The following is a 70,120-nucleotide window of genomic DNA, read 5'->3' on the forward strand; positions in this document are numbered from 1 at the left end:
TAAATATCGTATGGGCAGGTGTCATTGACGCAAATGGCAAACAAGGTGGCAAGTTGATGTGAGTTTAAGGCACTTACAGCACTAGCTTCAAAAGTAATTATGCAACAGAGTGATGAATGCGCTTTTGCCTGACAGTTAACAAACTAATTCACTGCTTATTAAAAAAGGAAATTATCAAGCTAAACAGCACACCTGACACAAACACACACACACACACATACCCGGAATGCGAGAGCAACAAATGATTTGCAAGGCAATGTGCTGTTAAACAAAAATTACTCGAGATTGTAAAAGCTTCTCCATCATCAAATAGCAGCGCATAAATTTGGCAAAAGTTCGCTTTTTGGGCAAACAGAAACTAATCAATCTTAATGTCACAACGAGCAACAAATTGTTGCCGCTGCTGCTGCCACTGCCACAGCCACTGCTGCTGCTGCTGCTGCTGCTACTCCTGTTGTTGTTGCTTTGGTTGTCATTAGAAAATGTTGCAGGTGAATGGAATGCGAACGATCCATTTTGCAGAGAAAACTTTTGTCAGCTACAGTTACAAGCGGGGGCCAAAAGCAAGAGAAATCGAAACGTTTAAACTTTAACGCTGCGATTTCTTTAACAATTTTTTTCTTCTCTTTTTAGGGTTTGTCACATGGCCAGTCGGCTAATGGGGAGGAAGTCGAAGGCGTGTCTGGGTAAACAACATTCAGTGAATTTGACAGTGCGTTGGACGCATGACAAACGTGCTGGCTTGTGATTGATGTCTCATCATTCAACTGCCAGCTTCTTTTTGCGCTCTTTCCACTCTCCCTCTCTCTCTCTCTCTCTCGGTTACTATACATATATGCTCATATTGCTTGCTTATATTTATTTTTTTAAAGCTGTTTTACAAATGTTTACAATGTTGCGTGATTTGCAATTGAATAAGAGCAACTAGCACTACGGTATGAGTTTTAACATGAGGGTTGCAAAAGTTTCTGCATGTGAGATTAGCAGAGCTTAGAAAAACACGACGACAGTCTTCAATCAAGTTGCTAAACTCTGTATAAGGCTAAAAGTCACAGCAAAAACTTTTTATCGCACAGCAATAGGCAATAGGGCCTTAGAAAAGTAATCCATAGTTCTTAATGTTGCGTTGCCCTGAAAAGTATGCTATGCTTTTTAAACGACAATAAAGAAATAGAGATTTTGCTTTTAATAGGGGACAGCTCAATGCGAATTAAAACGTTGTTCTTGAACTGGTGGATTCATTTATATTTATTGTGATATTTAAATAAATAAATCTATGCCGAATTTTTAGCTTCTTAGAAATCATTAATAAATATTTACTGCATTTGGTTGCTGTCTTGTCTCAGTTCAAATTCAGTTTAAAAACCTTTCTTTAATAAACTCAACCCATCCACAATTTAACGCACCAACAAGTCTCGAATTTTAACAAGCCATTTGATGTCTGTTAGGCAAACAAAGTTAGCGCAACAAACTGTTGGCACATTTAACCTTGAAAGGTGTACGACACAACAACATGTCATGACAAGCACAGCTTAAAGCTGCACGCTGTCTGCTCTATTTATACACTTTGATATGTTTTTTAAAGTGAAAATGGGCATAAATAATGCATACATAGGTTTTCTTTAATTGAAAAACAAACTCAGTTCATTATAAACACACTTTGAGTTTGACTATATCCAGTTTGATTTGTTATTTTGAGTTTCATCTGAAAAGTCTATTTAAAGTTGGGCATGTGCACAATTTGCTTGTTGTTTTGCTTAAATTTTACCGTGCAATTGCGAAAATTTCGCATGGAAATTCCATAAATTTACGCAGCCAGTCGCCAACGACTAAAATGAATTATCTAAAACGTTGTCCAGGGCCAAAACACCAGCAACCAACAACCAACAGTCAACAGACATTGCCATAGCTTCAGTGACAGCGCGCATAACGACTGCAACCAAAATTGGCAAGCAACATCCGTTGGTGGCTGCGCTTAGAATTGCGACACAGGCTGCCACAGTCAGAAAACAAATGTCGAATTGAATGTCAGAATATTATTTGGAGCGCCCGAAGCCTGCGTAAAGGTTGCTTGACTATGCATAGCATACAGCACAGCGAGGAGGCGCGGGGCGGGGTGGGGCGTGTCAGCACTGTTAAGAGGGCTTTGTTTGTAAGCCAAATGCATGTGGATAAAAAGAACTAAAGTGCAATATGCAAACAGGCAACAAAAATGAATTTCCCAACAGCCAACAGAAACAAAATAATATGAAAAACAAAATTAGCAGGCTACAGTTGCAGCCGAAAGTATGAGACTCAAACAATAAATGCAGCAATAATATTAATAATACAATGGCTGACTGAACAGCCATAACTAAATTGATTATATATATGCTTTCCGTCTTTGTCTGCCTATAAGACCGTTTTGTTTGTACAATGTACAGAGTATTGTTGAAAAAAAGTCACACAGCAATATTCGACGTTCGTCTGTTTGCCAAAAATGCATGAAAACAGAGGTAGATGTAGCCCTTTAAGCAATTAGCATTTGCCTGGCTGCACTTAAGCTAAAGCAAAAGCTTTAAAATATCGAGGCAACCCATAATTTCAACATGACATGGCTATAAAAAATGTGCCAAGCTCTAGTACATAAATAGAAGTCAGTGAAGCGTGAAAATCTTTGACAACGTCTACAAAACTAAACAATTGTGAAAAGTTTATGCCAAGAAATAAGCTTTGAATTCCATACGCCCGACGTTTGATTATCGACACGCTTCTGCTGCACTACAATGCAATGTGTAATGCAAGTCCATATATGGGGCCACTCATTCGTTCGAGAAGTGCCAGCAATAACAACAACAAAACAACATCCGGCTAGCAGGCGAACAAAGGCAGAGACTGCCACATAAAAACCGCCTGAAGATGCCAAACATTTTGTGCAGCCCAAATATGTTTGTATGTGTGTGTGCTTAGAGCAAGCTGTGGTCGCCTCTTGTGTTCGCTTGACAGTCATTTTCCAATAACTTCATTTTTCCGTTGTTAGGCACAGATTGTGTTGCAGATTGCAGCAACGACGGCTGACGATAAAAGACCAGAGAGCAGCAGCAGCAGCAGCGACAGCAATGGGCATAGCTGTTGCTAAAGAGATTGCAAAGCACTGATAAGCAGAATCAGGTCAATCTACTTATGTTTTGTATGTTTGTGAGGGCGTATACGTAATGTGCAAAGTAGCATACGTTTTGTATAAATATAAAAGATATTCAAACTGACAAAAATACACAGCTCGCCCTTGATTTAAAGGAATTATTGTTTAAAAACTGAAGCAAAGCTGTTTTTCTATTGTTAGGTAATTGATTATCATTTTTAATTTCCACCTTAAATTTTCTTTTTTGTTCGCTACCACCATATTATCAGACACAGTGCATTAATGTGCAATTAATTTTTTATTTGTCACTGAATCGGATTGTACTGATATGCATGTTCTACGACTAATTGAGGCGTACGCGCATTTAAACATTACGGTCATTTCAACGGCTTTTCCGCCGCTGCCAGTCAATTTCAAATATTATATAAAGACTACACAGCAACTCATTAAATAATTATAACAATACTCATATCACAATACGCAATACACATACATATATGAGAAGAAGAAAAAAAGTAGAGAATTCATGCTGTGGCACCGCGGGCCAAATGCAAGCCAACTAAATTGCATTACATGCGTTAATCAAATGTCAGTGGCCACAGGAGAGCATATGTAATTGAGCGAAGAAGCGCTAGGGGAGGGGCGGAGAGGGGAGGGGAGGGGTGAGAGCTGAAACGTTGACGAGTGCTGGGGGAGCAAGCGTTAGTTGCTCTGGCATTGCATTTAAAAGTCCATCAATATGCATTCCGATATTTAAATTAATAATGCGTACATAATGAGCATGCAAACGAAAAATAAATAAATAGAATAAATAGCAGAGCAACTACTATGAAATACCCTGTGCAATGAAGAGCTTAAGCAAATAATTCTTAAACATTCTGCTGTTTATCGTCTTACTATAACATAAATATATTTGTCATAGCAACGATTACTGCAGATATGAATATATATAAATTAATTTTTACAACATTAAAAATGTTATACACTAATAAATTAAATATCTATTTTTATTCTCACAATTTAATATCCATGTCATCCCGTTCGATGCGAACTTTCGTAGCCACTTTGTCCAAATAACTGAATTCGCAGTTTGCCAATGGCTGTCGGACTCCATTTTAATTTTTGCCGCCAATGCTGATTACACTTCCGTTTTACCGTGCACACAACCAGTGTGCAGCATTGCGCTGTGTATTAATGAATTAATTGTTCCACCGGATATTTCAAACATTTTAGATTTGTGGTTTTTAATTTCCTGGCAAAAAATATACCCCAACAACAATTGCAATTGCGATTTTGGTGCAGTGCAGCTGCTGCCATCGCTTTTTAACGCCATGGAGGCGATAGATAACTAAATGCATAATAAAATGCATTTCAGAACGTTAAACATTTGCGGCTTCTACTTTGGTTTGCATGACTTTGAATGCGAGCACAACAACAACTAAAATATTGTGACAATGCTTCAAGCTGCCAACTAACTGACATGTGTGTCTATGTGTGCGTGTGTTGGTTTAGTGGTTGAATTAGCCTAAGTGCAGTCAACGCCACTGTTAGTGCTAGTGGCATTTTACGAGCTGCATAAAAACTTTTGCGCTAATAGCAGAAATAAATTTTTCAATAGCAAAACTCTGACTAGTTTTTGGAAAGGATATAAAATTATTAGCGCAGTTGATGCAAAACTTGGCGTATTAGGAATAATTTTACTTGAAAACAAAGGCAAACAAATTTGCACGTATGCACGTATGAAAGTCAAAGTAAAGTTCAAGTTATTAAATTTGTTTTATAAATCAAAATTTTAATTGATCTTACTTTACTCGTGAGAGTAGCAAGCTAAGACCTGAAGGCTTGAGATCACAATGCTCTAAATTAATAATGCAGATTATATAAAAAAAAGGACTTCAATGCAGTCGTAAGCTTGTAAACCATTTATTTTATTGTTATATTTAATTGATGCATAATGTTCTATAGGTAGCAATTGTATGGATTATCAATTAAAGCAGTAGAATGCAATTGAAATTCACTTAAATTTGTTATTGATTAAATATTGAACCTATTTAATTAATGAAAACTCAGTTTTGATAATTAATTTATATTAAAATGCTGCTTTTAAAGCTCATTTGAAGAATATGTCCTCAACTTATGTTCTTGCTGCTTTCTGAGCTTAAAGCATCAACTGCTTGGCAGATTCTCTTGTAATTTGTTGCACTCTTCAGTACATATATGTAGAAGCATATAGTAGAGTAGCTGGTTCGCATTTAAACATAGCAAACATTATTTAGACAACTTTAAGTATGCGCTACAGTAAGTTGGCAGGTCACATAACGAATCCTGTGTGCCTTTGTGCAAACTGCTTAAGTCTCAACATTTGTTTTTTTTTTTTTCTCTCTCTCGGCTCTCGGCGCATTTGCCCACAAAACATATTTCCGTTTCATTTACTGGCCAAAAAAAAAAGGAGTGAACATTGTAGGGCAAAATGCCACACACAGCAAGAGCAAGAGCAAGAGCAACAACAACAACCACAAACTGCTGATGGCCAAAACACAACTCCATAAAGAGGCGAAACCTCTAAGTAAAAATTGCTTGTAACCTATTTGGCAGCAATTTCAGAGTTTCATCGAATGCTCAGAAATTTGCTCGACCACAAAAATTTCACCAACGCCAAAAACTTTCCTTGGCGTTTTCTTTTGCATTCCCTCTGTCAGAACGTTTGCATGTTGTCCCCAAAAAACAACCAAAGCAACAACAACAGAACAACAGCGACAGCAAATACAAATACAAAAAATTAAACCAAAAAATGCAGGCAAAGCACCAGGCACGAACTACTTTATTTTGCAGTTTGGCGCAGAGTAGGAAAACCCACAAGCCAAGAGGCCTTTTGCCTGGGAAGTTTGTTTTGGCACTGGAGCAGACCAAATCCGGCTGGCTATCCCTGTCGCGCACCATTCCCCATTCCCAATCCCATTTCAGTTGCCAGTTGGTTGACAAGATAAACAGCATTTTAGGCAAAGGTCTTGCTGTGAGCTTAGAGTTTCTCTCTCTCTCTCTCTTTCTCTCAGTTGCAGCTGCAACTCCACACTCTGTCTATTTGGCTTTGGCGCGATAACTGCGCTGTATGCTCAGCTTTTTATGCTCTCAATTGTTTTTTTTTTTTTCCGGTTTTTGTATATAGTATATATCGCATATCGCATGGCCTGTTCTATATTTGTGTGCACTGACCGCATTTCTTTGCCCTGCAGCCCACTTTAAGCCATTTTACAAACCATAAAAATGGATTGAAAGTACATTGATTATGAGACTTCGGCTGGCATAAAGTTCAATGAGTTTGTAGAACAAGCCCAAAACTTGGCATCTACATTTAAATATAAAGAAATACGATTTGCTAGCAGGCAAGCATGTAACATATATAAGCAGATAAAAGATCAAGCGTTGCATAAATCACAAATGCAAGTAAATTCGTTATCGCTCTGTTCTTTCAAGCATGGATATTGAATAAATAAATTAAACAATAAATTTCAATATGAGAATAAAGTTTTCAAACTTTGAAAAGGGTTGAAAAGGGCTGCAGAGAACTTGTAACTGACATAATAAGAAGAATCATGTGGAGAGTGAAAGTTCGCAAATTTAATGCAAATTATAGTTATGTATAAAATGAATGACTAAATTCAACTAATAAGAAAATCAATATATGCAATCATTATCATTGTATGTATATCAAATTTATTTAAAATTAATTTTACTTACACTTGTTATTTTAACGAGCTCATAAAATAAACGACATGTAATCTAAGCAATCAATCTTCTCTGCTTTTGATTGTAGGCAGCCCAGAATAGATTTCAATTCATTTAAAATTATAATTATCTCATTAAATTTTCAACACATTTGGCAATTTTCAATAATTTTGATAAATTTGCACAATCTAATGAGTTTTCTTGTATGACCTTTCATTGTCTGCTGAAAATGGCTTTTCCTGGTATTTGCAGCTGCTACAGAGAAAACCGTGAACCGAGAGCCGAGTCTACAACCCAAGGCGTGTAATAAATAACTTTGAAATGACCGCAACCGTTCATTAATACGTACATACTAAGAATACGAGGCAGAGGGCGCAAGTTTTAGACAAGTCAACATTCGAGCACTGCTGGGTATTGGGGCAAGTGTTAATAGCTCATAAATATTTGAGAATGTTTAGCTACCAAGCTTGAGCGCTTGTCTTGCCAATCCCAGTTAACCCTTTTAGGCTGCCCACACACACACACACATACAAACGAACATAAATGGCGACGACATCCCTTAAGTGTGACATAATATCAAAAATATTTTGTGCAAAGTTTATCACAAAAGGAGCCGAGCAGGACATGTGCTTGCCTTGCATGCCATTTAATTTTGCAAAATGTTTGTTTGATGTCCTTAATAGGCTTAGAGACAGTCGCAGGCACTTTGGCTCTCTCGCTCGCTCGCTACCTTGAGCTAAAAATTATAAAATATTCAAAACTTTGGCGGCTGCCCAAGTTCTGGGCGCAAGCAGGCAAGCAACCAAGGCAAGTCAAACACAAGTTGCACATTTTTACATATTTCACTCTGATAATGCTTCTGCTTCTGCTGCTGCTGCTGCTCTGGACCACAAGCTGCCACAGACAATGTCTTAGTTGCTAGGCGGCGAGTGTGGCACAGTTTACAATTGCAGACATTGTCGTGGCTGCTGTTTGAATTGCATGCACCTTAATGTTGCATGCCACGGCGCCTGTTTGAAAATGTCAGCGTCATTGCAAAACTTTGCACATTGAGCTTGTCTAAAAGTTTGCCTATTCATTAACCCAAATACGTGGCATACATAAAGTGTGAGAGACTAGGTTCAAGAACGCCAGTCCACGATTAAGTTTCAGCAGCTAATTTGCATATTTGAGTGAAATACACACACACACAAACACAGAGAGAGACACACACATATGCATGCTAGCAAACTGTTGTTATGACTTTCGCTTTTCTTTTGCAATTTTTCTTGGCCAGACTAATGTCATTTTTCTTGGCCAGACTAATGTCATATATGTGTGTGTGTGTGTACACAAGTAATCATTGTCAGATTTAAGTTGTGCAAGTGCTTAAGCCGCTTGCTCTCAGCTTAGAGCTCTAAAATGAAGGATGACAGGCATAAGTAGCAACTGGCTAATATCTTAAGTTAAAGCTGCATACAAAACGAACTACAGAAAATATATATAAAGTTATTTTCAACTGGCATATCAGCAAGCACGCCCAATAGAACGAAATTTTGAAATGCATTACATTACATTATAAAAAGAATTTCTAAAATATATGAAAATAAAATAAAATGTACAAAGACCAGCACATCTCAAATACAATAAACTTCTCTTTATAAAATATTATAATACAGATTATATTCAAATTGATTTTACGCTACAAATTCATTATTTTTGAATTTTCTAGTTCATATTTGCGTCAAACAAATTAAATTTGTTAAATTATACTCTTTAATATTTGAAATAATGCAAACAAAGTAATAAATAAATAAATTATTAACAAATGGATAAAGATTTGTTCAGACCGTTAATATTGAGCTCGTGTTGAATATCTATGTATAAGTAAGTTGATTAAACACACAAAGTACAAAGTGCTAAAGATCATTGACTTGAATGCTTATCAAAATAAGCAGCAATGTATTTAAGCCTTTTACATTTGTTTAAAAGCAACTTGATTTTGTTTAACTTGCAATTCCAATTCAAATGAAATTAATTCAGTATGAAGACTTTGCATTATTTGTTTTCAGTTTTGATGCTGCTGCTATATACGCGATGTTATTCGGCTGCTGCAAGTGTAATAAGTCTTGAGTAAATCATTTTAAATATTATAAGCAAGTTGATGATCTCATTTCAGCAATGCTTGCTTGACGAATCTGCGGGGGATTGCAGCAAATACTGTTATAAAGTCGTTCATCACTTGCTGCAGTATTTTCATGTTGCCAGTGCAAAACAGAATCAGTTTGAGACTCTACAAACCAAGATTCATGAGCAAGATGCACTCTATACGAAAAACCTTGAAGCTGGAGTTGAGTTGCAACAGGCAACTCATAGGAAAAATGAACAACTTGAAGCTAAGATTCATGAACTGCAACTTATTATCAAAACACTTAAAGAACAACAAACTGCTCTAGAGCAAAACGATGCAGTTAACAACTCTTTGATGAAAGAGAAGGATAAACGCATCGCCGAACTAAAGCAAAACGATGAAGCTAAGAACTCTGTAATAAGTGCAAAGGACAAGCTCATTGACGTCTTAAAGCAAAACGATGCAGTTAAGGATAAGCGCAATGGCGACTTAACACAGCAGATACTCAACTCAGTCGATGTCAGACAACTAAATAAGCTATTTAAATATGTTGATCGAGCTGAGGCAACCAGTTGTCTGCCTTTTGATAATTCTAATGACATTCAAACGATAAGAGTACCTGGCATTGAGTCCTTTCGAGTTCCCTGTGATTCAACATTTGCTGGCAGCGGTTGGACCGTTGTGCAACGTCGTCAAGATGGCTCAGTGAACTTCAAACGAAACTGGGATCAGTATAAGAACGGCTTTGGCGACTTGCGAAATGAATTTTGGCTAGGACTTGAAAAGGTGCATCTTATGACCAAGTTTCAATCACACGAGCTGTTCGTACAGCTGGAGGATTTTAATCATGAAACACGCTATGCACGCTATAGCAATTTTTCAATTGCAAGCGAGTCACGATCTTACGAACTGTTAACTGTGGGTGCATACAGTGGGAATGCGGGAAACGCACTCGATACCAACTCTCAATATGACCATAAGAATATGAAATTCGCAACTCCTGATCGTGATAACCAGTATAAATGTGCTGGAACATACGATAGTGGTTGGTGGTTTAGTAAATGTTCTATGTGGCAAGTATAAATAACGTAAGGAAAATTCTAAAATAAAACTAATGTTTATATCTTTAGTGATCTTAATGGAGTATATGCTCGCACCAAAACTGATGAAGAGAGAACAGCATTTAAATGGGAGAGTTGGCATAATAAACCACTGAGATTCGTGCAAATGATGATAAGACCCAATAACAAAAATTGAAAAAATCAAATGTAAATTGAATTTAAATAATTAGTAACTTTTTTTTTAATAAAATCTTTGTGGCAGAGTATACAATAAATACTTATTATAAGCTGGCTTTTAGTATGAAATTTTGATTCTGAATTACGTATACGCCCACTTGCTTTTTCCAGAGCGTTGACCTAATATTTGCTCACTTTATTACTTAACGCCAATATTATAGAATTAAAATATTTATTATTTTAAGGGTCTTCAAACTATTCGCAGCTCTTGACATTGAAAGTGACAATACATTTCAAAATCGAATTTAATTTGAGTTTTTCAATTCGATGCTATTGTTTTGTAATTTCCAACATTAAGTTGAAAATTTAGTTATTTGGAAAAGGTATATAAATTTAAATTTATGCTATAGTTGAGACACGTGATAACGTGTGTTGATAACATTAATTCTTCAAAATTTAGCTTCAGTCTCTTTTAAAGCTTTCTCTTGAAAAGTTCGTTTTATTAATTCAGCATGAAGACTTTGCATTATTTGTTATCAGTTTTGTTGTTGCTGCTATATATTCGATGCCATTCGGCAACTGAAAGTGTAATAGGTCTTGTGTAAATAATTTTTTTATAAACAAGTGTATGATCTCATTTCAGCAATGCTTGCTGTCAGTTGAATCTGATGGGGATTGCACCAGATACTGTTATAAAGTCGTTCAGCAGTTGCTACAGTATTTTCGCGTTTCTAGTGCAAAACTGGATCAGTTTGAGACTCTACAGGCCAAGATTCATGAGCAAGAACTTTATATTAAAAAGCTAGAAGCTACACCTAAAGTGCAAGAGGAAACCTTGGAAAAAATTCAAGAGCTTCAAACTAAAATAGATGAACAGCAAATTCTTACCAAAACTGTACAAACCAAGCTTGACGAACAACAAGCAGCTCTAAAGCAAAATGTGAAGAATTCTATAATAAATGAAAAGGATAATCTTATTGCCGATTTAAAGCAACAGATACTCGACTCAGTCGATGTCAGACAACTGACTAAGGTATTTAAATATGTAGATCGAGCAGAAGCGACTAGTTGTCTCCCTTTTGATAATTCTAATGACATTCAAACGATAAGAGTACCTGGCATTGAGTCCTTTCGAGTTCCCTGTGATTCAACATTTGCTGGCAGCGGTTGGACCGTTGTTCAACGTCGTCAAGACGGCTCAGTGGATTTCAATCGAACCTGGGATGAGTATAAGAACGGCTTTGGAGACTTGCGCGGTGAATTTTGGCTCGGACTCGAAAAATTGCATCTCATGACAAAATTTCAATCACACGAGCTCTACATACAGCTGGAGGATTTTAATCATGAAAAGCGCTATGCACGCTATAGCAATTTCTCAATTGCAAGCGAGTCACGATTCTTCGAATTATTAACCGTTGGTGCATACCGGGGCAATGCTGGAAACGCACTCGATTACTGGCCAAAAAACAAGGGATTAAGGGCCATTGTTAATATTGAGATTTGCAACTGCCGATCGTGAGGACCAGTATAAATGTGCTGGAGCATACATGAATGGTTGGTGGTTTAGTAGATGTTCTATGTGGCAAGTATAAATAACGTAAATCAAATTCTACAATCGATCTAATGTTTATATCTTTAGCAATCTGAATGAAGTATATGTTGAGACCCATGAGTTTCGGATAAAATCTTCCAAGTGGGAGACCTGGCATCTTAAGCCACTGAAATTTATACAAATGATGATAAGACCCAATAACTTATAAAAACATACAACAACAATTTTATTCAAATGTACTTGAGAGTGAAAGATTTAAATCGAATTTGTTTGCTCTCAAAAAAAAATAAAGTCTCTGTTGCAGACTATTCTTTTAATAAATTAACATCTAGTAAATTATTGTTAGTTTGCTTTTAGTTTGAAATTGGAAATTTATAAATCCTCAAGGCTATGCTTTGGTTGAGCAAATATATATGTATCATTGTAACATCATTTTAATAAGATTGTCAGTCTTCAAAATGTGGTTTCAGGCAATTTAATATAATCAATTTCTACACATATTCTTCTCTTAAGTTGCTTAACATTCTTTAGTGCTGCCAGCTGGCTATTTAAAACTTTAAATTCTCTTCCGCTTCCGGTTTTTTTTGTGTACGCACACCCATCCCACCCACACCCACACCCACATGTGCACACCCATGTAGCATTGTCTAATCAACTGTTATCGCCGCATCATGCATGACTGTTGCCTTTTATCAAACCGCAAATTATATGCGCCCAATTAAACATCACACAACATTTTCAAGGCTACTGGCGTTGACTGTAATTTCATTTAATTTTTTTTGCCAGCTAATTATTTTACAGCTGCCAGTGTAAAGCAACGAGAAAAAGGAAAAAATCTGCGCTCAACAATTTTTTTTTATATATTTCCTTTTTTCAAATCAATCACACACAGCGGCTAGCAAGGCTAACAAATCGAACGCCTAATCGAGCGTAATGATTGCCGCTTATCTCAGCTGCAAGTTGTGCCTTCAGCTTCAGCTCTGTCTATTTTTTGATTTTATTGTTAGTATTTGCTGAAGCTACGAATTGAAAATGTGCTAAATTAAGCGCTCATTATTTTAAGTGCGTCGCAGAGACAAAAGGCGAACTTAAAGCCAAATGGCTTAGAATTTAAAGCCTTGCCGTGCATTAGGCTTGTGGGCTGACCGCAACATTAATGAACACATGTTCACAGAAACATTAAAATTAAATGTGCTGCTCATTAAATATTTAAACATATGCACAGTGGGAGCAGCACGCATACAACTACAACTTTCAGCCATGCCCAAAGGTTAAATAACAACAGCAATAGCAGAAGTAGCATCAGCAGTTTGGGGCTGCGTCATCTAACAATAATAACGAAGCATTTACGTTAAATGTCAAAAAGGGTTTTTCATCAACGGTCGCTCGGACGGATGGATAGATGGATGGATGGATGAATGTATAGGCCCATGGGCATGGGTCGAATTGATGGCCAACGGCTGCTAATAGGGCCAAAGTGTTTGGTCACTCAGTCAGCGGCACACACAACAATAAAACAAAAAGCTCTTCCCTGAAAATAGACAATACGACAGGCTTGACTGACTGACTGACTGACAAAGTGTCCGTCCAACTGACAGCGGACACGCAACATGGTGCAAGTTCAATTCAATTTTTGTTAGCCATGTTTTTGGCATTTCCATATATGCAAATGAATTTGTTGAAAACCAACCGGAAAATCCAACAGACATGCAGACAGCTAGCATGGCGGCGCCTAAAGTGCGTTACGCATACGCCAATGTAGCCGCCAGTCAACGCTATGTACAAAATATTTAATTGTTGTGCATGGAAATTTGATTCAAAGTACACAATTTGAATAAATGTTGCAGAGCAGTTAGAACAAGCTTGCGGCCACAACTGTTGAATTATTATTAGTAATCGTTACTAACTAGACATATTCTTTTATAGCTGAACAATTGCTTAAAGTACCACAACGAATTGTTGCAAAATAATTCAATATAATTTGAGTAAAAGTAATCTGTCAATGTTTTCAATGATTTCAATTTTAATTGATTATAACAAATTAATTATTTAATTTAAATAAACTTAAGCTTGCGCCTAACAAATAGTGCAAGCTTTTTTAGTTTATTATTGGCTGCTTTCTCGAAGAATAATTGCTTTGATCAAATTTAAATAGCAATGCTAATATTTAAAAACAATGAATTCAACTGAGAATTACAATTTATTTAACCTTATTATGGTGTTATTAATATAAAAGTGTTTGCAATAAATATAAAATAATATAACATGCAAAGTATTGCTTGCCTTGGCTTAAGCTTAGTCAAGTAGAAGAAGCCACCTTTGTTGTTTAGTTCCACTTTCACTATCTCTTAGTACCGATTTCTCTCTTTTTCCCACGCTTAACAGTTCAACTCAAGCTGTGCATATCTCCAGTGATCGGTGGCTTCATGCAAATGCGAGTTTCAACAAATGTTTAAATGCTCTTGCTGACAACTTTCTGTTCAATCCTATAATGTTTTGATATTCATAAATTATCTTTTTTCTTTTAATCAATTAATAATTGGAAATATTTCAGCTAAACATTGTGATTATTTTCGAAAATTAGTTTAGTAAATTTAAAAGCTATACATTGAGCTTATTACTGGCAGTGTAACTAGATTGGATGACACTAGGATAAGAATTTAAGCTTAATATATTTCAACACATTTATGTTAACTGATGAATTAAATGCTTCTCTTAAAGCGTAATGCCAGTGAATTTGTTGCTAAAGTTAAACATTAAGCGAAGTATAATGATTTGCAGCTAATGAAAGGTTAAGCAGACTGCGACAGTGATGCATAGATTATGCATAAGCGGGTGGGTGGGTGTAAGTGGGAGTGGGAGTGAGAGTGAGAGAGTTAGTCTGTAATACAAATGAGCATACGCATTGCGGCAAACAAAAGCCAACATAGAGCACACACAAACAGACACGCACACATGAGCGAGACAGAGAGAGAGGAGAGAGCAAGCGCGCAGGACATCCGGTCTTGCCACTAGCAACGACAAATGTCATCAAGCAGTCCAAATAATAATAAAATATACACTTAAGCCTCGTTTTGTTGGCGCACGCCGGGCCACACACAACTGATGGGCTTGTGTGTCTGTCTGTCTGTCTGTCTGTGTGTGTGTGTGTGTGTGTGTGCGTGTGTGGATTTAAATAAAACGGAAATTTATTTCGACAAATGGCATTTACTTGCAACGGATGTGCCACCATTACACTGACACGGAAAGGCTATACTTGCCTCTATTCCAACACAGTTACAACTTACAGTTTCAACCGTGCGCAATTCAAAATGGCTAAGATGTAGCTTTTTGTACAAACACAGAGTATAACGAATAAAAAGATACACTATACTATATTGCATTGTTGGCTGAAAATATTTAAGCTAAGCTCATGTTAGTAGACAAACTAAAATTTGAAATTAGCTTATTTATATTTCAAATTATTGCCACAGCTTAGAAACTCTTTCAAAAAACAAGCATATAGACAACTAAAGTGAAGGCGCAATGGCAATCCCAGCATGACGACGACTGACTTAGCTGCCACTGGAACAGGGACTGGGACTGGGACTGACTGAATGCCTTCAACGTGAATAAGTGGGATAATGGGTCAGGCTAAGCCACAAGAATCCAAGTGGCTGCTGTAATGTCTACCCCGTACACCGAAATCGCTCCTGCTGGGCCACACACACACACATACAAACACGCGCGACAGTTGTATGATAAATTGTATAAGATATTGCTGTAGATTTTTACATACTGCTCGTTTGAATATACAGACAGACACTCGCACACACACATGCAAACATTTGTGTATGTCTGCTTATTATGAGCCGGCATTTAGCATTCATGAGATAATAAAAAGCCAGCCCGAAAGCCACTGGACAAACAAACAAATTATTTTGGGGCCCAAGCCACTCTGAGTGTGTGCTTGCGCGTTTTTAAAGCAAACGCGCCATATTGCGTATACGCAATATGCCTAATTTTTTTTTTTGTAGCAAGTGAAAGCCTGTCTGCCTCAAGCTGTTGATAATTTTGGGGTTTAGGCAAACACACACACGCACACACTTGTGTATTATTATGATTTTCGGCAAGCATTTTCACTTTGATCCATTTTGTGCTGGCAAACAGATTGTTTATTTGATTTCTGATTTTTGGTTGCTATTCCTTTTAATAAAAATAAAATGTTTTATTTGCCGCAGCTTACAGCTGTGCGTCTAAAGCGACAAAAAAATATATATATAATATATAAGCTTACTATCATGCGCTTGCAAACATTTCCCTTGAGCCAGTGAAATCTTTTGGTCAGGTGACAAAAATATGATAAATTGCTAAGGGAATTAATACGCTGGATAAGCAATAAATGAGGCGTGCACAAACATTTAAATACCAATTGGCCATGCTGAGAAAATATTTTAAACTGCATATGGTTATTTACATTTGAGCGACATTTGATATGAGGCAATTGTATATAAAAGAACAACAAAAGATGCAAACATATGATAAAAAAAGAAAATATTGATGTATAAAAAATATGTTTTCTCTATTATATTTTTATTTAAAATCTGTCAGAGTATTATAAATTATAAGTAATTAAATTTATATCATATTTCTTATGAGCAACAAGTCTTAAATATGTAAATGTGGTTTATTGACTTCAGTGAACAAAAGTATATGAAGAAATTAGAAATTATTAATGGAATTTGTTCATATAAATATAAGTTTTGGTATTGATTTACATTTTACATAAATGAAATGAAGTTTATTAATAAAAAAATTTTTCTTTAAAAATTTGCCAGTCAATTTTTCAAATCTGTATATTTAAAAGAATTATACTACTGAATGAATGCAAACATTTTGTTGTATATTCAAATAAAAATGTAAATTTTAAATTCCATTAGCATTTGCCATACTTACGTACGCAAAGTTGAGCTCTTGAAAAGTTTTACCCCATTGCAGCTCGTTAACCGCACAATCTTCAATAATAATTCAATTATGAAACATCAGCAGCAGCAGTGCAGACGCCGTGTGGACCATAAACGTATTATGAACGCGCTAATGAAGAGTTATGCATATAAAAACGCAGGCCAGCCAGCCAGCCAGCGAGCCAGCCAGCAAGCGGGGCCAGCAGACAGCGACTAAACTTCAATAGCTATAAGCATACATATCGTACTATATAGCTATAGCAAGTATGAAAAGAGAGGCGCCTATAAAATGGCGCTACCCATTAGCATAAGCGAGGCAAAACTTCAAAACGGCCGCTGGTCCTTTTGCAGTCCATTAAAACAAACACACACACACACACAGGCAAACACAAAAGCTCAGCTTGGGATCGTTGGGGGTTGGTTTTGGGGTTGGGATTGGCTTAATGTGGTCAAGGTGAAAGGCGCCTTTGCGGTGCTGCGGCAAATTTCAACTGCAGCGGCGGCGGCAGCGGCAGCTCCTGCAGTGAGTTTACTGAATTATTAATTAACCTCAAACAATTAAAAGTGAAATGTTTAAGAAAACAAAAGCGAGAACAGCAACAACAACAACAACAACAGTGCACATAATTAAACGCAGCATTTTGCGGATGCTGAAAATTGGCAGCAGGAGTTGAAGCTTATAAGATATTTAAAAATGCTATTAAAGCGCATGGAATTAATTTGCGCAGGCAAAAGAACGAGAAGGACGAAGATATGCAGCACCAAGAAGAACGAGCAGATAAACAATGTAGATTGTAATTAACCCAACCAGGTGGACTGAGCGTGGACTATTGAGAGCCAAGGCATAATTGCATGCAGACAGCAGAAGTGTGGCCGAGTAAAAAGGCAACTGCTACGAATGAATGACATTCATCTCGCGTCTCTCTCCCTCTCTATCGCTCTCTTTTGTTGCACATCCGTTTGCCAGAGCGGAAAAGGCGCCCGATAAACGGCAACGTCACATGGAATGGAATGGAAATGGAAGCGCGAAGTTGTAAGAAGAATGCGCAATTGGGGCGTGCATGAATTTCATAAAGTATTGCTCAATGAAAATAATTAAAATGCGTCGAACGTTTCAAAATCAAGCAGCATGGAAATTTAATTGTATTGATGGCCATGGCAAATAAGCAGTTGCCACCAGGCAAAGAGATAAAAAAAGCAAGAGCACAGGCAAATGAGTTTTCTTACAGGTGACAGCGCTAAATACAAACGACAAGACAATAAATCGAATGTAAACAAGCAAACAATCAAATGGAAAATATGCAACTGATGTAACGCTTAACCTATTTAAGTGTTGAATGCGCATACAGCTTGCACTAAATATGGTTATGAGCATGTCAAAGAGCGGCAGCAATTTGACAAACAAACAATTAATAGCGCTATTCATGCCGCTGAAATTAAACTTACTCAATTGAATTACTTTAGCTATATATTATTTTATATTGTAAATGCTTCGCTTTGCTCAGTCATATTTTACACATGTAATTTTTCCCATAGTCAATGAAAATGCACATCACCCAAGGCAGCATCAATAGCACAATATAAACAGACGAAGGCATACAAAGCCGCCCGCAGCTGTCACTGACAATATTTTTTATTGAAAATATAAAATAAATACACAGCAAGTAAAGAATGCAGTAAGAGCTCAAGCTAACTATTAAATACACTCTAATTTTAAGTAAAAATAAGTAATAAATCTTTATCTTTGAAGTCTTTGTACATTGAAGTTAGACTAAAAGTTCAAATAAGCAGCTTAGAACTTAATATTTTATTGCAAGCTGATTATCATCAATTGTCCATTTGCGCATCCCTTTAAATAATACGCTTGCATTTGCAAACTCAAAGCAATTTATACAATTCAATTTTCATTTTTAACAAAAATTCCTTTTCAAATTGCCGTAAATACTATCATAATAATAATACGACCCGTGGGCACCTTTAAACAACAATCAAACATTTATTCATGTATATTCTCTTTATCAATCGAAAAATAAATATACAAGTCGACTTTATGTGTGACAAGTGAGCTACTGCCACACACACACACACACACATTGAAGTAATTTACGCTGCTGCCTTTCAATGCGTGCAATTTTTTATGACAATATTATGGCTGTAGGCATTTCATGTGCAACTGGAAATACCACACATTGTCAACATATCTTGACATAAATAAAAGAATAATAATACAGTCTGGCATGTATTTTAATTTACACAAGCAGCGACTGCAACATAAATGAAAAGCAAGCAGCAGGAGCAGTAGCATCCGCAGCAGCTTTTGATGATTTCTGTCTATATACGAATACAATGAGCAATGTGAAATGTGAAAGTAAAATTATATTTTTACGATTTGTTTGACAAGCAAAAAGCTACAAGACTGAGACCAATACCATGGCCTGGAGTCCAGGCAAACATGGCTGGCACGACTTGCGCCATTTTTCAGTCGACATAAAGTGCCATTGACACAAAAGCAACAGCAACAGCAACAGCAAAAGCAAAAGCGTAGGCAGCAGCCAACAACAATTCGTTGGTAAGCTGGCAATACTATAAGCATAAAAAATTGAGCACAGAAATCAATTGACAATTTATTGTTTGAAGCATAAAAATGAGTAAAAGAAGCAAACGAAGAAAAGCTTTATTAAATTACGAGCACAGCCAACAAAATGTTCAAATAATAACAATAATAGCAGTCGAATTGACTAAGCTGACTTTGAAATACACTTTTAAATTCTAGAAAATGAATAAACCCAAACAAAACAAAGCATTTTATTTTTTGGCTTGCCCTTAGATTTATTCATTAAACAGTTACAATAAATAAAGTTATTTTATTTCTTATCCTTGACGGCCGTCACACATGTCCATGCCAAAATAAACAGCAGCAAATGCTGCGACCTGACATACATACATAAGCATTATGTCTATATATAGAGGCTATGCCTGCATGGCTTTGACTTTTTTTCTCGCACATTTTGCTGTGTCCATTGTCCTTGTTGCTGCCGCTGTTGCTGCTCAATTGCCTTTAAATTGTGCCGAGTGTTAAGTGCCGCACGTTAAAAAAGCATTTAATGTTTTTATTTACGAGAAAAAAAAATAAAATATAATAAAAATTGGCACAACAACAAAAAGAAACAAGAAGTACGACGTATACGTGATAAGAGAAAGGCTAGGCAGGCAGGCAGCAGCAGCAGCAGCAGCAGTGAAAGTGTTTTGCTCTGTGTCTGGCATAAATACAAGGCAAATGGCCAAATTTATAAATGATATTGGTATCGTAACGGAAATTAAAGTGAAATATGTTAGAGAAACTATTATGCGGTGTAGAGACTTTCGAGGCAGTCAACCAAAAGCAAAACTGTTCGCTGGCATAAATAAATCTTAGCTTGATAAAGAAAATTTATAATAGCTATGTCAATATGACATTTAAACATTGCATTAAAGAATATGTTAGTTTGGCAAAAATGTACCACAAAATAGTTTGAAAAGTAATTTAAATGTAAATTGAGTGTATGAAGCTTTTAATGAAAATAATTAGTAAAAGTTATTTATGCTAAGCTTGCGCCTAAAACAAAAATAGTCTTTTATCTATTTAATTTATAATTAATAAGTGAATTTTTACGTATGCTAATTAGTATTTAAAAATGTTGCATTAGTGAATATTTAAAAAAATTCTATAATAATTTTTTATTCAGCTGTTTTTATTGTTTACTGTTCTTGTGCGTATTATAAGCATTAACAATTGAAAATATTGTTTTAATCAATAGCAAATAATTTATTTGCTTAAGTTTTTTATGAAAATAATAAACATTAAAGTTAGGGCAAAGTTGCCAAGCTTTGCTACATTGAAAATGACAACAAAAACATTTGTAAATGTAAAGTACGTAGCTCGCATTCTCAGTAAGCCCAACAGAGTACAAAATTATAAACTTTTTATATACAAATCGAAAAAAAATTACAAGTCTAATAGTATTGGGCAAGCAGAATGCAAAGAGCAACAGCCAGAGTAATAGAGCCAGCAATAAATCAGCTTGGACAGCTGCTGCAGCGTCTGCAGATGCACACAGCAGTTGAGCAGCCATGCCCTAGGCCTAGCCCGGTCGAAGACGCTGCGGAGGAAGAGCGAAGCCTGGACGCTGAAGATTTGCGCGTGCTGCATTTGGCAGCGCCGTTTAAGCTGCACCGCTTGGAGCACGGGCCGGATACGCTGGTGGTGCTGAAGCTGGAGCAGGCGAAGCGATACTACCGCCAGCTACTGGCATTGCGACGACTGGAAGCCGCAGCCGCACAGCTGTATAAGGAGCGGCAAGTGCGTGGCTTTTGTCATTTGTATACGGGCCAGGAGGCATGCGCCGTGGGCTTGTGTGCAGCGCTGCGTGAGCAGGATAATCTGATAGGCGGCTATCGCATACACGGCTACGCCTACTTGATGGGCGTCAGTGCAGTGGGAGTGCTGGCAGAGTTGACGGGCAAATGCAGCGGCTGTGCGCGTGGCAAGGGCGGATCGATGCATATGTATGCGCCGCATTTTTATGGCGGCAATGGCATCGTGGGTGCTCAGGTGCCGCTGGGTGCGGGCATAGCCTTGGCCAGCAAATACCGCAACGAGGACGCCGTCTGCTTTGCGCTTTATGGCGATGGAGCTGCCAATCAGGGTCAGATCTTCGAGTGCTTTAACATGGCGCAGCTGTGGCAACTGCCGTTGGTCTTTGTCTGCGAGAACAATCACTACGGCATGGGCACGAGTATCTGGCGCTCCACATCGAATACCAGCAACTACAAGCGTGGCGATGAGCTGCCGGGCATCTGGGTCGATGGCCAGGATGTGCTGGCGGTGCGCAGTGCCGCGCAGTTTGCCATTGATCATGCACGGCGACATGGTCCACTCGTGCTGGAGCTGTGCACGTATCGCTATGCGGGGCATTCCATGTCAGATCCAGGCACCAATTATCGCAAGCGTGAGGAAGTGCAGCGGGTGCGGCGCTCGCAAGATGCAGTCGAACGCTTCGGCACACTTTGCCAGCAGCAAGCTTTGCTTAGCAAGTCGGAGATGCTGGCCATTGAACAGGAAGTGCGTGACGAAGTGCAGCAGGCAACCAAAGTGGCCATAGGCGATGCTGAGCTGCCGCTTTATCATCTGTGGAGCGATGTCTATGCGAGCAGTTTGCTAAACAAAATTCGAGGCATTAGTGAGCATAATTTGAGGCATGATGTTACTTAACTAAATTTTTAGTTAATATCAGTAACAGTCACTAACAAAATGTAATTTTATAGGATTTTTAATATATGTTACAGCTCAGCTAAATCTCAACTGGGGTGCTACTCGTTAGTGGGTGGCTTCTTGGCTTGAATTTATGCCAAATGATCAACGGCAGCTGCTCAAGTCTACGTTTTATTTGCTCTGGCAAAACGAAAACAATAATTTAGTCAGGCAAACTGCTGCATAAGCAAAAAGGGTAAACAGGAAACGGAAGAAGCACACACATACACCCAAGCACACATGCAGTCACTTAGGTCACACGCACACACTCACAAACTGAAACTCATTTGCCTTTGCGCTCACGTTTCTTGCAAAAATTTATGCCAAAAAGCAGCAGACAATAATTTCATTGTTGTTGTTTTCTGTTTGTTTTGCTTGCTACTTACTTCAGTTGCCGCTGTGTGGCGCTTTTTAAGCACAGCTTGCAAATCACACACACACAATAGTACTAATCTATGTATGTTTGCATGTGTGTGTGTGTGTTTGACATTTATTTGTTGCACTTGTTTAAGGCACTGGCATTTGTGCGATGTCAGACAAAATGAGTTAAGAAAATAAAGCCAACAATAATGTGCTACTGATATGAGAGCAGCTCAGCTGATAAGGTAAGACAGGTGCCCTCTCCCACTTTCTGTGCGTGCGTTGGCCTGCAGACTCCACCTAACCTCAACCTGCGCGCGCCGGGAGCACCAACAGCAACAAAAGCAATTGCTTTTAGTGCCACTGTTGAGGCATTTTACATTTGGTAGTTAGTGTGCGAACAAAAAATCAAGCACGCAGGAAATGAGATATCCACACACGACTAAATAATAACGCAACGGGCTGTTAGCCGGAAGCCTTTCCACACGCAGTGTCTCTTCCACTTTTCGCGTTTCCATGCCAATAAGCAGCTGAAATCAAACGTTGCCCGCTTCCCACAAATGTGTGATAGGCTTTGTTGTTGTTGGTTTATGTTTAAAAAACTGAATGCTTATATTTTTTGCTTCACGAGCATCGGCAACATTTATCCATTTAAACGTACTTAGGTTTACAAAAAAGTTCTTGTTATAAGCAGTCCGTATTTTTAAACGACGAATTTACTTCCTATTCTGGTTGTTGTTGCGTGCCATGTCCTTAGGGAAAGAGCGCACTGGCGGTGTGCGGATGCGGCGAGCCTCGCGCGAACGATTGCGCACCACCTTGGAGTGGATTGCGCACGACACGCAGTAGTGGAGTTTGGCGTAGAGTTTGGGCAGCACATAGGTGTCCCAGATGCTGGCCTCGCTGATGTCACGCACAGCGGCAGCCTCCACAATGTTGCGGATCACAAACTTCTTGATGGCCTTGTCCTTAGGCACACAGCGGGCGCAGTTGGTGCAACGCACGGGCTTCACATGGCCACGGTTGTGCTTGTTGCGTCCTCCATTACGGCGCTTCTTCGTCATGCTGGCAGCTAGATAATGTGCAATAAGCACGCGTTAGCTTAATCAGCACTTTATTAGCGATGGATGGCAAGTATAAATACCTTATTTAAGAATTGAAAAATCCACGAAACAAATTCCGCGTGTTCACGCCAGGCGACACTTGTGGAAAAGGGAGTTGCCAGCTCAAATTTTTCCGCACTAGCAACCCTGCGACGCACAGCGTTGCCACTGTGCAGTAAATATCAACAGAGTTGCTTTGAGCGTAGCTGTTGAGGAACAGTTAGGCAACTGTTGAGCAGTTGTGGAGCATTGCTGTTAAGCTGGCGTTGAACCATATGTTTTAACAGAATCATTTGTTAAGCGGTGTCAACAATCGAGTAGTTATTTTAATTATAAATGAAAAATGCGCACAAACGAAGTGGTTGAAGCTTCGAGCAATTGCAGCCAACCAGCTAATTTAAAATGCAATAGCAAATTGTTGATATTGCCTTTAAATTTGTTGGATAATGGTGAACTAATGCCACAGCGCTGTTATGTGCCTCAACAGTTGGCGGAGCAGCTCCAGCTAAGTGGCAAGTGGTGTAAATGTGATCTGGACAATGGACAATATGCCATATGCCGCGTCTTTCCACGCGCTAGCAGCGAGACATGTGGATTTCTAGATAGCACAGTGGCCTCAACAGATTTTAAGGAGAGCCAGCAAAGCTGGGCAACATTGAAGCCGTTAATTGTGCAGAACCAAGTGGAGCAGATTAAATGCATAGTGAGCATCAATGAGCAGCTGTTGCAGCAGGCGCTGGTTTCACTGGAGCAGCTACATCATGTTGTCAGCATATTTCTGCGTCATCTAAAGTTGTTCAAAGGTTGCCAAGTGCGACATAGACGTCTACTGCATTTGGGTATAGCTCACATAGATATTGTCGCTGCCTCCAGCGCAGCAGATGACAGCTGCTTTGAGCACTGTGAAAATACACAACTTATTATAGAGGATGTGCGGCTGGCCATGCCCCCAATTTTGACACCTTTGAATGCCTATGAAGCTGATTGTTTTGAGGCGCCGCTGCAATCTCTAGCGCAGCTACTGCATGCTGCACAGAAACCACAATTCAAGCGACTACCCTTAAACGCTTTAATCGTAGGCGCTATGGGCAGTGGCAAGAGCACACTGCTGGCGGAACTTTTGCGTCGCCAGCGTTGCAATTGTTTCTACATGACTGCATCGGAGCTGCTGCGAAGTCCTCCCGGCGAAACGGAGCGGCAGCTGCGAAGCATTTTTACAGCAGCGCAAACATTCGTTGAGGCACTCAAGCCAACGCAACCTTTGCTCATATTAATTGAGGACTTGGAGCTGCTCTGCCCTGCCAAAGCTGATGGCAATTCCCAGCGTATAGCAGCGCAGCTTTATAGCTTGATAGATGCGTTACCAGTGCGCTGCCCAGGAGTACTCTGCCTGGCTAGCAGCAGTGCGCCAGAGTCCATAGCGGCGCCAGCCAGACGCGCTGGACGTTTTGGTTATGAGATTAACATAGAGCTGCTCAACCAGGCGCAGCGTAAAGATTTATTTGCCGCGCTCTGGGAGACGCAGCTGCTACAGGAGCAGCTGACGCCGGCTCTGTTAGATTATGTAGCCCAACAGACGCAGGGATTTGTCGTTGCAGATCTTCAACTGCTGCTGCGACGTCTACAGCAGCAACTTCTTAAGCATGATATAGCCTTCGAGCAGTTGCTAATGGAAACGCTGGAGCAATGCCGTCCCAGCGCAGCTCGTGCCAGCGATGTGCGCATGCTAAAGTTAAACTCGGTGGGCTTTGAGGCCATTGCTGGCATGGATCAGCTCAAGCGCACGCTGCAAGTTTCCATTTTGGCTGCACTGCAGCAGAGCGCTGCTCACGCGCGTTTTGGCCTGACCATGCCTAAGGGTGTGCTGCTCTATGGACCGCCTGGCTGCGCAAAGACCAGCATGGCCAAGTGTCTGGCCAAGGAGGCGGGTATGACATTCATTGCTAGCTCAGCTGCAGAGGTCTACTCACCCTATGTCGGCTGCGCAGAGCGTTTTATAACTCAAATCTTCAACACAGCGCGCAAGAATGCGCCCTGTCTCATATTTCTAGACGAAATTGGTGAGTCTACACTTTTAACTGACTGCTTAAAGCGCTCACTAATGTTTATTTATTTCTCCAGATGCTTTAGTGGGTCGACGCAGCTTGTCCGGAGGTAGCGGCAGCGTGCAACTGCGCATACTCTCCACGCTGCTAACTGAGATGGATGGCATTGTCAGCTCCAGCCAGCAGCAGCATATTCTTGTCGTGGCCGCAACCAATCGTCCAGATATGCTAGATGATGCGCTACTGCGTCCTGGACGCTTCGACAAGCTTATACATGTTCCTGCCCCCGATTTGCCATCACGTCTGTCCATTCTACAGCTGCATGCCAAACGCATGCCCTTTCACCCAGCGCTGAACTTGGAGCAACTTGCCGAACGCACTGAACGCTACTCGGGTGCGGATTTGTGCAATCTCTGCAATGAGGCGGCATTGGAGGCCTTTCAACGTGACGTTGATGCCAGTCAAATTGAGCTGCAGGACTTTGACAAGGTGCTGGAACGCCTCAAGTCCTCGCTTAGCCAAAGCCAAATTGATAGCTATTATAAGTTTGCTGAAAACTTTGTCTAGCATTTTAAAGATGCCTAATTTCATCCTAAGTCTAATATTGTTGATGATTCAATGCAAACATCAAACAAGCAATTGTTCTAAGGCAGTCCAACTCTTAAGCTCAGAGTCTACCTGTAGTCAACCCACTCAGCACTCGGCACACTCTCTAGCATTTGGGCGAAGGGCCGATGCTTACATGTGTGGGAGGCTAACAGATAAGAGATAAGGCACCAAGCGAGGTCCCTTGCAGATCAGTTCTGCATTGACTGTAAACGAGTCAACAAGTAAACTAAGTGTCTGAATAATAACAATAAATAAACTCAAAATATTTAAGTACAAAAATTATATATATTGGAGCTAACTTGAATAAGTTATTTTATAGCAGATATTCTCAATGCTCTCGCTATCAAATTAATATTTAACTATTGTAAATACAACTTTTGTATTAAATGTTAAATTATATGTTATAATTGCCTCACTTTTGCTTTCAACAATTCTAAGCTGATAGTTTTAATTGAAACTCCAGTATAAATATCATTGATTCAGATTCCCAATCTAATTTACCATGCAATATGTTTATTTGAAATTTTCCCACAACTTTTGAGAATTCAGACTATAATTAATAAAAACGCAATTATTAACTTTTTTTCCATATATATTTTTTGTACATTTGATATTGTTGCTGCGGGGCTCAGATCGTTTGCTTTGTACACAGTTGACAAAATTATAATTACAATTAATAATGCAATGAGGAGAGGGTGCAGGCATTAGCCTCGCTCCTTGGACACGCTGCGTCGTTGATGTTGCTGATGCTGATGATGGCGTCGTGGTGAATCATGACGCTCGCGTTCTCTATCCCGACGTGTTGGTCGATTATCTCGCTCACGTTCACGCTCCCGATCCCGCTCTCTGTCTCTATGATTATCACGCTCACGATCCCGCTCTCTGTCCCTTTGTTTGTCGCGCGAGCGCTCACGCTCCCTTGGACGTTCTTGCACGCGTTCAGTGGAACGCTTACGTTTTCCTCTTTGCTCCTCATCATGACGTTGCCCCCGACGCTCTGACTCTCGTTCCCGTTCACGCTCACGCTCTGTCTGTCGTTCCCGGTCACGCTCACGCTCTGGCTGTCGTTCACGCTCTCGCTCTGGCTGTCGTTCCCTTTCACGCTCCCGTTCTCTAGGCCGTTGTCGCTCTCGCGAGCGTTCCCTTTCGGATTGCAGCCTGCCATGTCCATTCTGCTGTCGCTGCGTCGCTGGCGTCTGCGGTGCTGCTGCCACTGGTCCCTCCAGATTGAAGTCATCGCTGTCGCGGCGCTTGACAACGATTGTTTGCTCTTTGCTTTTGCTAGCGCCGCGTTGCCTGCGTTGGCTCTTGAGCTGCTCCTTCTTAGCGCTGGCACCGCTGCTGCTGCTGGATGTGTCGCTGCTTGAACTGCTGTCGCTATCTTCATCGCTGCTGCCGGTCTCGCTCTCGCTGCTGCTGCTGCTGCTGCTCTTCACTTTGCGTTGGCGTTTGGACTTTTTCTTAGCTGCCTTTTTCATTTTTTGTTTCTCCTTTTTCTTTCTCTTCTGCTTCTCCTTTTTCTGCAGCTTCTTATCATGCTTCTTGGACTTGGCTTTCTTCAACTCTTTATCCTTGCGCTTGCGTTTGCGTGCGGGTTCGCTGGAGTCGGAATTGGAGCTGTCCTCGCTGTCGCTGCTGCTCTCACTGCTTTCGCTGCTGCTGTCACTGCTTGAAACTACGACTGCACCTTCTGCTGTTGCTGCTCCACCCTCTTTGAAAGGATTGGTGCCGCTGTTGAGAATCTCTGCATTTATAGCAGGCACCACCTTGGGAGCAGTCTTCAAAAAACGTCGCAGATCATCGGTAAGTCCACCCAGACCAATGGAAGTAAAGAAATTGATTGAAAAGCGCGTATTGCGTGGATTGTCTTTGGGAAACAGTCCCGCCAAGCTGTCCAGCAGCACATCCTCCTTAAGCTTTGCATTCAGCTTGCCGAGGCCCATATATTCCGCCAGCTCTTGGAACAGAATCTTTATAAAAATGCGACTGGATGAAGTGGTATCGTCCTCATTCAGCTTGATGCACTCAAGCACATCCCAGCTAATTGCATCTGTAAACAGCAAATGTGCAAAGAACTTGCTCACATTACGCAAACGATTCGTGTCCAGACGATGCGTCGTCTGATAAGTATCCTGGAAGATCTCCTCGAATGGCGGTATATAGATTTTGTTAATGCTACAAAATCGTTGCGCTAAGAGTCCATAGAATTTCTCATAAGTACGCTGCTCAGCACAACAATCGAGAAACATGTGGCACAGTTCGCCCTCCTGGCCAGGCTTCAACTGCATCTTCATCAACTTGTGTGCACACTCCTCATAGTCCAAACTGGAGTTGATAGTCAAATAAATTGTGCGACGTAATGCGATTAAGTTTGTTTCCGTATTGTCAATAATATCGCCAGCCTGCTCAGCTGTTCCCTCAGCGCCGGAGCCGCCTTCTGTATCACTGTCTGAGCCGGAGCCCGAGCCGCTGGAGTCGCCGCTGCCAGAGCCACTCGCTTCGCTGCCCAATATTTCATAGCTAAGTACCTTGTACTTTTCCTCATTCTCAGCAAAGGCGTCGTCAAATTTAAAGACATCTAAATAAAAGATACAAATTTTAATTAATAAACAAATAATATTTTTTTTCCGGCAGCTGTACTTACTCAGTATATCCTCTGTTTCGGTGGCTTCGTCCAGCATCATCAAATGCGTAAACTGATCGTCTTCTTCGACTAGCTCCAGTTCGTGCACAATTGCCGGATGATCCTTGAAGCCATCCTTGCGCACCTGGAACAGCACCTCAATCATATACTGAACACGCTTGTCCAGTTTGCCCTCATGCAAGATATTCCGCAGCATTTCGAATATAGCGCCAATGCCTTTGGATGAGACCTCCGTTAGCTTCATGCCGCATTCCTTAAGAAACGAAATGGCCACCTCAACCGAATCATCGGTGGGCATTTCCACAAGCAGCGTCAGCATCTCCAGTGATAAAATTTCATGCGCCACGCGTTGATTAACAAGATGAGCAATGAAACGAGTGGCAGACATGCAAACCATTTTATCATTACGTCTAAAGGCACGTCGGAATTGTATGACCAAGCGCTTGAGCAGCAGTTCCCCTATGTTCGGGAACTTGGAATTGATAATGGCTACCAAGGCGGCGTAGACATGCGTAAAGGTGGGTGAGGCCGCTTGAGCTTGGATAATGCTGCGACAGAGCAAGCCACGACCACGCACAATGTTTTCGCGCAGAAGTTCGCGTGTTATAATGGCTATGTTGGTTACATTCACTTTGTTGATGTAACCATGTATGGATTTCTTAAGCGCTTCCCAAGCTATGCGCTGATATGCGGCCGAAGCTTTGTCGGTAATCTCCGCCTGCATTAGGCGCAGTTTAGCCGGCGGTATATAGGCTCCACCCGTGCGTGACGTCAACACGTCCACTGTGCGACGCTGACGCTCGCTTATCTTAGCTGCTGGCACGCTGACAGTGGCGTTATCCTCATGCTCTGCGCTTGGAGCGCGATCCTTACGCTTAGAACCTTCACGCTGATGCCGCTGCTCACGCTCGCGTTGTCGCTGTCCATCGCGTTTATCGCGCTCTTCGTGGCGCTTTTGACGCTCAATGCGTCGTCTCTCCACTGAACTGGAACGTGGACGTTGTGCGCTCAAGCTGCGACTGCGTTTTTTACGTCGACTATGACTGCGACTGCGGCTGCGACGTCTGTTAGCGCTACGACTGCGTTTACGCACTTGGCTTGCAATTTGCGGCTTAACTACTGCTACTGTGGATCTTATCACCGGGACATCATCGTCGTCTCTCTGAAAGAATCATTATATATTTTAAAACTTACCAACACAATTAACTATATTCACTACTCACATCGCTTATTTCACCCTCTTCTATATTGTCCGCCGCATCCGAGTCTGGCGTCTTCTCTTTAGTATTTCCATTAGTATGCACTGTAGTGTTGTTCTCGGCATCTTCTTCTATAGTTTTATCTGCTTGCGTCTCAGCTGTCGGTTCTGCATCTGCATCTGCTTCGTTTTGCTTCGCAGACGTGTCAGTCGAATCCGATGTGCTTTGTTCAAGCAGCGGCGACTGTTCCTTTTCACGATCTTGTCGTGTGAGCTTCTCTTCCTGCTGGCCCTGTTCTTCTTCAGGCTGGTCAGCTGCCGTTGCGTCTAGTTCTCCTTCTTCCTTTTCACTTGGCCGGCTGGCACTGCCATTGGTGCCAGCATCACTTGCACTTTCATTGCTGGAGCTGCTGCTTGAGCCGCTGGCGCTGCTACTATTGCTGCTGCTCGAGCTATTGCTAGAGTCATTTTCTGCGTCGCTGCTGGGCATCGCGAAAACGCGTAAATTCACCAAAAAGTTAATTGAAAATTTTTACTGCTAAACGTTGGCAAACGCGGTGCTTGATGACTTTTCAAAGTATGGCAACTCTAATCGATGTGCTGCTAGCCATCGCTAGAGCTGTCATCGACTGTGGTGGCAGGTCGAGAAACGAATAGCTTGGCGGCAGCATCAAATTTTTGAAATGAAAATTCGGAGTAGGCTACACATTGAGAGTAATTTTCAAATACACATTTTATTTCAGTTGAACGGTTCGGCAACAATACTTCATTGTTTTATATTATAGGCATTTTATAAAATTTTACTAAATTTATATCTGAATGTGTTTTCATAATGTCACCTAAATACACTGTCAATAGTTTCGTTTATACCAAGAATGCACCGCAGTTCTCGCGTTCGATTTTATTAAGCTGGTTTAATACTACATTACGTAGTAATATAGCAAGAATTGAAGATCTATCAACCGGCATCGCTTATTGTTGTCTTATTGACTTATTATTCCCTGGCAGCTTGTCTATGCGTAAAGTCAAATTTGATCCAATGACCGAAAGTGATTTTTTAAAGAATTACTTTACGCTGAGAAATACATTTCTTGCACTTAAAATAAACAAGGTGATACCAATGGAGAAACTGGTGCGTGGCAAGTTCCAAGATAATTTCGAATTTGCTTGCTGGTTTCATTATTTCTTCATGGCGAATTGTATGAATATTCCACCCAATATTGACCCCTTGGCCAGACGGAATCATGAGCAAATCGGTCAGCCCAGGAAACCCCGCAGCAAATCAGTTGAGACAAAAGAGAAGTCTAAAATGCCGGCTAGTCGCAGCCAATCGCAAGGCGCCACACCCACGGCGAGAACACGACCCGGCGGCGCCATTGTGGATACGGTTAAGAAGCTGAGATGTCAGTGGCACAATCAGCGCATACCATTTCCCAACAATCTCACAGATGTGGGCGAGCCCAGCGAGTCATCATTAGATGACTTGGAAAGGAGACTAGCAGGAGGTTGCAAGACTGCGAGCGGCAATCAAAAGCAAAAGTGTCGTAAACATCGTTAAAAAGAAATGAAATTTTCTATGAATTTTTTCGTCATATAAAAATAAACAAAATGTTTCATATCTTGCTTGCAACAAAAACAATAATATATGCATATTTATTTAGATTATAAAAACATTAAAATACTAGTTAATTAGGTATTAATTAATATATTTAGTAGACTAAGCGTTTTCGGGCTTCTGCGGCACTGTCTCTGGTATCTTGGGCGCCACATCGTCATCACTGCTGCTGCTGCTCGAGGAGGAACTCGACTCGTCCGCCTTGGTGCGCTTCTCGGGCACCGTATAGGGGAACTTTTGTGACTTAGCCTCCACAGCTTGCTTCAAACGCAACAGCGCTGTGCGATTGATATTCTCCAAGGACACATCCTTAATGGCATTGGCTAGCACATCCATAGCCTTGTCTGTGTTGCCCTTGCTGGTCTGTATGTCCAAGAGACAGGAGTACGCATTGCCAATGGCACCCTCCGAGATTTTGCTATCGCGCAACTGCGCTATAACTGTTGAGGCCAATTTCTCGTCCTGCTGCTCGCGCGCTGTCTGCAACACGCGCTGGAACATCAAACGTGGCGCACTGGACAAATGCTTATCCCAGATTTGCTTAGAGGCCACCTCCTGACCGCTAGAAATCAAATGCATCCAGAGCACATTCATGGGCCCAAGCTGATTGTGAGCTGCATATTTCTCGGCGAGAGACTCAACTGTAAGAGATGTGACCATTTAAAAAAACATTGATCATATTTGATAGATATATATATAACATACATTGCTTAGTCAGCTCGGGATGCTTGTCGAGTATGCCGACAGCACCACCGCGTGGAAACTTTTCCGCCAGCTTGGCCACTTCGTCGGCTGACTTGGCTGCCTCCACTTTGTCGCTCAACTGCTGCAGATACTGTTGCGCCTTGCCGGCCACAATGTAGGCATGACAATAGCGATTATCAAAGCTAGCCAGACGCTTCTGCTCATCGCTCAGCTGCTCATTGATGCGCTCCATGGCAGCCAAATCTCCGCCTGCTGCAATTTTGTTCAAATAATATTTGAAAATCTTGGGCTGAGGATGCAATTTAGCTGCAAGCATCTCATCCACATATTTGGTGGCTTCGCCTAGGCGATCGGCGCGTACCAGAAGCTCAATGAGGCGTGAAGTGTCCATGATGCTGATCTTGTCGCTGCTGGCCAGCTGCTGCTTGGCGGCCACAGCTGCATCCACATCGTTGGTTTGCAGAGCGCGTCTGAATACAGCAGCATGGGAAGGCGTCAACTTGACTGGAGCTGGGGCTGCAGCGGCAGCTGGTGTCTGCACCTTGGTCTCCGCTTCAGGCTTTTCTGCCTTAGCGCGCTTTGTCTTGCGCGATGGCGCTGCCGTCTCAGGCACTACAAATGGCACTTGCATATTTTTGCGCGTCAGCAGCTCGGCCAGCTTGATGAGAAAAGCATCTGTTGGCGCTACTGCCTCCTCTTGCATTTTGGTCCACAAGCCCAGCGCTTTCTCCGCTTCATCCGCCTTGTCATAGCTCAACAGCAGCGTATAATAAATCTTATTGCGATCGATATGTCCCAAATCCTTGGTAGCCTCAATTAAACCCTCTAGCGGCTGCAGCATGCCCTCGTTCTTGTAACGATCGCAAGCATTGCTTATGCGCTGTGGGCGCGTGCGCAGTCCAGGTGTCTCCAGGATCTTGCGCGCCTGTCGCACGCGTCCGCATTCGACAAATGAAAATACTAAATCATATAAACTATTAACTTCGCCATGAATGCCAGTGCTCAAGTCTGTTAGGCGCTGCAAATTAGCAGCGTCCTCCTTTTGAATCAAACGACAGGCGAGCTCATTTTTCCAGGGTGTTGCCTTGTGCTGCTGGCAAATTCGCTCGAAGGCATCCATAGCCTTGGGTATGTCATCGCGACTGAGATGCACCTTGATTAGCGGTCCCAGCAGCACATTTGTGGGCTGCATATAATTTCCAGCGATAAGCACATCAAACACACGCTGCAGTTGCTCCGCATTGCCAGACTCCGCCATGCTATTTAACAGCCGCCAAATGGTGCTCACATAGTTGAAGCTGCCTTCGCCCTCAGCTGTCACATTTTCCTTTTGGTTCTCCTGCAACAGCTGCATCGCCTCCTTCTCACGCTCCTCCTGCAGCAACAAGTCGGCCAAGCGCACTGCCTTGAAGTTGTCCAGCTTAAAGTTGGCATCCGCCTCACGCAGCTTCTTGTACTGCGCCAGTGCATCCGAGCTGCGTTTGTGATGTGTATAAAGATCTGTCAGCTGCGCATAAATTCCAATGGGTATTTGGAACTTTTCCTGCTCCAGCCGTTCGATAACCTGTAGAGTGCGTTCAAGATTCTGTGAACGGAAGCACGCATTGAGCAGTTGACGCTTTATGTTGTTCCCATTCTCGCCCTTGGCCTCCACGTTCTTGATGAAGCGTTCCAGCTCTGCAAAGATTAGTATACATAGGTGTGAAATGAAAACTTAAACCATCTGTTTCAAATAAATTAGATATGGTACGGAATAGGAATAATTATAATAATTAAATCAATATTTGTGACGATTAATAAAAACTCTAACGTGTTCATTTTGAACGAAATAATAATTTATAGCTAATATTAGGTATATTATTGTTCAATCCCAAAAATTACACACATATTATTCATTCGCAATTCGCAAATTCATGCCAATGCCGAGAAGTTTGGTCTGGATTTCCTGAATTTCTAATATTTTTAAATTAATCTGATATAATATGAAAAAATTGTTTATAACTCTTGTAATATTTATACTTTTTCTTAATAAGGAGTACTTACCATCAATGGTTAGGGTGTCGAGTCCACGTTTTCCGCTGTTGGGCAAAGGCACTGGTTCGAGTTCGCCCGATGTGAGCTTGCCCAGCAGATCTGCAATCTTGGGTGTCATTTCAGAGCCCAAGAGCTCAGAAAGCGAAGTAGCTTTGCCGCTGCTAATGGACAGACCCTGCTTCACCAGACCCTGCAGAACTTTCTCCAGCATGGCAACACGCTCGCGTCGGAAGTAAATAGCAGCCTCATGAACAATGCCGCCCACGATGTCGGGTGTGCTGCGCTCAGCACTGGCGCTAGCTTCCACATCGCTGGTGCTGGCTGCGGGCTCCGCCGACTCCTCGTTGGCTTCGCGTCCGGCTTGGAGCTGAACACCTTCATGAAGTTGACGTACGCAGCGAATGAAGGCGGCATAGTCATTGGTATGACTGAGAGCCAATATCAGGGGCTGACGGAAGAGTATGGGCACATAGTAGGCGCGATGTTGTTCCATAATCTTGGCGGCCTCGGAGATTTGATGAGAGGTCAATGCAGCGTAGACAGCGGACGTAACAGCCGTGGAGTTGGGCACGCCGGCGTCACGCAACACGGTAACAATGCGCTCCCAGTTCTTCTCCTTCAGATTGGGTATAACATAGTCACGAATGGTTTCGGAATTAGGATTCACTTCGAATTCCTGCTGCATGCGACGCACTATCTCAAGCACTTGATTGGAGTCTACGGCGCAGAAGAGTGGCCAGAAGTAATGCTGACGTATGGGCAATCCCATGCTGCGCATCTCTTGCAACAGCGGCATTGCATTGTGGGCCACGCCTTGCATTAAGCCAGCCTCAGTGGCAATGGTCAACGCTTTGGGATTCAGTCCCTCTGCTTGCAACGTGCGGCAAATACTTAGAATCTTCTCCACCGGACGATTCGCCTTGACCAGCTGGCGTATAAAGAAAGCGCCCACATCCACAGGCTCGCCATTGACGCGAGTGCTGCGTGGCATTAAACGCAGCAGCTTCAATGCCACATCCTCATGGCCTTTGTTAACCAGACGCAAAATAATATTTACAGCATCCTGATTAAAGCCAGGAGAGATGCGCATCTTAGACAGCACGGTATCCACTTGTTCGCCATGGCCATTAACTGTGAGCGTGTACACTATATCCAGCAGATCTTTGTCCAGCAAGATAATCTCCTTGGGCTCACATTCAGCTAACGTAGCATGCATGGAATCAAGGTCTCCATGACGCGCAAAGGCGCAAAGCAAGGTCGTATAGGTATCGGCGCTGGGCTCCAAGCCCGCCTGTTTCATGACAGTCAAAATACCCTTGGCAGACTCCAGATCATTGGCCTGTACACAGAAGTCGTGCATATTAATTATATTACAGACGTGGAGATACTTTAACATATATCTATTTGTGATCAACTCACCTGAGAGTGTCCCAAGATTAAGGAATTGAAAACATTCTCATTAACAGGCAAATTCTTGGCGCGCATAAATTCGAGTATCCTGGTCGCACCCTCTATGTCACCCTGCTGGCAATAGCGAGCAATGAGACGTTGATAGGTTACTCTATTGGGCTCAATGCCCTTGGCCTCAATCTCGGCCAGAAAATCTGTAGGGGCAAATTGATGTTCGTTTTCCAGATAGACACGCAACAGCGCATTATAGTGCGATATATCCATGGGCACATTTAACGCATTCAGTGTCTTCCAGATTTCCTGCACCAAGGCAGTTCGCACTTCGGGCAGCTCCTCGGGCACCAGATTGCCACAGCAGCGTATAACCAACAGCGATTGTGAGCTGGTGGCCGTGCGATGTGTGCGTATCTCATCGAGCACCTCCTCCAGATCGCGACGAGAAATGCGTCCAATACGACGCGCATCCTGATCCAAGCGTCTGATTTGTCTGTCCAGTGTCAGTTCCGCCTTGTTGGCTGCAGCATTGCTAGCAAAGCCGCTGTAAGAATAATTCTTATTAGATTTCTCTTCTCACTTGTAGCTAACACGTTGAGGTTATGTAAACAGAGCAGACTTTTATACAATTATCTCAATTACATTGACAGCCTACATTATGTTCATGTATAACACTGCCCGTGTTTAATAGTCTTAAAACATTTTCTGGCATTTTGCTGCACCTTTTTATACAAACACATGCATTGCGTAATGCCGGATCGAAACTTCGAAACTTACTTCTGGAATTGTCCGCACATGCAGGGCGCCGACTGCAGCAGGGAACTGCTCTCGCAGTCTCGTACCGAGTTGACGACAACATTGCGCGTGAAGCCGGCAAAGTAACGCAGCAGTTTACCCGTGCGCAATATGGAAGCCATTGCTTATTATTTCTTTTAAAAATAATTTACAATTAAAGTCTCGTCGGCAAACAGTTTATTGCCCAGGCCTGTTGTTATCGAAAAACTATTTATCGGCAGGCTATCGAAGACCATCTATCTTATTGGACTATCGAGTACTATCGCTTAAAGTAACCAACATTATCGGAGTGTGGATTTTTCGTATTTAATTCATTGGTCACACTGATTGATAAAACAGCTTTTTAACGGCCAAAACGTGCCATGTTATTATTTACAGCAATTACAATGCAACAAATACCTCAATTATGAACAAAATTAGTTAGTTTATAATTTGCCTGACTTACAAAATTATCACACACAATTGTTTTTCAGCCAAAAGTTGCTGCCTGCATTCATTTGTCAAAGAGACGTTGCACATTGCGGTTCGGTTCGGTCTTGCTCTTGACTTTAAAATAAAGAGATTGTTGGTGTGCAATTGCATTAATATTTGTAGTTGTTGACGTGTGTCTGTATAAGTGCGCCGCTGGTCGCTTTTTTTGCGGTTTTCGTGTCTTCATTTGTGTGTCCGTTACATTTGCCGCTTGGGCCATTGGCCGCTGTGTGCTGGCATTGTCTTTGTTTATTGTGGCATTCTCTTTTTGTTGTTGCTTTAATTTGCATGCAGGTGCGTTGCACTTTTGCGATCGCGCTATGTGGGCGGTATATTTTCCAACACTGTTAAGCATCCCCACGCGCCGTCAACTTTCCAAAGATTATAAAATTCATTGCCTTCGATTACAACACACACACACACACATACACCTACTTATATTCCGACTATATGTACGTATATTTATATGTATGTATATAGGCAGCAAGTGTGCGGTTGCATTATAACAATTGCGAGCGAGTGAGAGAGCGCCTCGCCTGCAAGAGTAGGGAGAAATTACACACATAAACATTTTTTACAAACGCAAAGGCAAAGGCGGCCGGCACTTGGAAGCTCCCCCTCTCTTTACACTGCTCTTCGTACATGCAATTGTGTATGTGTGTGTAATTGTCTGATTGTTCCGCAGCCATGTAATAGTATGTGTGTGTGTGCTGTGGATGCACTTGGTGCGATTCATTTGCCTTTATTACCATTTTTGCTGCCCGCCTGCGTTGGCGTTGACGCCGCTCACTTCCCCCTCTCTCTTATTCGACCAACTCGCTGGCGCTCTCATTGCTTTTGCAAAAGTGCACGAACGGGGCCGAGCGTCGGCAACGCGGATTGACTTTGATCGGCATCGGTTTTTTGCGTGTAAATGGCAACTCTGCAGCAACGTTGGAGAAAAAGTTCTCTACCCTTTTGTCAGTGTGGAGCGCGACTTTGAAATGCACGGCAACGTCATACGGGCAACGAGAAAACAAATGCACATTTTCCCTCAGTGATTGCAAGTTCAAGTAATAAAACATTAAAAAAAAAACTGAACGCTAAACAACACGAGACTAAATCAAGTGAAATGTATTAAAAAAAAAGCAATAAAAATAAAATTTGTTAAAAACAAATCATAATAAATAAAAAAAATATAAAAATCAGCAAGCTAATTATAGAAAATAATGTAAAATTCAACAGAACGCTGCTGAAGCCAATAAAAACAACAATTTAAATGCATAAGAGGCCATTTTTCCATTTTGTCGATGACCTACGACAAAGGAAATGAAGTCATACCAATACACAAACAGCTAACTCTCTCGCAAACGCACACACCAACACATAACACACAACACATTCAAGTGCAGCTAGGCAAATATACAAATACACTCGCGAATGCAGTTTGTATGTATGAGTGCGCTTTGTTCACCGCTTGCGTGTAGTAAAAAAAAGAAAGAAAAAGAAGGGAAACCTCTTTTATGAGAATAAACTAGACAGTTGCAAGAAATAACGAAAATAAGTATATTAATAGCATTTGCAGTTTGTTTGATATTCAGTGGAAAAGTCGAGGAAACGTGCATTGTTTTTCATTTTATATATATTAAATAAATTGTTTAAATGCCTGTATGCTTATAAATTTATTATTAAAATTCGCGTCATGCACAAGAATCGGTTGAATGCACTCAGCCCAGCTGCTGATAATGGCATAAATGCAAAAAAATTATAAAAAGAAAGCCAGCAGATATATGTACATAAAAAAAATACAGAAAGCGATTTTGCATTTGCTTTAAATTTAATCAATTTTCTTAGTTAATTGACCTTGAATTAAAGCACTATGCATGCATGTGTGTGTGTGTGTGTGTGTGTGTGTGAATGCAAGTGCTAAACTAAACAAATAAACTTATACATATACAATTACATAAACATTAAAGCATTATTAATAAAAAATAAAAACTAACACGGAAATTTAAAACTGCGCAGGCGTCGCAGTTTTTTTTTCTACTACTTTTTTGTTTGGTATTATTTAATTCTGAAGCAGCGTATAACAACAAAAATAAAAACAGAAATTGCATAGTAAAGGAACGAAACGCACACACAAAAGAAAATGCAAAAACGTAGCAAACAACAAAATATTTTGCCGATGCTCGTCTCGGGTTCGTCTAGTAGAAAGAGATAGCAATAGTCGTTGGTAGGCATTGCGGCGTTAAGGACAATGGTTCAAGTGCAAAGAGGATGACGAAAGCAGAAACACACACACACACACACACGCGCACACATAGGAGACAGGAACAGTGCAAGGACACGCATTTGGCTCTACGCCTTTTTGGACTGTGGTGAGTTTAAGCTTGCATATACAGTAAAAACAGACTTAAGGTGCTGCTAGCTAGAAGACTAAAAAAATATGCAATACATAATTATGGTTTTGTTTGGAATTATTAATGTTATTCAATTATTGCGTATACGTCATGTTGTAAATTAGGATTTCGAGTGTGCTTAGCATAAAAAGCGCAACTACTACAACAGACAGCCAAGAGGCAAACCCAAGAGGCGCCCTTGAACCCACACTCACATGCATTGAGCTGCCACCCAACCACCCACACAAGTTGGAAGCATAACACAGCTGGAAACCAGTCTTTTGACTCTTGGGAGGGGGAAGACGCATGCATATGTCAAGCTCTCAAGTCAAGCATCAATATCGCATGCACATGGACTAGCGTGACTGCCTGCACAAATGTCCTTGCTTAGCTCTCTCTGTGTCGCTCTCTGTCTTTCTCATTTAAATTTGACATTGATTTTGCGTGGGTGTCGCAGTCGCTTACAATTGTCTATAGCTCTGTATATATATAAATGTGGAAGCGTGTGTGTGTGTGTGTGGCCATTGTGCGGTTTCTGATTGCAATGTCGCCTCAGCTGTCAGCTGCAATTTGACTTGGCTCTCTCTCTCTCTCTTTTGCTCTCTGTTTATATGCGCTCACATTTAATTGTTGTTTAAATAAAACCGCAATGCGAAATATGATATGCAATTATATGAATTAGTTGAATTTATTGAGAGTAGAATATGTGGCATTGTTTTAAGTAGCAGTTGCATAAATAGAAAATTGTTGATGCCTTAATATTGCTATAAATGCTTAAAAAGTAATAAATTAATATATCTCTATGAAAATACTTTTGTAATTGGTATTGTATTTAATTCAGCAAAGTTTTTCATCAACATACGCATTAATTTTAATTAGGATTAAAATTTCACACATAACTTGCATATATTGTAAATCCTTATGCACAGAGTCTAAAGCGGTTGTTTATAGTTTTAAAATTTGTTCAATTAATTCATGTTAATATCACAATAGTTTTTTAATTTGTATTTTATATTATGCATATATACTAACATTTTTTATGAAAAGAAGAAAAGCGAAAAAAGCACATTAAATAAAAATTAATTTTTAAATAAAAGATCTTTTGCTTTATATTTTAAGTTTTACTGACAAGTTTCTCAGCATTTTCGTCACGACTTAGTAAATACATATAATTGCAAAATATTGAGCAGTGTAGAGGTAAACGTAGGGTTAATATCAATAATTGAAACATTGACAAACAAAAGGCAGCCGTCAAATTGTGCGCAAATTGAATTTCAAGCAAAGCGAAATGTAAAAGTAAATACACAACTGCACAGATCTGTATACAACACACACACACATACAGATGCGAAACATGCGTGTGTATTGGTGTGTGTAAACTATGTGTACGTATATATAGCAGCTATATATGTGTGTGAGCTTACATGCGATTCTCTTTCGCAGCATTCTCTGCTATGTTCTTCGCTTGTGTGTGTCTGTGTGTGTGTGTGTGTGTGTGTGTGTGTGTGTGTGTGTGTGTGTGTGTGTGTGTATCTATCGAATGCACTTTACGCTTTTAAAGGAATTTTGTAGTTTATGCATGCAGCGAGAGCTGCTGTCAGACTATATACATATATATAGTATATATATATATATATATACAATCGTATGTCTGCGCTTGTATGTGTGTGTGTGTGTGATTTTTGCCGTGTTGCTGCATCTATGACTGTACTCGTCGTAGTGCTGTGGGCAGCCGCCATAGCAACGACGTCATCGACATCATCATCATCCCAAGGCAGACTCCCTACAGTCGCGGCTGGCTCTCTCTCTCTCTCTCTCTCTCTTTCGCTGTCTCTTAGCCAGCGCGAATAAAGAAAAACTAGCCAACAATAGCAGCAACAACAAGAGCAACAACAACACTTTGCACTTGGACTCTGCCAGTGAGTCAAGTCCGCGCATTGTGCATCCCATAGATACATTTCTTTCTATTTAGATTCCGCTAAAAATGAGCGAGCGCAATGCTGAGAGCAAAAGATGGGAATTGAGCATTTAAGCAGCTTAGCGTCCATGCGGTTGGTTTTTTGCGTATTATATCAATTAGTAAATATTTTTGTTTGCATGCAAATTGCGCATACGACGTGTTAGCTAAAGAAAAGTGCAAAGTGCAATAGTTAAATTAAAATTAAATAAGCTTAGTAGCAATTTAAAATAAACATATAAATGCAATTGCAGCAGGCTAAAGTTTAAGCATTAAATTATGCTGCAGGCTAATTATGTATACGCCATGTTGTACGAATAATTGCGTATATACTGCTTGTGTGTAAGTTCATTAGGCAAACGCTTGACTGACTTTTCGTGATCTTGACCAACGATAAACATTTCCTTTCACCTAACTGTATTTCAAGCAGGGGTTAAAGCAATCGTAAGTCATTGCTTTTCAGAGCGTAACTGCGCTGCGCTCATACTAACTAACATGCATATTTTATTTACATATACATACATATATTTATATTTATATTTTTAGTTGCTGCCCAGTATTTGCAGCAGTTTGTGCAAATGGCAAATGCATTGTAATGAATGTCATCCGTTCATTAAAATTATGTCATACATTTTGACACACATTCGCACACACACACACACATACAGATACATATACACATGCATGTCTATGCAGTCACCAAACAACAACTGCGTCTCATTAGTAATAACAAAGGCGCCCCTTGCCCTTCTTTAGCAACAGCCCTCTAAGCAGCGAGCGCGCTTTGTTTCCGTTTTATTGAATGCGACACCCTGCTCCTCACACACACAGTCAAGCAGACACATACATATGCAAATATTACCCCAACTCAATGCGCACAAAACTCAAAGACTGTCCAATCAAACGTTCTGCTTGAACTATTTTAGTTAGACTCTTTAAGATTTAAAATATAGGGTGTACTTTAATTGTATTAAATACTATTTAAAAAATATATATATTTTATAGCGTATTTCTTAGATATTTCGTACATTTTTATAAGCAACTTGCAACTTTCACTCATTGTCGATATTAAAATAAGTAAGAGAAAAATGTTGAATAAGTCTTATGTAATCTTTAAATGTTTTAATGTTGCTGTAATAGATTTACAAAATTAAAATGTTACAATATTCGTCGCCGAACTTGATTAATGCAATGACCTTCAATCAAATTGTTACTTGTTATTAACAATTCTTTAAAAAACAATGGCTTAAAACTACAAAAACTAAAAACATTTTGTATGTAGACTAGTGTTAAAAAAAACTTATACATCTTATAAACGTGTTTGATGTTTTTTAAAATTGCTGTTGGACTTTCTCAGGCTGTTAGAATATTTCTATATAACTGTTGATAAAAATTAATAACTAAAATACTTTAAAAAAGACATTTTAGAAGTCAAATATATTGTTTTACTTGTTGTGACATTTTATCTATATAATATAAATAGAAAAAAAATAAATATATTAAACCAAAAAAGAATCTTTACGAACTTAATTCTTCTGATAAGGCACACTATACATATATCTAACATATTTATGCATATAAAATGTCATTATAATCCAAGTGAAATTTATGCGACGTTATTAAAGAAGTGAGTGTATTTGATAATTCATTGCTGATGTTTCATAGTTTATTTATGTCAGCTAGCTTGCTTACTCTTAATCTGACTATCCATCTCCCTTTCTATCGGTGGTGTCTATCTCGCTTTAGCTTTGAGCAAAATGGCCGACATGAATATACCCATTTCCATTTCTCATTCACACTTGTCACACACTCTATTTCAAATATCTATTTGCATTTGGTTGCTAAGGCATTATAGTTGTTGTTGTTGTTATACTTATAGTTGTTACTGCGCTGTTTTGTAGCTGCTCATTTTATTTTTTATTGTTTTTCGCATTAATTTCAATTTGTTATTTAAATACTTGGCTGCATATTGTGCAGCGTTTTATTGACGTCTCTCTCTCTCTCTCTCTTTCGCTCTCTAAGCAGCTGAGTAATTTAGCTGTAGTCAGAAATAATAATTTATAGTTTTTAATTGGTGTGAAAAATATTTGTATAATGACTAGTTCCTAATTAAAAATGTAATGTAGCTAGTATCTATTTAATTATTTAGCAGCTGTTGATTAAATGCAAAAAAAAAAATGCAGGCAATTCAAATTTAATATTTTCATTTTTACATTTAAGCTGCTTTAATATTATACTTTAGTATATAATTTACTGACAATTTTGTTATCATCTGATTATATTGCTGCAACATGCTGCATGCCTCAACACCAGCAAATCGCATTAAAAAATCAACAGAGTGTTTGTCTTTAAATTGCCAACAAATTATATGTTGCGGCTCCAAAACTTTACAACTAAGCCCCTCTCTCTCTCTCTCTCTCTCTCTATCTGTTTAAGAGTTAACGGTAAAGCTAATTTACGCCGCAACATTTTTGAGCAATTGCTGCTGCAACTCAAGGCGGAAGTTGCAGTTGTTCGAGAAGCCATTCAATTGGCTTGAACTGAAGCAACACTAAAGCGCTAAACAAGTGGCAGCCAGCAGGTTGCCACAATTCGTGGCATGTTGTTGCAGCCGCTGAATTATTCCTGCTTTTTGTTGTTATGTTGTGCACTTGCTGCCCAGTCAGGGGACTGGGGTCAGCAGCAACATTAATTACCAGCTGCAAGAGCGATACATCAATGAGCGGAGAGTGAGCAAAAGCCGGTTTACATTTTGGGGCTTAGCACACGGCGTATGCGTAATTAGATTTGTGCGCGCCTGCTAATTGGACTAAAGTTTCACAGTAAGAGCTTAAACTGCTGCCGTATAGAGTTGTCATACCCTATAAATTATCCTGGAATATGAAAACTGGAGTTGCTATTGTCAAAAGAGCTTTCAAATATTTATTTATTTTATAAATCAGTTGGTCACAAATACTAATTTAAAAATGTTTTTAAGAAAAACAATATATATGGAAGGAAGGGAAAAATGATGAAATACCGAAACCCTAATCAGGTCTTATTTATGAAAAGACTTTACTCATATTACGCATACGAAAATTGCATTGGGAAATGATTAATGTATTAATATGTAATTAATTGTAATTAATTTCAATATAGCAAATATGCAATGAATCATTTAACTTTAATTAAGATAACTTGTTTAAACAAAACTAACAATGAATTTTAAAGTGTTGGGTATATTTAAGTTTTAGACGTTTCATTATTTAGAAACTAATAAAACTTTTAGCAATTTAGGATTTGTATTTAATAAGACACTATATCAGTATATAGAAGATTTATGCAGTTTACTAAGGTGGATATTGGCGATCTTTTAAGTATTTATATATTGCAAGCTCCCCAGACAAATGAAATGAACATATGTAATGCTTTATACAACGATAAGAATTGTTAATGAAATTCTTGCTCAGCAGACAGAGTCTCTGGACTGAGACTGATACTCAAGACTGAAGATATTGTCGCTAATGCTTCTTCTTCTTTATTTGCAAAAAAAATAAACGACCAGGGTGCTTGTGAGTTGGGTGTACAATGACGTTGCAGTTTTTTTTGTTACCTTTGCATTCGTTCTTTTTTTTTTTGTTGCACGTTCTCGCTTCTGCTGCACTCTGCCATTGTCAATAAACAAGTTTTGCGAGCTGTGTGTGTGTGTCTTGCCTGGAGTCCAAGCTGAAAGCCACGCTCTATTGGAGTCGCAGGTTTTTGGGTTTGGGTATGACTTTGGTTCGTCTACCTTGCCACATTCGCGCTCGCTCTCGCTCTCTCTCTCTCTCCTTCTCTCTTTCTCGCTTTCGCTTGCTTTTGTTAAACGTTGCCATGTTGCATAGGATTTTGAACCCGTTTGTTTTCATGTTTCCTACTTACCCTCGTTGCCGCTTTGCCTCTTCGCCTCATTCGCCATTTGCTTTGCTGTTTAATGCGCTGCTTTTGCAAAATGCATGTAGGGCGTCCATAACCTAACCTAACTCTTTTGTATAGGCAACCAGCCTAAGCTATTGTTGCTGTTGCTCTTGCTCTTGCTCTTGTTGTTGCCCATATGCGGTCTTTTGTTGGAATGCCATCAACGTTTGTGTTTGCTTTAGGTTTCATGACCTGTTTTAAAAGTTAAATTGTTATATTTAACGCTCTGCTATTATTGCTATTGCTACTGTTGTTGTTAAGCGGCTGTTAATTGCTTAATTAGCCGCATAGCAATTGCATTTGAGCCCAAGTATTTGTTGTAGAACGTTTAACAATTTGTTGTTAATTGATTGAAACATTAAAATGTAAATTTCGTTACACTCCTTCGATGAAAAGTTAGGATTGTATTAAAACTTCTCGCTACATTTATTTATACTCAATATTTTGTGTTGAATATTTTAAGAACTATCAGAATCATCTGTGGATTTTTTATTTTATTATAGTTTTATAGCTAATTGTTACTGTTAAAACTTTAATAAAAAATCGCTTGGTATATTTATTTATATTAAACATTTTTCTTGCACATTAAAAAGCAAAAAATTGTTTGAAGCGTATTGCAGAATTTCCGGTTGATCTTTTTATATATTATATTAAAAAAGTAATTTTATTTTTGTTTTATACCTTGCACTTACTTTTGGTATACTTATGATTTAAATTATATTGATATCCCAAACTAATTGCTGAAAGAATTTAATAAAAATATAAAAAATATGCTTAAATGGCTTCTTAAAAAGGCTTTAAAACTACTTTAAATATTAAATGAAATTATTATTACTGATGGCTGCAAAGCGAAAGTTAAGCTGCGCGCCTGGCTGAAGGCATTAATGGCTTAAAATAAGCCTAAGTGCTTTGTTGGCAGCTTTACAACAATTTGCAAAAAAATTAAGTAAAACTTTTTGCTAAAATTACTTTAGTTTTACTTTTGGGCATAGTTAATGCTTTGGGCTGAAGCTTAAGCTGCATGACTGAAATATGCTCTTAATGAAAATAATTGCATTCATCTTTTTTTGCATAATTTATGTGCACATCATGCACCCACATAAAAGCCCACACACTCACACTCAAGTGTGTGTGTGTGTGTGTGTGTTCTCTTTGTGGGCAGTCAAAGAGTTTTGCGCTTCTGTTGTTATGCGGCAGCGAGTATTTGGCGTAGTTTGTGGCACATGTGGGTGTTGGGCTCAGTTGCAACGTAAAATGCAATCAACAACAATGAAAAATTACAAACAGCAGCAGCAGCAGCAGCAACAACAAATGGAGCTTTGCGTATTTCCTGTGTGTGAATGAAAAGCAGCGGCAACAACAATTGCAAACAAAAACGAGTGCAAAATTCAATTTGACTAAAGAGAGCGTCGCCAACTGAGAGCGCAAGCAAAGCGGGGAAAAAAGCTTTCTCTGCTGCGCTCTCTATCTCGCGCTCTTTGAGTGGCGCTCTGCTGCTGCTGCTGCTGCTGGCGTCGCAGAGCTCGCTGCACGTTTTGTGTCATTGACCTTTGAAATTGCATTGCATGTGGCTTCGGCATCGGGCTTTGCTTATATGTCGCTGCTGCGGCTGCTGCTGCTGTTGTCGCTGCTGCGGCTACCGCTGCCGCTTTGCTTTTCGCTACGTCATTCTACGTTATTTCGCTGGCCGCAGAGTCAGAGCCTCGCTCTGTCTATGTCTAAAGTCTGCCTCCTGTATGTGTGTGTGTGTGCGTGTGTGTGTTGTCGACTTCGTCATCAAGCTCTTGTTCCGCAAACAGCAAAAAAAAGAAAAGGAGGAATGGAGCGAAAGAGAAGGCGCGTCTGGGTGCAAAAGCGAGACACGTGTATTTTTGTTTGTGTGCGCCTTGGCTTAATATAAAATAATATTAAGGCAGCTGTAGTAGCTGAAGCTGCTTATCTTACGCCAGCCGCCGCTCTCCCTCTCCCTCTCCCACTCTCGCGCTCTCTACGCTTGTATTGTGTCTTGCAAGTTATTTTAATATCTTTTGCGCTTTCAATATCTTGGCTGCGACTTTTCTTAAGATTCTTTTTGTTGTTGCTGCTGCTGCTGCTGCTGCTGCCGCTAATCGCCCGATAGCCCAAGCAAAAGTTTTCAATCTATACGACAATTATGTGCCCAACTCTCTGGCTGGTTCAAGTGCTTGCTGCACCGCGAGTCTCATTGTCTGTATGAGATTGTAGATGGTAACAGCAGAACAGAAGTTCATTGAACGCCAGACAGACAGACAGACAGACAGGCAAGAAGACATAAGGCAAACTCAATAAACGAACGCACAGTGCAAATAAACAGCAAACAGCAGCCAATAAGAAAACGAATGCGCAGATACAAATCGCAATCGAGCAAAAAGATGCAACCAAAGGCACAAGATGTGCACACACACACCAACACACACACACACATGGCAGCAAGTACAGCGAGCATAAAACAAAAGGCAGCAGCAGAAAGAGTTTCAAGTTAAAGTGAACTGTGACTCTTCATCAAAATGCAACGTTTACTCCACTGCAAAAATCACAACAAAAAACAAACACACACATACATATGTATACACTAACATGGATGTGCTTACATGTATGCATAAATATTTATACATAACCTCAAAGTGCAGCTGCCGATTCGAATGGCAAGCAAGCAATACTTTAATTTAATTCAATATTATAGTTTAGTATATTTATAAGCAGCTATTAAGATACATAGCCATTAATGCTGCATTTATTATCACGAGCTACTACTAAATGTTAAGTGTTGGCTATCACACACACTATGAATTAATACTTAAATTGAATAAAAAAGAAAGACAATATTGTGCAATTTTGCGAGCCAACAAAAGAGCAGTCAAAACACTGGGCAGAGCAGCAAACCAGACCAAGACCCAGACCCCAATCCAGACTCCATAAGCAGAGACCTACAGTCAGCAAACAAAGGGGGGAGCTTGGAGCATAACAAAAAGGAGCTGAAATTCTGTTGAAAGAGCGAGAAAAGAGCGTAGCTGTTGCCGTTGCCGTTGCCGTAGCCATGACGCGGCGGCAACAACCATGACCCACACCAACAAGCAGGAAGCGAAACAGCAAAAAAAAAACGCCAAAACAACTGTAGCCAAAAAAAAAATACGTAAAGCAGCACGAAAAGCGCAAGCAACAGTAATAAAAATTCATGCATAGCCCAAAGAGCAAAGTGTCAAAGGAAGAAAGAAAGAAAGGGAGAGAGAGCTTAGAGCAGAGCAGTCATTTACTCGCTTCAACGCCAAATTTCAATTACAATTACCAACACGGCTGAAGACAAGAGTGTCAAAGGCACAAAAATGCAAAACAAGCTGAGAAGAGAGAGAGAGAGAGAGAAGTAGCGAGGAGCGAGCTGCAGCTTATAGTACCTTTGAATGGACGCATACACTATGCTACAAACTACAGATATATACATATATATATATATATATAGAGAAAGAGAGTGCATACATATGTACATCAGCATATATGTATGTATGTATGTTTGTATATATGGCCATTAAAAATGGCTGCTAACATGGCTGCGAACACGAAGTCAGCGCGCAACAGACGATGGAAAGACACAGCACAACACATACATTACCATATAAAAAAAATAGCTTCTAGCAGCAGCAGCAACGGACAGGCAGGCAGGCATTTAAATCGGAGCAGTCAGCATGCAGAAGCTCCACCAACAGCTCCACGAATAAAGTTGCAAAACAGAATGCGCAAAGGTTAATCAACTCTACTTCATCGTTTCGGTTTTGCCAACTTCCACACACACACACACATACAAATTGGGATTGGAGTTTGGCAAGCGAAAAAGAGTCGCCTTCAGCGTCGTCTCCAATGTTGTCGGCGCTCTCAGCTCGTTGCTTCCAGCTACCATGTTGTGTTGTCTGTGGCTGCCACAAAAACGTCGAGTCTACAACAACAACAACAACAACAACAGGCGGGCATGCATTTAATTGAATTGCCTGCAATTTGACGCTTTAGTCCCACTGTAAACTCCCCATGACAATGGCATTGAAAGAGTAAATAACAAGAGAGCGCTTAAGAGAAACTATCGCATGGTATGTTGCATAATTTTATGCAACTAAAGAGAGCGTGTGTTAGTGTGTGTGTGTGTGTGTGTGTGTGAGTTTGGCATTCGGTTTTTATGCAATGAGGACGCCTTTGGCCTTGGATTTTGAACATAGTAGCGAATTTATTTAATGCAGTTTTTGCTGCAAATAAATTGCTTTAAAATAAAATAATTACAAAAAATGTTAATTGACAAAAAGACTTGCACAAATAGAAAACTAGCTGTTAGCTGTCAAATTAGTTAATTTTTTTAACTCTAACATTTATTTTAAATATATTGCTTTGATTGGAAAAATGTTATAATTTTTATATTATTAGCATAAGCTTAATTTCTTTTATAATTTGTATTTGCAGCACTGCTGGATTATAATTTGAAATTTATTCAAAAATACTTGCCACATTTATTTAATTTATAAAATATTAAGCCATTTTTTCTGCATCACTTGCGCAAATTGATATTCATACTTGACTTGGCATAACTCATTTACACATCATTACACATAGTTGATTATGAAATGCAGATTGCAGTGAATTTGGTAATTTGCAAACTAACAAGCGGCTTATGTGGCGTATGCGTAATGCAGCTCTTATCAACAATGTAACCAAAACACTCGCATTATAAATCCTCAACTAATTGCGGCTTATAAAATTGAAAAATATTTCAAGCGCATGCTGCAAAAACAAAAACAAAGCATAGCGGCAAAAGTAAACAAATGCACACGAGAGCTGCAGCGTAAGCGAAAGAGAGAGAGAGAGAGATAGAGAGAGAGAGAGCGGAGAGAGTAAAGAGTGTAAACAGTTGAGCTTTGTAAGAGCGAAGGGGTAATTGACAATGGGCTAGAGTTAAAGCTCTTAGCGCTGCCGGCGTCGCAGCTGGCTGAGCTGTTACCGGTTTTATTTTAGCGTTGGCAGCATAACGTAGGAAGGAAACCAGAAAGCGCACATGTGTGCGAGTATGTGTGTGTGTGAGAATCGCTGTTGCTGTCATTGTCTGTGTGAAATTGTTGAGGCAGGTCCTGGCTAAAATAGGTACAGCCAACGAACTGCGCTCAGACCGATGTCGGCACGACTTGTGTGTGTGTGTGTGTGTATGTTTCTACCACCAAAGAAACATGTGGAACTGTCAGGCCAATGGGTGAAGACATAGCGCAGCATTTTGGCAGCGTCTCTCAGCAACAACAGCAACATTCAACAGCGGGCACAACAAACATGAGCAACATATAGCCAAAACACTCGATAGATACATTTACACACACACACACACACACACACACACAGCTGCAGCCGCAGCAGCAGCAGCAGCAGAGTCTGCCGACAGCAGCAGCAGTGGCGGGCATGTGCACAACTCATTTGTGCACAGAGCGCACTCGTTGGCATTTCAGTTTCAGTTTTGTTGTTTCGAGCATTTGGCGTTCAGGAAGCGCAACGCCAAGTTGGCCCCCAAAAGAAGTAAAGCCTAAGTGCTGCTGCTGCTGCTGCTGCTGTTGTTGTTATTGCCACCAATACACACACATACATAACTATATACGCACTATATACACTAGCTATAGTTATATGGCCATAACTAAGTCCAGTCCTCAACTGTTTTGTGTGCAATTGCTTTTAGTTTTTCTACTTTTCTTTTTTGTAGTATATAAATCCGTGTGTTTTTGTCTGCTGCTCAGATTTCAATTTTCCTTTTTTTTTTCGCCATATGAATATGTAATGCAGTTTTTGCTGCTGCTGGTGTTGTTGTCATTTTTTGTGGTGTTTCTTTGTTGCAAATTGAATTGAAATTGAAGCTGCAAAGACAGCAGCCGGCTTAACGTGGCGAGCAGACAAATCAGTTGAGAACTTTAAGAAATCACATGCTAAGCTCTAGTCATAAGTTATAATTAAAAATGTGTCATCAACTAATTTTGTTTATGTTCGTTTCTTTGCAGTTTGGCCCAACAACAAACAAAGGCTGGCTATAAAACAGTGTAAAGTATTTTTTTAATAAATTTCTTGCATAAAAAAACTAATAACAATTTTTATACCCGCAGCGCTGCAATTGAGGAATCTAAGAAATTTCATCACATTGCTCAATGCTTGAGTTGGAGTCGCTGCAAGGAAACTATAAATCAACTATAAAAACTTCTTTACAAATCCTATAAAGCAATGGTGCATACTTACATATGGACCATTAACAGAAACCCGTAAATCCGAACTTGTGCTGTTTTATATCTGTTACAAGACCGGCATTATGGGAGTCTGTCAATGCAAACAACTGGTTTTTGGCAACAAGTACAAGCAAGTCGCATAAAGAACATTTTGAAGTAAATGCACAGCCCAAGCTCGAGCTTTAACTGGAAGTCTTTAAACTAAAGCTAATAAATAAATATAAACAATATGAACTAAATTAAAATACCAAACAACGCTGAACTCTAAATACATTAAAAGAATATTATAAATTATATTCAATTTAAGACGTAATGTTGCAAAGAATTGAAAAAAGTATAAAAAAGTGATTCATTGGTTGTTCCTGCTCAACAATTGTCTTTATGGATTTATGGATGCTCTTTGATTGATTTGGATTTAAGCAAATCATTGTGCTGATGATCGTGCCTTGCAACTTAGCAAAAAGGACTACACCAAGGACCTTTTTCTCTCTGGCAAATTGAGGTAGTAGGTTGTATAGTAGTATTTATTTCTAGCATACTATACAATGTGCTAGCTTTCTTTGCTTGACTATAAGCAACAATTAATTCGACCCCACAGCAAATCAAATTTATGACCACAGCCATGCATGTGCCATGTGTATAAAACTGAAGAAGAAGATGAAGAAGAAGAAGAAGACGAAGTGCTTCAAATTATTTATCATGCATCACACACATTGGCATTAGTGACATGTGCAAATGTTTGTATGGCTGATTCCCTGAGACCCTAACTTGTGACTTTTACTACCAGTTTCACAAGTTTTGATCTCCGGTATTGGACGCAAACTTGCTGATGTTAATATAAAAGAATATTAAATCAAAACAAATGATCAACTGCCGTACAAAGGATTGCAGCAATTCACATAAATTTGAATTCATTATTATGATTGTGACAACTATGCGCATAATTTTTCTTTTTTTTCACATTGACATTGACCATTGCAGAACTATCAACATTTATTTATATTATCTATTTTCAGCACTGCAATGAAGGCATTCTTTAAAGAATGGTATAGCTCTTCCAATTGGAATACTATTAGATATATTTTATGCTTACATCTTGTCTTGTTTGTATAATTTGATTTAGCTACCTTAAGTTAAATTGTTTTGTCAAATGTGCACAGCTATATGTGTGTTGCTTACTGAAGCTGGTTAGTATAATTATGAATCTAAATTTGAATGTCAACTAATCATTTTTTCTTCTTTTTTACACAGCTTCAAACACAAGGCAGCGAAAGTTTTGGAATATGACTTCTTAACAGACATTTATTTGGAAAACCCATTAAGAGCTTAAATATAAGCACAAAATATTAAGTAATATAGCTTAACTACAAACTACACTAATGTTCAAACAGTTGTGAAGAAATCGTATTAAAATTGTATTGTGATTACAACAGTTGGTCAATATATTTGTATAGTATAAGGCTATGTTATGTTAATGACGTCACTACTGATGCGTGCACTTGTTGTCCTTGGATTTCTTTTTACGATCTTCACTTGAATTCGATCGGCGTGTACCTTGAATTGGCATGTAAGGCGGCGTGGGGCTGGCGCTTTGATCTGCAGTCATATCAAAAGTATATAGATTAGCATATAGTGTACAGTACAGCAGTTGCGTAGTTCAAATACATATATACCAAAGTGGCTGGACTTGGAGTATTTCATGTGCGGCGAGATGTCGTGACCGTGACCGTGACCATTGCTGGAGAGTGTGCTGTCATGGGAGCCCGCCTCGGAGCCATAATGCTCGGAGCTGCAAGGCAAATATTGTTCATTTATATATATACTATAAAGTCTAATAATAAAAATAAATCTATATAAAGCAGCTTTCATTTACCGCGTCATGGAATTGTGCGCCTGTTGCTGCTGCTGCTGCTGATGCACTGTCTCCGCAGCCAGATGCAAGGATATGGGCCGCTGTCCAGCTGGACGACAGCAGTCCACAGGCAGCGTATAGATGTCATCTTCGCCGCGATTCAGACTGCTGGCTGCTGCTGCCGCCGCCGCCAGTCGCTGCTGTCGCTGCATCGATCCGTGTGTGGAGGAGCCATCGCGCGTTAGACTCCCATTGGTCAGCAGTCCATTGGGCTGGCGTTGCTCGCGACTGCTGTTGAGCACATCAATGGGATTGGAGTAGGCTTCCACATCGATATCATGTGCAGGCGCCACTTGTTGTGAGCTGGACATGCAGTCCTGCGGCAATGAGAGCAGCGGTCCACAATGAGCGCCATTGCTGCCGCAGAGCAAACTATTATCCTTTTGCTGGGACTTACGCAAACGCGCCTTCTCCTTGGCACGCTTCGCTTTTGCTTTCTCCTGCAACAAGTGCAAAATTAGTGTCAAGTTTTTAAACAATCAATTTAAAAATAAGTTAGACATATGTGTAATTAAGAATTTCAGTTAAATGCACTTAACTAATTCTTTAATCTAAAGAAATTCTATGAAGTATAAATAATTTTGATTTAATTCTTTTGCAAAATAAAATTTGTTAAATATCGAATTCATTTGCATTATATCCAAACATTGTAACAAAGTAAATTTTATATACATTAAATTAAAAAAAAAGCATTAAGTAATGATTCAAGCAAAAATAATTTGAAGCATGACATGTATTTTAAAATTTATAAATATTTTTTAAAAGCTAAATTATTTGATTGCTGAAATTTGGCTTCATTATAATAAACAATAAATGGCCTATTACAATTAATTCGAAATAATTTACATAAATTCATTTTAACAAGCTATGCACGTTGAGAGTTTAGTCAATTGGCTCTCAATTTTTTCTCAAATTTATTATTAAAATAAAAATTGGATAAATGCAAGCAATTATTTCAGAGAAATTTAGCGAAAGTTGTTGTTCACTTACGCGCTCTTGCAACATCTTGGCCAGTTCCTTGTCCTGCGCTTCGATGGCCAGCATGCGATCGTGTTGCTCCTGCCGCACGCTGTCCTTGCTCTCAATCGCCTGCAGTCGTCGCGCCAGCAGCTCATCGCGCTGCTCCTGCTTGAGCTTCTGACTTATCTCGTGCAGCTCCTCGGGCGGCAATCCGATCTCGCGCAGACTCGCATAGTCACAGGGATCGACATAGAGCTCAATATCGTCCGCATGTTGCTGCATGTGACGCTCGGCAGCTTTCGATTTGTTGCCCAGCGCCAGATTGCCCACCATCTGATCGTATTTCTCCGGCGATAGTTTCTGAAATTTCGGTTCAGTTCTCAATAAGTTCTCATGTGAGGCAGAGCGCTGAGCAGCAACAACTGTTGTTGCTGTCGCTGCTGCTGCTGCTGCTGACATGTGGCGCACGCTGTCAGCAACATCAGCATAATCCACAAGCTCATCAATGTCTGCATCTTGCTGTAGCTGATGATTGATGTGTGATTGAGGTGTTGTGGATATGGATGTGGATGCAATGTTGTTGGTGCGACGTGATGGTGACTGATGATGTGCAAGATGAAAACGTGTTGGTGGTTGTTGCTGTTGCTGTGGTGTGGATGGCGCTGGCTCAGCATCAGCATCACTCACCATCAGCTGTTTATGTGCAAGTGTTTGTCTACTGGGTGTGATAGCTGCTGCTGCTGCTGCTGCTGCTGTTGCTGTTGCTGGCATATCTACAATATTTGGTATGAGCGATAGTCCTACATAATTGTCTGTTTGTGAAAAGTGTTGCTGCTGCAGCTGTAACTGTTGACTGTGATATCTAGCTTGCTGTGAAGTGCTGGGCTCAAGTTTGTCATTTGTTTGTTGTTGCTGCTGCTGCAGTTGTTGTTGCTGTTGTTGGCGTATACTTGCTTTGGCTGGTCGCGGCGGCGGACGACTCTTGTCACGTGTTGCTGGCGGTGGCACGGGCGGCAAGTTGACATAAATTTCCTGCAATTAGTTTAGCTTTATTATAAAATACACATACTTATGTTTAGATAAAGACGCACCTGCATTTTCTGCGCTATGAGCTCACTTTGTTGCAGCTCCTTTTGCTGTTGCTCCTGCAGATCGCGCTCCAGCTTCTCAGCAATTTCTTTGGCAATGCGCTTGTCATGCTCCTCTCTGCAAATTGGAAGTCAATTTTAATATAAGCATAAACAAATAGGCGGATATCAAAAATAGCAAAATATCAAAGCGCGATATAAGTTGAATATGATATAAGTTGATATAAGTTGAATATGAAATGCAGTAAAAATAATATCATAATAAATATAACATGAATAGTAACTTAGCATGTCATAATAAATGAATAACTAAATAATATTTACATTGAGTACTATAATCAATGACAGCTGCAACTTTTGTTTGGCAAATTCCAAATTTACCATAAAAAATAAATCTTGTCTTATGAATAAAATATACATATAATCTCATAAAATTATGAGGAAAATAATATAACTGCAAAAGGGAATTCTTTTCAACTTTAACTGGATGTTGTTAATACTTTTTGCTTAAAAATAAAACAAGAAAACAATAGCATCAATACCTTCAACTAATAAGCATGTGTAACTTGTATTAATTTACTTATAGTCAAGCGTCTAAGATTACAGCTTACTAAGAGTTGTAACGGAACAAATTGATAATCGTCTTAAGTGAGAGCTATGTGTCAGCTATGTAACTTTAAATATATTTACTGTTCTGTTAGGCGTCGGCGATAGGCTTCCACTTGTCGCTGTGCCTGCTCCTTCTCCTTGATCTGCTCATGCAATGCTGTGGGGAAATCTTCGCGCACCGTTGCATTCCTATAGCGATTGCCCTTATAAAAGTCGTTAACTATCCACACATAAAAGGCCAAGAGAAATTGTTAAGTACATTTGCTTAGCTTACAGTTTATGTGTAGCCAACTTACTCTCTTGTGACTGCAGCTTGTAGGCCAGTGCTCCATCCTCACGCACGAGCCATTCCTTGCACACTAAAAGAAAATAAAAGAGAAGTTATTAAGTCTGCTTTAATCAGCTTTTGATGGCTAATAAAGTGGCCAAGCTTCAGCAGCAGCAGCAGATGTGTGTGCCCTGTTGATTGCATGTCGTATAATGAAAGAAAAAAAAAATATACTAAATGATAACTGATATTTAATGCTCGGTCCAATCACTAAGCCTATCAAATTACACCTATATAGCAACCAAATGAAGCCCCCTAAGAGCGTTTGCTACTTAAGATCGCTAAAGAGATGAGTCACGTATCCAGAGATTGGGGCGAGTTGGCTACAAAACAAAGAAATTCCATTGAAGATGCACATGAGGTTCTTACACGGAAATAAGTAAAGGGGCATGTCAGCTTTTGATTGATACGATCTCTTTCTCTTTTTATGTGTGTGTGTGTGTGTTGATAAGCGAAAGCATGTTACAACAAAATTTATATTTCTTTAATTGTGTATTTGTATGTATCTGTGTCTGTTTATTTCTCGCCTGTCATTTATCATTAGACGCAGAGCAGTTGGTAATTGCATTGAGAGCCGCTGGGCTCGGGCTCTTGCGGCTTTTCTTAAAATGGAAAGTGACAGTCAAAAGTGCCTGAACTGCAGTTGCTGCCTCTGAATTTGTGGCAAGTATATGTGGCAAGCTAGTAAAATTGATTTATTGAGCTGTTAAATTGCCATACATAATTAAAACTCAACTTGTTGTTAAATGCGCACTTTGCATTTATAAATTTATGATGCAGATTTTGACACTGCAATAAATAAGTGAAGTCAGCAAGTCAGCTAAAGACATTAAACACAATATGTAATAATAAATTACAAGCTTAAAGCACTAAGAAATTAACTTATATTAAGCAATTCTCGATACTTGTAAGCAACTGCTTGTTTTAATTTGCCGATTTTTCTATATGAAATCAAAAGTAAACATTTTCTTTGCCCCCTTTTACTTTCCCAAGCATAAGTTTTTATCAAAACTGTCATCTACCCTCAACTTTGACTTAAACAAAGCTAATTTGTAGGCGCTATAAAAAAACATGAAGCAGTGTCCGGTTCGGTTAATTTGTCGCTGCATTGACACACAACTTGACATTTAAGATGCCCCTATATGTGCTTATCTTTTCACAATTTTCTAACCGCTGCACAATCGCTTTAACTGAAAGGTTCCTTGACTTTAAAGAACTGTCACTTGGCAATTAGCTGAACTCTGACCAATGCGGTCGAGACTGCAATTAGAGTAGCCAAGAAAGAAGAAGCGTAGCTGCACTAAATGAATTATGGAGGGGGAGGGGCAGCCAGCCAGCGCTTAATTAACTGCAATTTACGGTAGCTGCAAACCAGATTAAAAACTCGCTGAGAAGCGCAACTAAAAATTGCTCCAGATACGCGCACTTGCACACTTGCGGCTATAATCAATTTAGCTGTTTGCTTTTACCATTTGAATAGTAAGAGGGGAGAAAACAAGAAACTGCATAAGTAGACTTAAATATACAAACGTCTGTGCTCGTGCATATGATTTCCACAAAATTAGTATTTTTTTGTTTTTTGTCGATTCTTGGCTTTTGTTGCATTTGCTGCACCGTTCGGCGTGATTGCTGCTCAGGTTGAAGCGTTCGCCTCGTCTTACACGTTGGGGCAAATGTTTCTCTCTGTTTTATATTTTTTCTGTATTCTGACTGGTTTTTTGCTGAGCTCAGCATACGAGCACTTGCCCACCTCCCCCTCCCCAGCTACCTATAGCATATAGTTTGTAGTTTGTGTTTATTGCGCTTTCAGCATACATATTACTTTCAAAGTCTCTTGTTCTGTTGTTCTTTCGTTTTGCGCTTGGCTTTTGTTTTCATATTGCCCAGCAAATGTGCAACTTTTGATGCCCTGTAAACTGATCTCAGATGGGGTGGATTCTATAAATATTATTTTGAAATTAAAGCTCTAATGTTGTATTCCTTATTTCATCAAATAATGCAGTCAATCAAAACAATAATGAAAAATCTTAAGCTGATGAATGAAATAATTGAAATTCCTATTAAGAGAGATAAAAATGATTTAATACTATGCACTGTAATTTTATTGTTTAAAAGTAATATAATACTTCTTTATTCAAAATTCTTTAAAATGTTTTCGTTTTGTGGACAATAATAAATAATTGAAAAGTATAATAAACTGTATTGAAAACAATATACGAATATTAATGAATGTTAAATATTTTATGCTACAATAATTTTCTCATCGGTGTATCTTATTAGATCAATATTGCTTATGAGTTCCAATTCAAGTGTATACTCCCTATGCTTAAACAATTATAATACCAATTCGTTATTATGCACAACGGGGCAAGCAAATAAAAAATAGTTGAAAAAAAACGTATTGTAAGCTTCGACTTTAGGTTGGTCAAGAAATGTTGAAATTAACTTACTGTGCTTTTGCCGCTGCCCGTTAAATAACACAATATAGTCATACATATATGTACATATATAATTACAAAGTGCTATTTTTTGTAGTTTGGTTCAATAGTCGCAGGAAATGAGCAAAGCCGTAAAACTCTCGACGCAAATATGTCGAAAAGAATTTTTATTTATGTGCTTTGTTAAGATTCGCAGCTGCCGCTTCAATAATGCACTCCAACGAAGTTGGGCAAATAATGTTATTTCCGTCTTCAATACTTATGGTAGTCGACTCATTGATAAGCAAGGTAGCATATCAGACAGCGACAAAAACAATTTTAGTGACAGCTGATTTATTGTTTATCTTTAGACTGCGTACCTCACTTTACCTGAGACTGAAACGAGTTTTGTTTTTTATATTTTTTGCGCCATATAACAGTTAACCTCTGGCACAATGAGTTGACACCCATTCTACGCTTTGCCTGCAATGTGGGTCGCAAACAGTTTATTGACTTGGCCAAAAAAATAAGAACAACAACAAGGGGTTAGTAAGCCATCGGAGCATGCGACTGATGCGTCATGCAAATGAATTTCACACGAATTTCGATTGTCATCCATATGTTGTGTGTTAATTGCTTGTCGATTGCAAAAATTGTTTGCATAAATAATAGCCAAGTTTACAATAGAAAGCATTGAGAGCAAAGTAAGTTGAATATTTTTAGAAATAACAACCATCGGACTCAAATGAAATAGTAGAAATTGTATTGATGCCCAAAATAAAGCGAGAAATATAATTCTGAAGACCCTAAACGAAAGCATTAAAGAAATTCTTTACAAATTTGTGTATCCTAGTTAATAAGCTTTATATTAAACAAAATTTTATAATTCTTGGGGTAGGCGATAATAAAACTTGATCACTACATCAATTATTTACTTAATATTTTATGCAAAACTTTGAATTTATTTGTAATCTCTTAGATCGGTAACAATAACCCTTTCAAAGCTCTCGATATTTCTAGTAGCTCTTGGCCCAAATTGCAATGGCAGCCACATGCAAATTAGTTTTGCGGCTAGGGCTAAGACCTAGACCTGAACCCACAAGAGATGCCAGACACTTGATTAACCTTCAGCTTGCATTCAATTACAATTGGCAGTGCAATGGGTTTTCCAAGTGTTGTACCGTTTGTTTTGTGGCCGCAATTGTGGGGCTTCCATCAATGATTTTTTTTCCCAGCTGGCTTTCCATTTCAGTCTTTCACTCGCCCTGCATGAATGATTCGGTTGTGGGTCTTGGGATTCGCGTGATAAGTTACATATGGCAAAAGCAGCTAATCACGTTGCATCTGCATAACATATGAAAATTGAAAAGGAAGCGCAGCAAATTGGAAAGCCGTTTTGTCTTTGTAATATTGTATGAAAATTTTTATAGAAAGAGACTCAGAGCAGGAAAAATGCCGACGACTCTTGCATTGATTAGTGTCGGAAAGTGGAAAAACCTGACTCAAGGTTGTTGAACATGCCACACTGAGACGCAACAAGAAAACCAAAAAAAAAAAAACTATAGTAGAAAGAGATAGGTAGAGAGAGAAGACTACATATGTGTGTGTATGTATTAGTGGCTGACAGTGCGACGCCAACGCCAATGCCAGCGTTGACTATTTGAATGTTGCAGCTGATGGATACACACTAAACAACAAATCGTCATCATTAATAATGATCACTTTAGGCTACAACACACACACACACATACATATACACATATGCAACATGCATATGTATTTGGTTAGCAAGCATTGACCTTAGCCACGGCCATGGCTACTCCTTCATGTTAAGAAGCTGCAAGCTGTGGGAAGAATTGAGCTCATTATGCCGGCATTTTAAAAGTTTTCAATGAAAACGAAAAAAACAAACAAATTTACAAACTAGTTTCTGCTAAAGTTTAACTTGCAGCTTAGTTTGTTTGACTTCAACTTCGATTGATTGATTAATTGATTGCTTGAAGCACACATTTAACTCTAGGCTCAGCTTAGCGATGCGGCCAGTGAAAAATTAGCGTAATTTCATTTCATTTCTAATTTTATGGCCGCATCTCAAGCGTTTACTAAACTCATTATGAACCTTGCCAACTTTCACTTCAAATTGCGGCTAATATGAATATTTATATTCATATATAATTGCCTTAGGCTGAAGTAGTTTTAGTTCCGTTGTGGTTCCGGTATTCCAAAAAATTTTAAATGGCAGTCGTTACGTTTATGATTTTTGCATTTGAGCTGGTCAACTACAGATTTTTGTTATAGCCATAATAATAAAGAAAATAAATATTAAATGTTTATAAAAAAATCTAATAATTTACATGTAAGTGCTCAGTTATCTATAAGAAATCCTTTAAACTAAAATTAGCAACAGGAGTCTCTTCAAAGTTCAACAAATAAATATTTTAAAAAATATTTCCAATTGCTCAAATTTTTCAGATTGTTTTTAAATGTCTTTATATGTCATATATTGATTGCTAAATAAAATTAAAATCAATACATTTTTCATACCACATTTTTATTTTATAAATTGAAACTCAAAATTTATTCATAGCAAGGACTCATGCTATATAATAAATGCTGTAAGATTTTGATCGTAATCGATTTCGACTGTTTTATATTTATTTTATGCTGTTTTTTCTTCATCTTTATCTATTTTCAATGAGGATCTGATAAAATAATTTTTTAACAGCCAACAGCTTAAGTTTTAAAGTTTATACTGCATTTAAAATTGGAAATCCTTTGAATGTTGAAAACAATTACGTGTATGTAGGTAGCATGGGTTGGCATTTAGGTGCCAGCTGAAAGCTAAAAACCAAGTGGAGGCCTCTTTCTGGCACTTGCACATCCTGTCACCGACAAGTGAATCATGCCTAGCATGCAACAGCAGCAGCAGCAGCAGCAGCAACTGAAGCAGCAATGGCTACAAATGCCACAAAGAGCTGCAGAGTAAAGTGAGGCAGTTCAGGCATCTCGTCATGCAACTGTCGACTGCGTTGCGCACCTTATAGGCCACCTCTCGCCCCCGCTACGCCTTCTTGCAGTTGCAGTTTGTCAGTCAACGGGCGCAAAAAAGAAAAAGAGGCCAGCGGTTGAGTGCCAGCCTCGATGGCTTCAGCTGCAAGCTACACAAACTGCAAAACTGAAAACTGGGGAACTACAAACTGGGCACTAAGCAGCACAAAGGGGGCAGGAGTAGGGCTTTGGAGTTGCTGCCGCTGCTGCTGCTTAGTGGCTGCTGTGGGGGTCTTTTGTCTTTTGTTATGCGTGCTTGGGCGCAAATGAAGCGGCGGTTTGACTTAAGGAGCCAACAACGCCAGCGGGGACAGAACGAGAGGCAAGAGACGAGAGCAAGGCAGTCAGGCCGACAGGCAGTCAGGCCGTCATTCTTTTAGTTTCCCGTCCAGCTCAGCGTCAGCTGTTGTGCATTGCACGCGTGTGTATCTTTAAGATACACACACACATACACGAACTGCAAATTGCAAACAGTTTCTGTTTTCAATATATTTTTTTTTCTGTGCTCATTTGTGTTTTTCTTTTTTTGCATGTCTAGTCATTAAATGGCATGTTGAGTGCTCGCGGCACTTTTTGCACCTCAGATATTTATGTAGACGACTTATGCACAAAAGCAGATTTTCCCTTTCAATTTCAAACTATAACAGAGTCGGAGCGCGCTCTCTCAGTTTTGTTTATTTTCGGTGGAAATTTCTTTTTACACAAACTGTTCGCTTTATGTTTTTGATGTTGTTTGTTTGCTGCCGTTGAACTGCTGTCAGTTCACTGTTTTTGTTTATCTCACATGCCCTACCAAATATATATAAATGTGTGTATAAAAAGACTTTCAAAACACCAAAAATTGTGCTCGAGAAAGTTCGCTCTCTTAATATTATTATTAGTTTTAAGCAAATCAAGTGGATTAGCATAACAACGTTTCATTGTCATAGCTGCTGCTGCTGTAAGACTTTTTATAATTGATTGCGGTTTCCATCAGTCGTTGCCTTCGGGCGCTTTTCTTCATTGTGTGCTCAATTTTGAAAACTGTCTGTGAAATGAAGTAACAATCATATGCGACTTTTGTTTATTATGTCTACACCAAAAGGGGAAGATTGCTCAAATTTATGCAATCTTGAGTGTGAGCAGATATTTTATGGATACGCTTGCTTATAGCAGTTCGCATGTCATAAACAAAGAATATTTGCGGCTAAATTGCCGATCATTAAACAATTTCTTGCTAAGTTTTTTTTTTTATAGGTTGGTAGCTTTAGTCATTAATTCATTTGAAAGTGTCAAGTATTTTAGCAAACTAAATGTAAAGTGGATCAATCACATACGAATTTAAGTCTGTTAGTTACTTATAGATTAGTAACATACATTAGTATGTAAACTCATTTTTTTGCTTTTTGTATTGCTTTTTATATATTTACTACCTCTTAATATTTTTGCTTTTAAAAACGATACACATTAGTTGATAAAATGTTATGCAAATGCAAAATCTTGGTCATCAAAAATACATTGTTAAACACTTTATTTTTTTGTTTTAAATTAAGTGAGTAAATTAATACTCAATGAGGCATTTCCTGTTTACCTCTCACTCTTGTATTGTGAAATTTTAACTCACCCTAACTCTGGTTTGGAACAAGTCTTTCATGCCTAAGCCAATCAATTTTTCAAAATAATGCGCTGCTTATTCAGGTTCAAGGAACACAAGCGCTGAACAAATTCTCTTGGTTGAGTTGCTTTTATTGTTCTTGTTGTTGTTGTTGTGCTTACCCTCATTAACATGTCCTGATCGGGGCAGTGATTCTTTTTTGGGCACGGCGGCCGCTGTTGTGGTGAAATTATTCATCTTGTTTTTATCTCGAGAGTTTTGCTCTCAATTTTGAGTTGCTGTTGTTGTTGTTGTTGCGCTTAAACAGGTGTTAAAATTATGAGCCCAAGGACGTTGCGTTCTTGTTTTTGTTTTTGTTTTTATGCTAAGTATTTAACGCTACTCTGGGTTTCAATTTCAGCTTGAGCTTCCAGTTGAGCGGAGCGTATCAACAGCAACAACTCTCGCTCTTGTTGCTGCTGCTGCTGCTGCTGTGGCTGTGGCTGTTGCTCTAACTTGTTGAAAGAGCGCGTCGCTTGTAGAAATATATCTAACTTGTTTTTGTTGCTCTCATTGTTGTCGCTTGTGTTTTAGAAATTTAATTCACTTAATTGCGTCGCACGTTTAAATTGTTGTGGAGCTGTGTAGCATCCACTTGCGTTTAACTATGCTGCTGGCTACTTGCAACGCATTTCACTTTCACACCACGCCGATTTAGTTTATACATTTTTTATACCAACAAAACACTAGCAAAACATTAACACACACACACTAGCAACACAACGCGTGAGCTCTCGACCAGCTGCAATTTTGTACAGAAAAGAACTGAAACTCGTCGGTTTGTGGCTTCAGATAATTGGCCATCCACTACACTCTGGGCAAGCGTCCACGTCCAGCTGAGTCGTCAACGTTGACGCGCTCGCAGCCTCATGCAACAGCGAAAGCCGCTCAACGAATGCCAGTGTTTTCAACGTTCACAATTCAAAAGATATTTAACGCATACAGATGCAACTGTGCGGCACACAGATACTTTTTGAACGCTCTCTCTCTCTCTCTCTCCCGCTCAGCTTGGCTTGCTCGCAACCAGGGCTGCCAATCCAGTTATTTTTATACGCTTTGGCATTTTTTATGAAAATGGAAATGAGTATCGTGAAGTTGTGCAAAGGGATGTAACATAACTTAACATGTAAAGTGTATATAAAGTATAAATATTCTTGATCTGAGCTATATATGTTACAAAGAGAGCAAAAAACCAGAGAATATCAGAGCTAAAGACACCAAATTAGTTGTGTAAATACTTCCATTTCCAAAACAGTTTGCTTTTAATTTCAATAAAATATTTTCCAACTCCCTGACCGATAATATTTATTAAAAAATTAGCTACATTCTAGTTTTAATTGGAAGCTCAGCTCGGTAGGCGATAAGCAAATGCAAATATTTTGAAACTTGGTTAAATGCTTGGTTTGAAACTTTGCTTTCAATAAGTTACGTCACGTAACTTACGTGCTAGGTTGTGGTAGGTGGTAAATTTTGTTTGCTTTGGTGCATTGGTCCAGTGTGAGTGAGGTGAATTGCGAAAATTGAGCGCAATATTTTGAGCGCAAAGGGCGACTATGGCAATGTCTATTTTTGTATATCGATAATCGATAATCAATTGTTTAAATTGTTATACTTATATCTATATTTATTTCTATATTATATTTATATTATAAGTTTTGAATTAAATACATTGTTTCATATAAACAAATTTAAATTGAATAGAATTGACTGTTTCTTTTCTTCGTTGAGTACCCGTTACGCGCAGAAATTCAAATTACACGAGTTGCCATACTGCATAAAAATTATTTATGAAAATTTGCTTCCGTTTCAATAGATGGCGTAGCAAACTTGTTTGATTTTCATAAATACAACCGATTTTAGTTTGAGACGCTGCTAAGTTGGTATTTTCATACTAAAGGAATCATGATGCTGAAAAATTAAAATATCAGGCAGCTATCGATCGCTATCTTGACAGCGGCAGCCTAAGTAGTGTATGGATTTTTTATATTGGAGCGCATTACAAACTGCCAATATATAAATTATGTACTAATTTTAACTTACAGTAGAAGCATATATTGTTGAGACCAAATAGTTTGTTATGTTAAATAATATAACGATAAACAGATATTAAATATTTTGCGTCAATTTATAACTATATTGCTATTAACTTTAAGTTTATAAACTTAAAAGAGACGGGCTGTTCAATATCCTGCGATGTCAACTTCTTTAAGCCCGCTGCAAGTTTTTGCCGCATCAATTGTTGTTATTATCTGCACTCTGCGCTCCTCCTCCCCGCTTTCCATAAACATCTTCACTCACTGCAAACAAAGATTTAAAGTTTAGACTTCAACTGCATTTAATAGTTAGACTAGTTAGTGAAAAACCTTGGCTCCAGATTGAGCATGGATTGTGTAGTGAGTCCAGGATGATGATGATAGTTTCTGTCCAATGATCTTCAGCAGCAAAGCTATTTTTGCAAACTGCGAGCCTCTGTGGCTCTAAAAAGCAAAACACATTATAACAATTAAAAAATAGCTTAAGCTACTTAAGCTTACGCGCTGCGATAGCAATTTATAAACAAAATCCAACAGTTGAGCATTCATAAATAAAAAGTAAATTACGAAATAAGTTAGAATTTAAGACTCTAAACAATATAATAATGTATTGTAAAGAATTATTTCATTGCAAAGACTCTTCATTTTTAAAAATGAATTAAGCTGGACGAGCTTAAACTTTTCTTTGATAATGCTTAATTGAAAGTTTTTTTTATTTTCTTATTATTTTAAAACATATATAAAATGAAATATGAAATAAATAATAAAACCGTTAGCTAAGTTAAGTATTATTTAATATTAAACAAATTTTTGGTAAATTTTTTTTGAAAATGGTACAAAGTGGTAATCGTGCCAAAAGAGCTAAACAAGTGCTAAATATTCAAATATTCAATCAAAAAATATCAATTGCAAAAAAATGAGTTCGACATCAGACTTTGGTGATCTAATTGTGTAAGTAGTACATACATAATATTATTATAATATCTATAACTATATGGGTATAGGTCTGACTAGCTTCTGCCAGTCATTCTATTTCGAATGACACTACTTCTTTTATTCCGCCACCACGACATACAAGCTTCAACTGTCGAGATGGCGTAGTGAGTAGAGTAGCAGGATAGATATTAAGCGGGAGATTCGTGTTCGATTCCCGGTTGCTGTGCAATGCAAATTTCTTTTTCTTTTTTTTTTTTTAAATTTAATTTTATATTTTCTTTCCTTATATATATTTATATTTTATTGCATTTTTATTAAATTATTTCAGAGCTGGTACAATAACAGCAGCAATGCTTATCGATTTCGTCCCCATTAAAAATGCGGCTTACAAGGTGGAACAAGCCGTGCAGTACATGGCCCACAGGTAAGTTAATTTATTCACAAAAATCCTAGGAATTTAAATTGTCATACAATTATTTTATTATTTTTATTATTATTAATTACAAATATGGGCAAATATAAATATAAAAATATTACAGGCAGTCGCAAAATCCTGCTGGGTATAGGCGGTGCCGGGAAGCCGGGCAGGTTGATTCAAGGAACAACCTGTTGACATTCAACAAGGGGTGTTTTTATTTATTATTAGATGAGATTTTTGTACCCAGCCATTCAATAGGCACAAATATTGGCGTGCTCATGGCTGCTGTCATGACCATCGATGGGAAATACACGACTCCCTTATATTCGGTGATTCACGCAAGTGATTCACCTACAAATTACCACATAGCTTCGGTAATACAGATCTGCGTGGATGAAATCCGAAAGGTGGGCAGGGAGAATGAATTCATTGCCATCATCACTGATGGCAATGCTGTAAATTTTGCAGGCATTGATCAGGTAGCTCTAGATACCCGTCGCTCACTAGTGAGCCTATACTGTTTCACGCATTTAAAAAATATTTGGTATAGGACAGATGCGAGGTCGAAAGACATTCATCTGGAAGGCGTTTACCTTCGGCAAGTTTGGGAGCAGGATAAATTTGAAGAAGAGTTAGAGAAAGCCAAAATTCAGTCGCTTAGTGAGGCGGATGAGCCGAGGTACTGCCCGCTTATTGAGAAGCAATATAGTAATATAGAAAGATGCTTGCAGAAAATGTTTTCCAATGAATGTCTCCACGCTAATGTACAATATGCAAATAACGACCGGATTGAGCACATCGGTTCTATATATAAGAAAGTATTCCAAAAAATTCATCAAATTGAAACGGATCATTCTTTATTCGATACCGAGTACAAAGTCCGTGCCTATTATCACGACATATTGAAGTGTCTCTCAAGGATAATATATTAATATTGAACTTGTTGAGGCACTTCAATATGTTGTGGTTATGGTGGTCGTTATTTGCATGTCTAAGTTAGTTGTTAGGGTATTCATTGGTAAACATTTTCTGTCAGTAAGCGGGTGGCGAAACACGTATAGGCCAATCAATTTTAATTCCTATATCATTTCGTCCAATTTTTGGAAAATTTTCTCTCAATAATAATAGTATTTATCTACCTATCTTAAAGCATTCTCCAAGTTTCCATGTTAGCGTGTATTTCCACGCGGAAAATGCCTTCCAAAATTTTCTTAGTGGGGTCTCTGTTAAATCTCTGATTTAACCACGAATTATCCAATAAGGATTTCCAGTTAGAGTACAATTTCTCATCTCAATAATAGGTAGAAACTGCCCCCTAGGTCATGTGTAATCAACCTGCCCGGTACGCAAATTGGATGCTGACTATTGAGGTGAGATATATAAAATTATATAATATAAATATGGTTTGATAAACTGCAATTAATTATAGTTTAAGTAACATAAATATATATATGCAGAGCTGCCAACTGCTTTATATGCTTGAAGTTACTTTAGTACTCTCCACTCTTCTCTTTCCCACCTCTTCTATGCTTTTATACAAACAATTATATGTAGTACTCTTCTTCTTACTTCACACTTCTCTTTCCCCCTCTGCTCAGCTGTTAGAACAACAACATACTGTCATCTCTACTCTACATATATATATTGTAGCGAATATTAGCCGTTTGGTGGGCCCACAAGATCTTTTTGGGTCCGAGCTATGCTACGGTTGGCCGAGCGGTGGCAATCTTTTAGGTCAGTTTAGGCGGTAGGCGGTTGAGCGAGAGAGCGGGTTCGATTTCTCGCAACGTTAGGCACAGTCGATAAATAAATCACTAACACACTTTAAATGTTTAGTTTAGTTAGCATTTATTTTAAGATGGTTCCAGATTTCTTAGATTAATTTATTGTTTATTGAAGTGTGATGCGCGTCTGGTCAGCACGATGCCCGGAAGGAAAAGAGAAAAAGCCAGGGACGGGAAGCGCCCAGGGCTAGACGCTTAAATAGCGCCCAGGGACAAGAGAACCAGGGCTAGGTCCTCTAAGTGCCCGATCGATACAGAGCTTTCCGTGGTGGTAGGCTGATCCCACCGAGCTCCTCTTTCCCCATCTGCTCAGCTGTTAGAGAAACAACATACTGTCATCTCTACCCTACATATATATGTATATTACAAAAGACAATAAAAATATATTTTCTTAATACATTTCACTATATTTGCAGGCAGAAGAAAAATGACCGGAGCAAATGGCCAAGGGCTAAGAACAAAGCTTTATGTGTTTGGGGTGGCTATGATTTGAATAATGTGGTAAGGACATTGCAGGCCAGTTATTTCGGTTTTAAATTACCTTCTAATATTTTCGCAGGTCTATCGTTTTGCACTGCCCCTAAGCGAGGACTCACAATGACAACTGATGTAGGCGTCTAGCAGAGCATAAAACATTTTACCAAGGCGCAACCAATTCATTAATTGCTTTTGGTGGCATTATGATGAGCTTAGCGCGTTTTTCCAAACTATCCGATCGCATATTTGCCTTTGAACTGATACTCTATCCACGCACTTGCCATATACGGATCAATCAGGTGCTCACCGCTGTGGATAGCTTTCTTCTCAATTTCCAGGTGAGAGTTCAACAGTTTTTTAACATATAAACAATAAATAAATCTGTGAATTGCTAGGCACGTCGTCGCATAGGCCAAAACTACAATGCTTATCGGTAGACCAAAATGGAGTTGCAGCATCTGCACAATGGACAACTTAATGCAATTGGGCTTATCCTATTAGTCAGCCAAGTCAATGCGCCAAGTGCTCCAATTATGACCGCCGGACTATGTGTGCAAGTGTCCAACGGCCAGTGATTTCTGCATTAGCTGTGGCTGTAATACTCATTCCACGTGCACAGAGCGTTCGGGCAAGTGCGATCTGTGTCAGCTGTGGACAGGCGAGCGCAATGGACATGACAAATCAGGATTTGGTGAGTGATCTATACAAATATATATCCCGATCTATGTAGAAAGATTGGTTAAAACAGTTTAGAATTATTTACATAATATTTGTTATTAATTTGATTCCCTGACTTACAGGGCATCTGCAATGTGAATTATGACGAGTGATACTGCAAGGAAAATACACAAGGCCTCAAATGCGACAGCTGTGCACCTGGCTATTATGGCGATCGTTTTGCTTAACTTTCACTCACAGCAACAAAAGCATTTAAATATATGTAAGTATAGTAACAACAATGAGAACAATATCATATTATTAACTGCTCTCATGACGTC

At 39.3% G+C, this 70,120-nt stretch overlaps 8 protein-coding genes across 13 annotated transcripts; 4 read left to right on the forward strand and 4 right to left on the reverse strand.

The window, feature by feature from the left end:
- The first annotated feature begins 9,311 nt into the window (after nt 1–9,311).
- On the forward strand, nt 9,312–11,714 carry LOC108595487 (angiopoietin-2-like). Its single transcript, XM_033294251.1, has 2 exons — nt 9,312–9,875; nt 10,839–11,714. Exons 1-2 carry the CDS (start codon nt 9,312–9,314, stop codon nt 11,712–11,714), a joined length of 1,440 nt encoding a protein of 479 aa, XP_033150142.1.
- An 8,887-nt stretch (nt 11,715–20,601) lies between these two features.
- Nucleotides 20,602–22,025, forward strand: LOC108597764 (pyruvate dehydrogenase E1 component subunit alpha, mitochondrial). The gene has a single exon (XM_017984480.2). The coding sequence runs from the start codon at nt 20,706–20,708 to the stop codon at nt 21,939–21,941; it is 1,236 nt and encodes a 411-aa protein (XP_017839969.1). The 5' UTR covers nt 20,602–20,705; the 3' UTR covers nt 21,942–22,025.
- Nucleotides 22,026–22,923: 898 nt separating this feature from the next.
- LOC108601280 (40S ribosomal protein S26) lies at nt 22,924–23,591 on the reverse strand. Its single transcript, XM_017989183.1, has 2 exons — nt 23,485–23,591; nt 22,924–23,412 (listed from the first exon to the last, which is right to left on the reverse strand). The coding sequence occupies exon 2, from the start codon at nt 23,402–23,404 to the stop codon at nt 23,057–23,059; it is 348 nt and encodes a 115-aa protein (XP_017844672.1). The 5' UTR covers nt 23,405–23,412; nt 23,485–23,591; the 3' UTR covers nt 22,924–23,056.
- A 146-nt stretch (nt 23,592–23,737) lies between these two features.
- LOC108599681 (spermatogenesis-associated protein 5-like protein 1) lies at nt 23,738–26,362 on the forward strand. Its single transcript, XM_017986678.2, has 2 exons — nt 23,738–25,503; nt 25,565–26,362. Exons 1-2 carry the CDS (start codon nt 23,787–23,789, stop codon nt 26,053–26,055), a joined length of 2,208 nt encoding a protein of 735 aa, XP_017842167.2. The 5' UTR covers nt 23,738–23,786; the 3' UTR covers nt 26,056–26,362.
- A 325-nt stretch (nt 26,363–26,687) lies between these two features.
- On the reverse strand, nt 26,688–30,511 carry LOC108594234 (pre-mRNA-splicing factor CWC22 homolog). The gene is made up of 3 exons (XM_017979346.2): nt 29,965–30,511; nt 28,742–29,903; nt 26,688–28,675 (listed from the first exon to the last, which is right to left on the reverse strand). The coding sequence occupies exons 1-3, from the start codon at nt 30,427–30,429 to the stop codon at nt 26,802–26,804; spliced, it is 3,501 nt and encodes a 1,166-aa protein (XP_017834835.2). The 5' UTR covers nt 30,430–30,511; the 3' UTR covers nt 26,688–26,801.
- A 1,087-nt stretch (nt 30,512–31,598) lies between these two features.
- On the reverse strand, nt 31,599–36,669 carry LOC108608438 (leucine-rich PPR motif-containing protein, mitochondrial). The gene is made up of 5 exons (XM_017999814.1): nt 36,475–36,669; nt 35,713–36,241; nt 34,303–35,632; nt 32,260–33,936; nt 31,599–32,195 (listed from the first exon to the last, which is right to left on the reverse strand). Exons 1-5 carry the CDS (start codon nt 36,612–36,614, stop codon nt 31,657–31,659), a joined length of 4,215 nt encoding a protein of 1,404 aa, XP_017855303.1. The 5' UTR covers nt 36,615–36,669; the 3' UTR covers nt 31,599–31,656.
- Nucleotides 36,670–52,762: 16,093 nt separating this feature from the next.
- LOC108594265 (LIM and SH3 domain protein Lasp) lies at nt 52,763–64,358 on the reverse strand. Of its 6 annotated transcripts, none has more exons than XM_017979394.2 (9): nt 63,597–64,358; nt 56,345–56,407; nt 56,130–56,268; nt 55,443–55,557; nt 55,156–55,383; nt 54,382–54,711; nt 53,353–53,831; nt 53,145–53,268; nt 52,765–53,075 (listed from the first exon to the last, which is right to left on the reverse strand). In XM_017979394.2, the coding sequence occupies exons 1-9, from the start codon at nt 63,670–63,672 to the stop codon at nt 52,941–52,943; spliced, it is 1,689 nt and encodes a 562-aa protein (XP_017834883.2). In that variant the 5' UTR covers nt 63,673–64,358; the 3' UTR covers nt 52,765–52,940. The 6 variants fall into 6 exon arrangements, with proteins under 6 accessions (XP_017834880.2, XP_017834881.2, XP_017834883.2 ...); XM_017979393.2 differs by having other exon boundaries at nt 55,039–55,383; XM_017979395.2 differs by having other exon boundaries at nt 52,766–53,075; nt 55,306–55,383.
- A 2,077-nt stretch (nt 64,359–66,435) lies between these two features.
- On the forward strand, nt 66,436–68,835 carry LOC108603004. Its single transcript, XM_017991402.2, has 4 exons — nt 66,436–66,458; nt 66,772–66,867; nt 66,983–68,231; nt 68,761–68,835. The coding sequence occupies exons 2-3, from the start codon at nt 66,794–66,796 to the stop codon at nt 67,791–67,793; spliced, it is 885 nt and encodes a 294-aa protein (XP_017846891.1). The 5' UTR covers nt 66,436–66,458; nt 66,772–66,793; the 3' UTR covers nt 67,794–68,231; nt 68,761–68,835.
- Nucleotides 68,836–70,120: the final 1,285 nt, after the last annotated feature.

Source organism: Drosophila busckii, chromosome 2L (genome assembly GCF_011750605.1).
Source record: "Drosophila busckii strain San Diego stock center, stock number 13000-0081.31 chromosome 2L, ASM1175060v1, whole genome shotgun sequence".
Lineage (NCBI taxonomy): Eukaryota > Metazoa > Arthropoda > Insecta > Diptera > Drosophilidae > Drosophila > Drosophila busckii.

Bases quoted from the DNA above. Each gene is read 5' to 3' on its own strand.
- LOC108595487 (XM_033294251.1), top strand. From the start codon at position 9,312: ATGAAAGAGAAGGATAAACGCATCGCCGAACTAAAGCAAAACGATGAA. The intron at 9,876-10,838 runs GTGGGTGCATAC...ATCTCATTTCAG, and splicing joins GATCTTACGAACTGTTAACT to CAATGCTTGCTGTCAGTTGA.
- LOC108597764 (XM_017984480.2), top strand. From the start codon at position 20,706: ATGCAAAGAGCAACAGCCAGAGTAATAGAGCCAGCAATAAATCAGCTT.
- LOC108601280 (XM_017989183.1), bottom strand. From the start codon at position 23,404: ATGACGAAGAAGCGCCGTAATGGAGGACGCAACAAGCACAACCGTGGC.
- LOC108599681 (XM_017986678.2), top strand. From the start codon at position 23,787: ATGCGCACAAACGAAGTGGTTGAAGCTTCGAGCAATTGCAGCCAACCA. The intron at 25,504-25,564 runs GTGAGTCTACAC...TTATTTCTCCAG, and splicing joins CATATTTCTAGACGAAATTG to ATGCTTTAGTGGGTCGACGC.
- LOC108594234 (XM_017979346.2), bottom strand. From the start codon at position 30,429: ATGCCCAGCAGCGACGCAGAAAATGACTCTAGCAATAGCTCGAGCAGC. The intron at 29,904-29,964 runs GTGAGTAGTGAA...TGATTCTTTCAG, and splicing joins AAGAGGGTGAAATAAGCGAT to AGAGACGACGATGATGTCCC. The intron at 28,676-28,741 runs GTAAGTACAGCT...TCTTTTATTTAG, and splicing joins CGAAACAGAGGATATACTGA to ATGTCTTTAAATTTGACGAC.
- LOC108608438 (XM_017999814.1), bottom strand. From the start codon at position 36,614: ATGGCTTCCATATTGCGCACGGGTAAACTGCTGCGTTACTTTGCCGGC. The intron at 35,633-35,712 runs GTGAGTTGATCA...TTCTGTGTACAG, and splicing joins TAATCTTGGGACACTCTCAG to GCCAATGATCTGGAGTCTGC. The intron at 32,196-32,259 runs GTATGTTATATA...CATCTCTTACAG, and splicing joins TCCCGAGCTGACTAAGCAAT to TTGAGTCTCTCGCCGAGAAA.
- LOC108594265 (XM_017979391.2), bottom strand. From the start codon at position 63,672: ATGAATAATTTCACCACAACAGCGGCCGCCGTGCCCAAAAAAGAATCA. The intron at 56,408-63,596 runs GTAAGCACAACA...ATTTTCTTTTAG, and splicing joins ATCAGGACATGTTAATGAGG to TGTGCAAGGAATGGCTCGTG. The intron at 55,384-55,442 runs GTGCGTCTTTAT...AACTAATTGCAG, and splicing joins TCATAGCGCAGAAAATGCAG to GAAATTTATGTCAACTTGCC.
- LOC108603004 (XM_017991402.2), top strand. From the start codon at position 66,794: ATGCTTATCGATTTCGTCCCCATTAAAAATGCGGCTTACAAGGTGGAA. The intron at 66,868-66,982 runs GTAAGTTAATTT...AAAATATTACAG, and splicing joins GTGCAGTACATGGCCCACAG to GCAGTCGCAAAATCCTGCTG.